We start from the raw sequence: 72,089 nt of genomic DNA, 5'->3' as shown, positions 1-72,089 counted from the left end.
TCACTTTCTAAATTCACATGAAATACAATGAAGAGTATCTGGATCTTTTGCTGAATATATGTTTACAGTGATGGAATCTTTCAAAACAAGATGAGTTCTTCCTAGATTTTTCCCAGTAAAAGAACTGTAATCTTCCTTTGCAGCCCTAGTTTCATGAAATTTAATGACTTTATTACAATAGGAAGTATATGAAGTTCCAAGCATTTGGTTTTGCATCAAATTTGTTCTTGCTACTATTATTGCATCAAATTGTTCAGACTTTTTTTTGCTTTAATACTATCCTTTATGTTACAGGGTCTTTAACTAGGTTTCTGCCTCTATACTTAATGACCAGGTTGTTCCCCTAGCCTCCAAATGTCTTGTTCATTCTACTCTTTATTATTTGTATAAATAATATGATTAAAGACAATTACCTGGTGCCTAATTTTCACCCAGATGTTCTGTTCTTGAATTAATCCTGTTTAGACTTGTTCCAAACAAACTATGGCCTGCCTGGGATATACCCACCTCTTTTTCCATTTTTAGTCTATTTTCCATTTTACTGCAAGAATCCAACAAAAGCTTGACTCTTCTCCTCTGTTAGTACTAATATTAGACCCAAAATAGTGCAGAGTGTTGACAATTAATCTGCATATTTTTATATTACTTGAAAAAATATAATGGTGATGATGAAAAGGAACAAGGAAGCAGCTAAGGCAGCAAGTAAAAGCATGTGAGCCCTGGAATCAATCCTGTTTTTAAATTCTGAGTTTTCCCTTCACTAGTTTCAGGATATTAGTGAGGCTTATTCATTTTTTTGGTCTTACATTTTGTCTTGAATAAAAATTTGATAACAATGCTGTCTATATCATCATGCTGTTGGGCAATACATATTAATCTAAAAATTATAATTAGTTGTATAATTATTATTGTAATTGTAAGTGAAGCATGAAAGAAGCACATGCAAGTGTTCAATAAATGTAAGTGGTTAATATTAAGAAGATAGGGTATTGCACGGTAACATTTTCTGTTTTAAATGAAAAGAAAGATAAATCTCAATTCTAGGTGATTTAAAAGATGTGAGGATCCATCCAGCTTTTACCTGAAAATGAGGGGACCCCGTAGTAAGGATACTAGGTATTGAGGTCAATGTCTCAGTGGTAGATTTAAGACCAATCATTTGCATCTGTTTGCATTTTACAGTTTGCATGACTATCTAGTTGTTAGAGATGGTTTTCTTTCCTTTCAATTGCTAATTTCTTTCACTTTAATGGCCTTTTTCCAAATTCCAGCATACTAATTCATGTCTATTACTATATCACTTTTCCTGAGTAAAGAATGGTTAGATTAATAATGTTAAGAATGCTTGGATAGATTCTGGGAAGATGGAAGAGGTTCAGGGTGAGTCTTTCTGATCTCTTGCCAACATACCAGTTTTATCATTGTAGTGGAAAGTTTATAGCTAAAGAATGATTTTAAGTGAGCTGTAGCACTACAGAGATCACAGTCAGAGAGGAAAAAGTGAGACAACAGGCTTAAAAAGACAGTTTTGAGCAATGGCTGTGGTGGAGCAGTTGCGCCAAGACAAAGGCACCAGAGCCTAAGTGCTAAGCACCTCACTTACCTGAAGCACAAACCAGATGACTATGAGCAGAAATCCTCATCCTGCCAGCCACAAAGACAACCAAGGGTAAGTGTGAGTAACTCATTAAAGACATTTTCACTATAGCTCGCAGAACAGCATTGGGAAGGTAGCCCCTCCCCCACCAGCTGAGAGAAGCCCCAACTTGGCTACTAGCAAAGAGGCTGCCAGACTAACTAGCAGATAACTGGAGCCTGAGAAGTGGTGTTGGCATTGCCCTTTCTCCAAATGGCAAAGAATCTGACCAGTGTCTGCTTAGCAAGCCAATCCATTACCTGCCCTGGAGGAAACATTTCCTCCCTGGGCAGGGTGGCTTTCCTCTCCCAGTAAACAAAACCAGAGGCACTCAATCCGGAGGTTCTCTGCTGAACTTGCAAAAGCAATAATGGCTCCAGGCTGCGTAAGACTGAATTCTGAAGCTCACCAAGGACTCCAGATAGAATAAAACTCCATTCACATTCAAGCTACAGAAAACAACCAACTTTTTCCTGAAGGACATATAAAGCTCATCACTATGTTAGTAAATTAACCTGGGTGAGCAGTCACAAAGACCCCAATTGTGTAAGGCAGCACTTCTGCCCAACCAAGCAAATTGAATAGAAAAACCAACTAAGCCAAAACACAGGAGATATGAGACTTCATAAAGAGTTGGGATCCCCAATTCAGTGGAGAAACAAGGTTTCCCCCCCAAATAATTGAAGAATCATTTTTGTAATCATAATTTTTTTAATTTTACTACTTTTTCATTTTGATTTTACTTCTTTCTTTTGGGGGGCCATTTTTTTCAATCCTCCATCCCTCATTTTTTTTCTTCCATCATTGTGGTCATTCCATTGAGGAGGTCAATGGAACTGGAAATATACTTCAGGTAATCATCTCAAAGAACTTCTCAAATATCCAGAAAGACATGCCCATCTAGACACAAGAAGCTTCTAGAACCCCAAAAAGACCTGACCAGAAAAGGTCATCCCACCATCACTTCATAATCTGTACTCAATCAATAAAGACCAAGGAAAGGATCCTTAAAGTGGCCAGGGAGGAGGAGAAAGATCACCTACAAAGGAAAATAACCACTGATTTATCAGCAGAGACCATGCGAAGAAGAAGAGCTATACTCCAAGAGGAGATAACCACCCTAAATAGATACACACCTTATCCTGAAGCACCCACCTTCATCAAACAAACGTTACAGACACAAAAAACACACATAGACCCAAATACATTGATTGTTGGGGTTTTAAACTCACCACTTTCACCTCTGGATAGATCAACCAGGCAAAAAATTCGACAGAGAAACCAGAGAATTAAACAGAAGAGCTTTATTTTGTGTGATTGTTGTTCTTAATGTACTGTGTTATGTCTCGTCTGTATTTTGCCCTTTGGTTAATCACATACTGTTACTGTATATGATTTTGTTACCTGGTATATTGTATATACGTTTATTTGTAATAGGAAAGCAAAGGGGGAAAAACAAGATGATTGGGAGTGAGGGGGAGGGAAATGGGGACAAAAACATGAGAAGTGGTGTCAATGTGTCAGAAATAATGCACCTACTCTCTGTCAAATGTTACCATAACCCCTGTATACATTACCCCAACCGTAAAAAAATAAGAAGGAATAAAAAAGAAGTAAAAATGTAAAAAAAAATTAACCATGAATAACTTGGCCCTGAATCAGCAAGGAGAGTCATAGGAGAAAAAATAGGAAAGCTTGGATATTAAGTAATCTATCTCTAATAATGATGATTATGCAAGAAAAGTCAAGGAGTATATTTTGGTTTAAGAGAAGATCAGTTAGATTTCAAAGGCCTCTGTACACCCACATGATTTGGCTTTTGTAGTAAGATCTAAAGAGTGATATTAGGGGTCGGGGGTTTGGCCTAGTGGTAGAGGGCCTGCCTAGCATGCACAAAGACCCGGGTTCATTTCCTCGGCATCACATACATAGGAAAAAGCTGGAAGTGGTGCTAAGGCTCAAGTGGTAGAGCTCTCCCTTCAGAAATCTCAAGGACAGAGGTCAGGGACTGAGCTCAAGCCCAGGACTGGCAAAAAAAAAGAGTGATATTAGCAGGTGCTCCCTGGAAAACAGCACTCTTCTGATGCTATCTGACTTAGAAATACCAACACATTTTAACAGGATTTCTGGGCCTTGGACAAACTTTTTCATCTAGGCAACCTGACACATATATCTCCACATTCAGATTGTCCTACTGGAGAATATATTGTTAGTCTCAGGTAATGAATGATAGAAAGACTAATACATGAGGGGAAGAACTATCTTATAACATTGATGCCATATTTACTAAGGGAAAAAGTAATATAAAATGACATTAATGTAAACTCAGGACAGGGCAAGCTCAGTCTGGTGAAGGGACAAGTCATTCACTAATTTGAAGTTTTTATTTCTTTTGTTGTGTCCAAATACAACATCTAAGAATCAAAGAATCCAAAAGTACATTATTTAACAAACCAATATTAAGTTCCCCATAAACAGCCAACACAGAGTAAAAACACAAAGATTCAAAATGAAAGGTGAGGGCCTTACAGTAAACTAGGATAGCTCAGACACCTACACAGCACAACCCTAACCATTATCAGTGACAAGTTTTCTAAACAACTGCTGGGGCCAGCCAGCACTGAACCAGGGTTCACAAATTGGGATTCCTGAAATAGGGGGCAGGGACTAGGAAAAAATAAAAGAGACAAACAGATAGGGTTCAGGAGGGCTACAGCCCAAATCAGGAGCCACAGCTTAAGAAGACTGTAGTCCAAGACTGTATCCCAGTTATTTCCAGTTCTGACCTTAAATACACTTCTTTAAACTAGGGAACTGCCAGGGGCTACATTCGTACAAATAGTATCAAGTCTCAAATAGGTTGAATGAGAAGCGACCAAGTCCCAAACAGGTTAAATGAGAAGTTATTGACACAGCCCAAAATCATAAGGGTTTACTTCCTTCTGTACTCAATTGTGCAGGTCCAAAGTCACTGACCCTACAGTCATGGTCACTGACCCAACAGTCGGTCCCCAACAAACAACTACAGGCCTTAAACAAAGGAAGCAGGGAGAAATTAGTATAGAAAGAAGCATAGACTTTGTAATGTTCTTACCAGCAATAGGCATTGTAGAAAGAATCCATGTCAGCAATATTATCTTTTATCATGAAGGACAACGAGATACCCAACAGCTGTTTCACAATTTAGAGCCATTCCAATTTCAATGAAACATACTTTGGAAGAATATAGAAAATAAACCTTCCCCAATCTCTACTATAATGAGGCAAGTGCTATTGGGAAAAAATTGGCTGTTTGGGGCTTGCTTCCACCTCTCAGAGTTAGTAAAAAATCCCTGAAATGACACATATTGATATCAATGAACTTGTGCTCTTCAAACATTATGGAGAAGCTCAGCAACCTGGTTCACATTTTACTTCCTTTACAATAATTAAATGGAAGAAATGTAACTTTTAGAATATCCAAATGCCTTAGTACATAATGTAGTTAATCGATATCACGTTTCTGTATTAAAATGGAAATATTTTCAGATCAGTGGCCATGAAAGAAGAGGGAAGAAAATAATGTGGTTTAAAAAATTCTGGTAAAGGCAAAGGATGTAGCTAGAAAGTTGAGCAGAAAACCCACAGAGTGGGAGAAGATCTTCACTAGCTATACAACAGACAAAGGGCTCATATCTAAAAAATATATACAGCTCAAAAAATTGAATCTGTCCAAAACAAATCTTCAAAGAAACAACCATCCCGTTAAAGAAAGACTTCTCTGAAGAGGAAATAAGACTGGTCTATAGACACATGAAGAAATGCTCAACACCTTTGGCCATAAAAGAAATGCAAATAAAAACAATTTAGAGATTCCACCTCACTCCAGTGAGAATGACCATGATCAAGATTTCTACTAACAACAGAGGCTGGTGGGGATGTGGCCAGGAAGGTTCCCTACTATACTGTTAGTAAACTTGTTCAACCACTCTGGAAAGCAGTATGATGACAAAACATAGAGCTGCTCTATGACCCAACAATTCCACTCCTTGGCATTTACGCAAATGTCCAGAGACAAGGACATATAAAGCCACTAGCATAATGATGTTCAGCACTATTATTTACCATAGCTAAGATATGGAACTAATCCAGATGTCCCTCTTTAGATGATTGGATCAAGAATGTGTGGTACTTACACACAATGGAATTCTGTGCTGTCATCAGAAAGAATGACATCGCCCCATTTGTAAGGAAATAGATGTGGAAAAAATCATGTTAAGTGAAGTAAACTAGACTCAAAGGAACATAGGCTCAATGGTTTCCCTCCTTTTTAATAATTAGTACACATCTAAGGTATCCTAGAAGAGGATTATAGTAGCTCAAAACCTAGGCACATAAGATCATTTAGGATGAGACTAAATGAATGGTAATTTAGGATATGGAGAAAGAGCTTTATTATGTGTGATTGTTGTTCTTAATATACTGTGTTATTTCTCTTCTCTTTTTTTCTGCCCTTATGGTTAATCTCATATTGTCACTGTATCTGACTTTGTTACATGGTATATTGTATATACATTTATTTGTTTATTTGAAATAAGAAAGGGAAGGAGGGAAACAAGATGGGAGTGGGGGGGGGGAGGAAATGGGACAAAAACATTAGAAGGGGTATGAATTTGTGAGAATTAATGCACCTACTACCTGAAAAATGTAACTGTAGCCCCATATACATTGTCTCTACAATAAGAAAAAAAATTTTTAAATTCTGAAATATATACATATATGAAGTAGAATAAATACATAAGATATTTGAGAAATGTATAGCATTTCTAGATATCAACAATTTTCCATTCTTATCTTTACTTCCAGCACCAGTCTCTTATTCTAGGTAGACATGATGACGAAAGGGAGAAACTGGGAGCAGTGCACTTCAGTGCTTTGGTTTATTATATAGTGCTTTATATTTGCAATATGACTGTTACACAAATAATTACCAAAACTTGGATGTAATACAATCCTGCTAAATATCTCCTGAAAATTTTGTGTAGAAAACCCAGTAGTATTAATTATTGTACAGGAGATAAAAATGTTTTTAAAAGTTTGTACAGCGAATAGGTTATGGTGTAGATATGCAACATATTTCCATTTTGTGGCTTGAGAATAATTAGTAGATGTATTACCAGGTGCAAAATTACACTGAAATGGCTGACTTTCAGCAGATGATATGTTCCTGAAAATGTATATGTAAATTAATTTTTTCCAAATTAAATTACTTTTAGAGAAGAAACAGAAGCTTAATTGAAGCAATACTGTTCTGAGAAGTTTGATAAAGTAAAGTGTTACTCCATAATTTGTATTTTACAACAATCTATATTTTCACAAATTGTTCAGGCTTCAAATAAAGTTGGAGAGTAAATTTAAAATGAAACATCTAAATGTTTAGTAGACACAAATACACTAGGCAATGCACAGTAGGACTTGTATTATAAGGTTTTTGAAACTAAAGGATTCTTCACTGGATATTTAATAGATTATGGTAAAATAGTTTTAAAAGGGATTCTATTAGAGAACAGTTATAGAAATCAGATCAGCAATTATGGCTGCAGCTTAGTGGTAGAGCACTAGCCTAGGATGAACAATTAGTTTCCATCTTCAGCACCACAAGAAATGAAAAAAAAAAATGGAAAAAAATAAAAGAAGGAAAAAAGGAAGATAAATTGTTGCATAATGTCTGGATCTTTGCTTAGGCCACAAACAGGAAACATGGACCCTTACTGTCAATGTAAACTTACATGTCTCTCAAAATACCTTTGTGACTAATCCTTAGACCTAAAACACTGGCTGTACTCTAATCATATAGAGAAGTCAAATAAGTGTCTCTCATTTCTAATGAGCTGACATTGAGAGACAAAGGGAAAGAAGAAAGAACAAGAAGGTCCTAGCAAAAACAGTTGTGTACCTGGTAATGCCAACGTTCCTGAGATTGAGGGAAAGGATTGAGAGTTTGAATCTAGCTTGGTTTACATAGTGAGACACTCATAAATGTAACAAACAAAATAAAAACAAAACAACAATAAATGACCTGGCAACCAGAGAGAGGAATAGCAACCAGAGTAAGAAGAGTATATAGCCATACCTCCCCCCATAAAAGAAAATCAATGTGTAATATCCCATGTAAAATTTTTCCAAGTGAAAATTAAAGTAAGGGGTAGAGTCTACAGAAATCCAAATTAAGGCACTAGATAAGTAAAGGACAAAACACTTTAAAATCAAAACAGAAATGTGAAATGAAAGAAACCATAGGGGAAATGGCAAAAACCTTAGTCTTCTAGGATCTACAAGGGTTAATATTCAAATATTAAGAGTTCCAGAAGGATATCAGGAACAGATGGAAACAGGCAGAAATCACATAAATCATAGAATAAAATTTCTCCAAACTTTAAGAAATAGCTAATATCACAAACTGAAATGAATCACTACGTTCTCACCAGAATTGATGAGGAAAGACATTTATGTAATTACTGAACTTGGAGAATAAGGAAAAAATTCGAAGAAGGTTCCATTCATTCAGCAAATATTTATTAAACACCAACTATGTCAGTCATTTCATGAAACACTGAGAAACAATTCTGTTGTGGAGCTCTATTCAAATCCATTGGTGGTTTCTTCCTTTGTCACAGTCATTGGGAACATCCAATCCTGTAAAAATGTATCCAAATCAACTTCCTGCTTATCATACAGAGCTGAATATGCCTATAGGAAAAACATAACAGAAACATGATAAATTGTACTTAAATTTATCTTCACAATGTCAAGTGGATTGCTACTGCTTCCCAATAATTCTACTACATGTTCTTATCAGTGCTGTTTACCATTCTCTCAGGTGATTACTTCACATTTCTCATTTTTCAACTGTTTCCTGGTTTTGGTGTCAATTGATTTTGCACTATCTTATAAATCAGGAAAATTAAGGGCATCATAAGATGATTTCCCATTTGTTTATTTGGAAAATTTTCTCATTATCCAGCAAACTGGAGAGAAGATTACACAACAAAAAGTCTCACAAAAAAAGTGAAGAAGTTTTTAAAGATACACCATTGATTCAGTAAGTTCTAAATGGACAATACAAAGCACTGGAAAAAGAAATCTGACATGTCAACACATTTAAAATTGAATGGATATGGTTGGAAAAACCACAAGAGCTGAATTCTGGATTACGTAGGGTTCAGATGTCATGTCTGTATCGCATAAACTTTCACAAATGACAACTTGTTAAGAAAATGAGAAAAGTTTTATTGTTGTTGTCTTGTTTTGTTTTATTTTGTCAGTCATGGAGCTTGAATTCTGGGCCTAGCCGCAGTACCTGAGCTTTTCTGATGAAGGATAGTGCTCAACCACTTGAACCACAACACCGCTTCCATTTTTCTGGTGATTAATTGAAGAGTCATCAGGATTTTTGTGCCTAGGCTGGCTTTGAATCTAGATCCTCAGATCTCATCCTCCTGAGTAGCTATGATTACAGGCATGAGCCTGTAAAACAAAAGAAAATTTGAGAGAAAGCGAAGTGTGGGCACAAATGTAAGGAATTTGGTATCTCTATAGGCAAGATGTATAGGTAATTGTGCCTCAGTAGTATTAGTAGCTCACTGATAAACTTAACATACAAGAGTGGATTTCTTTGCTTTTGGATAGTGGGTTTGTGGGGTCAGAAAGGGATTATATGGCTGTTGCCAAATAAATGGACAAATTTAGGGATGATATATTTACTCATTCAGATGAAGCCCAGTGCCATCGTATGATGTTATGTTACCATTGCTTCCATCTCAAAATAATAGTCATTTGGCCTACTCTATGTTACATTTCCTATAACCAAATCATTGATCTGTACCACAGTTACAATTTCTTTTGTTTATTGTAAAGATGGAGTACAGAGGGGTTACAGTTATATAAAAGAATATGTACAATTATTATTAGTGTTATTCCCTCTCTCATTTTCTCCCACTTTCCCACCCTGACTCTCCTCCCCACTCCAAGTTGTAAATTTCATCTCCATAGTGTCTCAAGACTATCACTGTTGCACTGGTTCACCCTTTGTCTTTTATCTCACCATTTCTATTTTTTTTCTTTTTTCTTTTTTTGCCAGTCCCGGACTTGAGCTCAGAGCCTGAGCACTGTCCCTGGGCTTTGTCAAGGTTAGAGCTCCACCACTTGAGCCTTAGTACCACTTCTGGCTTTTTTCTATGTATGTGGCACTGAGGAATAGAACCCTGGTCTTTGTGCATGTTAGGCAAGCACTCTACCATTAAGCTAAACTTCCAGCCCCAAATTGTATATAACTTACTTTTTTTCCCAATCCTGGCTTGAACTCATGGCCTAAGCATTGTCCTTGGGCTTTCTCAAGGCTAGAGCTCTACCACTTGAGCCCCAGACCCACTTCCAGCTTTTTTCTATGTATGTGGTCCCGTAGAATTGAACCCAGATCTTTGTGTATGCTAGACAAACAATCTACCACTAGGCCAAACTTCCGGCCCTCCATTTCTTATATTTAGTACATGTTATGAATTCTATGTCAATATAATTACTTATTACTTCCCATAACTTGTGCACTTTGTTGGCATCCTGTAACTTAGTTGCTTCCTTGTTATCTGATTAACAGATGTCAAAATGGTGAAGATTATGAGATTTCCTCTTACTTGGAGGTCAATAAAGTTTGACAGTATTTATTGTGGCAAAAGATAGGTGATTTGTACACATAGAAGAGTTTATTTTCACAACAATTGAAATAGCCAAAGTATCATGATTTTCTTGTAGCAGTTTCTGGAGTACTGATTCCCACAGGGCAATGAAAAAAGAGTTGAGCAAAGCCTGCACACTTAATGGTTTACAGTATAAGAGAGGAAATCCAAGCTTAGAGAACCAGAACGTTTTCTAATGAGTTGTAAGCAGACTTATCCTTTGCCCTGGAGGAAGATATTATGTTTATTGTAACAGAGAGTAAACAAATATTCCCTTTGTTCTGGAGAGAGAAAAGTATCTCTCTTTCCAAGCTATACACTATATAGCCATCCTAAAAAAGGTGTCTCCTCTCTCAAGATATGAATAACGAGAGAGCTGTGCAATTATCTTCCCAGAAGCAATTTTTATGAGTTTTACTAATTCTGTTTGTTTTCATTCTCCGTAATGGTTCCTCTAAAAATTCTACGTCTTTCTTGCATCAGAAATTATCTCCTCCTTCATGTAACTACTATCAGTATAATAAAGCTACTGAATTACTTTCTTGACTTCATATTCTACTTCATACCATTCTTAAATCACAATCCCTCAAAAGATTTATTTTATATTTGGTACCAACTTATCTCTTCCATTTTACTTCTTTTTGTGATTTACTAATATCTTCATTATTGAAACTTTTTAGTTTTCTATGGCAATATAAAATATATTCCCAGGGTACGCAGAATATGTCCTAGTGGTAACTCTACCTAGTATGCATGAAACACTGGATTGGATACCTTAGTACCACAAAAACAGAAAAAGCTAGAAGTGGCGAAGCTGGACAAGTGGTATAGCACTAGCCTTGTCAGTGCCCCAGTTGTTCACTATACTTACTGATTTCTTGGTGATTATGGCCTTGTGACCATAAGATTAGAAGACATTGTTTTTGAAAAACATCTTATCAATAATCCCCTGGTTTTTAATTGGGTTAGCTAATCTATTGTTATTACTCAAGTGGTACAATTTATATCTGACAATTTGATATGTTTCTTGCGTGTTTCATCTTTTTGTTATGTCTATTCCTTCATTCATGTTAAGTAAACCTTTCTTTGATGTTTATGAATATTGATATCTACGTTTCAAACCCTGAAGACCATATGCGCTATGAACAAACTATTCAGTTCTGACATAGTAATGTGGAAAATGACATTGAATATATGGTAAAAGCTATGTAACAAATAAAGCTTTATTTATAAAAACAAATAGTGGGCCAATTCTGGTGGAGAAGCTAGTTTGCCTATGTCCATGTTAAATATTTTTCAATACACTATTTTCATAACCTCTGTATATATTATGTCCAAACATTTAGTGCTGTTTTGCACTAGTGCATGTCTAGTGATTTTTCCAGAAATTAGATATTTAAATAATACAACAATATAATACTTCTCTATTTTACTACACAATGAAAAAATCCACAGTCTCCTTAAACTATACCCTCCACTGCAAACATTTATATCCTGATTGACTTATTTTATCTTCCAAGGTACATTTCTTTACCTTCATATCTTAGTGGTCAGCCAATGATTTGAATAGGAATTTGAATCAATCATGTTTGGCCTGAAAAGTATCCAGTCAATACCAATTAACCTATGTATGGGGTTAGTGTATATTCAAACTTGTATTTATCCAGTTCAGCCTATAATCCTAGCTACTGAAAATGCTAAGAACTGAGGATCAAGGTTCAAAGCCATCCAGGGCAGGAAATTCTATAAGAGACAATTTCCAAAACAACAAGCCAAAGGCTCTATTGGCTATGAGTGTGCATGAACACACACACACACACACACACACACACACACACACACACACACACACACACACACACACACCACATGCATTGTACTCAGTTATCAAGTATCTTTGGCTTTTATGTTTTGTTAGGCTTGTTTGACACATTTCCATATATGTAATTTTGCTGTCCGCCAGGATTGTGTGGAGAGATTATATTTTCCATTTACCACTGACTTCTAGTAGTCTATTAAGCTTATGTCTGTCCTGTTGCTCATCTTAACTGGAATAACAGCTTTACTTAGCAAAACTATGGATTTGTTTCATTTTTTTAACTTAGTATTTTAGATAGACAAACCTTAAGTCCTTGATTTAGGAAGAGCGAATTTTCATGCTGTCAGGACGAGCCCTTGAATCCTTAAATGTAGTAAAGTATGATAATATCTTCATGAACAATAAGAAAAACAGAGATGCTGGAAAGTTTGAGAGGTCTCAGGCAAGTAGATTATAGTACTTTCACTATTCTTGCCAAAACTTCAAGAAGTTTTTCAAGAATACACACTTTCAGTTTGTTGCCCAATTTTCAGTACCCTGAAATAATTGTTTTGAGTATTTTGTTGTTTTCTGCCATCTGTTTCCATCTTGATAAACACAATCCTAATATTATTCATAAATTTTAAAATAATATTTTACTCACATTTCCCCATAAAATTTATGACTCACCAATTGTCATCACATGATTAAATTCAAAGTTTAGTTCTAATTTTTCTTGGTCCATAAGAACTATTTAATGTAATCAATCATTTCCTCCTTAAAGTATTCCTGGGTAACATTTCTCTTTGATAGTTCTCTTGTATCATTGTCATTTCATATGAGTCTTCACAGCTAATTTCTTGTCAGCTTTATGATCTGTAGTTATTAAAGAACCTAAAGAATCAAACTTCAGATCCCTGTTATTATCATTATTGTAAAGGAGTTACAATTACATAAGACAGATGTTGAGTACATTTCTTTTTAAACAGGGTCATTTCTTCCCAAGTTTTTTCTCCTTCTGAACTTTAAACTTGGGGTCGGAGGGAATGGGGGAGCATATGTCTGTAACTGTAACCCCTCCATACATCAGTTCAAAAATTAAATTATATTAAAAATATTCTCCTTTGTGAATGTTTATACTCCTATTTAACTGATCATTCTGAAGTATCATTGTTTTGCCATTTACCATCTATTGAATTTACTTGTAGATTTACAGGCACATTCTAATTACTACAAATGAGGGATATGATACAACCTGTTTTTTCTTTTTTTATTGTCCAGATAATGTTACAGTTATATTTGTCAGGTAGTAGGTGCATTACTTTTCACACCTTGATATCCTTTCTCATGTTTTTGTCTCCATTTATCTCCCCCCACCCACTCCCAATCATCTTGTTTTCCCCCTTCCATTTCTTATTTCAAATGATCAAATAAACATATATACAATACCAAATGACAAAGTCAGATATAGTAACAACACGAGATTAACCATAAGGGCAAAAAAAAGAAAAGAGAAATAACATAGTACATTATGAACAATAATTACACAAGATAAAGTTCTTGTTTCCATATCTTAGAGTTCCTTTAATTTGGTCTCATCCTATACGATCTTATGTCCCTAGGTTTTGAGCTCTTGTGATCCTCTGCTAGGAGAGTCCAAGATGAGGGGAACTATTAAGCCTATGTTCCTTTGGGTCTGGCTTACTACACTTAATATGATTTTTTTCCAAGTCTTTCCATTTCTTTGCAAATAAGGCAATGTCATTCTTTCTGATGACAGCATAGAGTTCCATTGTGTATAAATACTACATCTTCTTGATCCAATTTTCTACAGAGGGGCATGTGGGTTGGTTCCATTTATTAGCTATGGTAAATAATGCTGCAATATTTATATTAAGCAAAGCTAGAGGTGGGAAGATAATGACAAAATAAAAACCTGGAAGTAAAAAAATAATGCTGCAATGAATATCGTTTAGTATGTCCTTGTTTCTGGATATTCGGTGGCTTGCTTCACTTAATATATGTTTTCTGGGTCCTTCTTTAGTGTGGACTTTGGTAGAATATTTCATTAGCTATGCCTCAGACAAAGACCTCATATATAAAATATACTTAGAGCTCAAAAAACTAAACCCTCAATGAAATAACCTAATAAATTAATGGGCTAAAGATGTAAAGAATTCTGAGAAATAAGAATGGCCAATGGACACATGAAAAAATGTTTAACGTTTCTGGCCTTAAAAGAAATACAAATACAGAGTGTGAGTTTTTCTGAGCTCCCGCCAAGATACCAGTTCTGGCAGTGTGGGGGAAAGTTCATACCTCAAATAGATCCTAAGTAAGCATTGGCGTCACAGAGATCTCAGTCAGAGAAGAGAAAGGCAAAAAAACGACATAAGAAGACAGCGTGGAGTGGTGCCAGCCACGGAGCAGCCTCGAGGACAAAGTTTTTCTTCTGAATTGGAGCAGACAGCCCTTCTCGGCAGCACAGACCTGCCGGCTGCAGACAGAGGCACACAGAGCCTGCGGGAGCGCAGAGCCAATACCCGCTGTGCACAGATCTGCCAGCTTCAGGGAACCGGAGAATCCAGCAATTTGTGAGTACCTCACAGGAGAAGTTTCCACTTCTGCTTGCAGAACTGCATAGGGAGGGGACACTCCCCCACTAGCTGAAAGCAGCGCCATGTTGACTGCTGGCAAAGACCTGGCCAAAGCAATTGGAACCTGAGAAAGGGTGCTGGCAGTGCCATCATTCTAAAGGGCAGAGATAGCTTCGCTGGAAATCCAGCCCCAGCATTGCTGAAGTCCGTCCCCTGTGCCGGGCCACAGGCCTGGCAAACAAAACCACCGCGAATCTTTCAGCTTCGCTTTCCCAATCAAGCAATGTGAACAGATAAACTGCAAAGCTAAATCACAAAAGAAAAAGACCCTCTGAATTGTTTGGATCTCGAATTTAGTGGAGACACTACTTTCCTATTGTGCACCCCGCCAAGAAAAAACTGAAGAATACCCTTTTTTTTTTTTAGTTCGTCTGTATTTTTTTCTTCTACCCTTTTTCATCTTCATTTTTATGTGTAATTATTTTTTCTTTGCCATTTTACCTACACTTTTTTTAATGTTATATTTCCTTTCTTTTTTTTTCTCTCTTTCTTTTCCCGCATTCCTACGGTCGCTGTGGTTGTTCCTAGAAATATAGTGACAGCTCTGGATACAGTCTGAATACAAATGATATCTATATTGATACAATCACCTGCTTTTTTACTCCCCTGGTTCTCAACCCTACTATTTCTTGGGTAAGAATTCACAATGGTGAGGAATCTCCCCCATTTTTCTTTTTTGTTTTGTTTTGTTTTTCTGTTTTTTGTTTTGTTTTATGTTCTTTGTTGCTGTTGTTTTTGTATTGTTTTGTTTCTTCTTTTTTCTTTTTAAAATTTTTATCGCTGAAATCTCCTATATCTACCTCCCTCTTTTCTCTATATATTCTTCTTATTACTCTTCTTGATTTCCTAAGTTTTATCTAACTTTTTCCAAACTTTGTACTCGAATATTCTATATGTCTATCACCTTAACTCAGTTACCTTTATGCAATACCTTTTATTCATTACTATATTAATCTTAAACTCCTACATTATTATTTAACCTCCCCTGATGTCTCTCATACTATTTTTCTATCTCTGTTACTCTGCTCACCCTTCAACTCTTATAATGCATGGATCTACAATATATGGTTGTTGAGAAATACTGTATATATTAGTTTTCAAATGTACTCTAGGTCCAGAGGGACTTAAACACCATAGAGATTGGATTGAGGGGCTTATTATTTTGGTCATAAATTGGTAATCAATGGTGGTATTAGATTTGTCTGCAAGTGCACAGAAAGAAGGAGAGAGTGATAATACCAATCAAAAATTGTGAACATCTACTGTCAGCCAGCTAGAGAGGTCTAGGTTGGTTATATCTGAAAAATTATAATCTTCTTTAGTATTATTCTTGCTCCCACTTTCGAATGGGCAAAACAAGAAACTCAAGAAAAATATCAAATCAAGGAATAGCATTTCCCACCCAATATAAACAGGCAATGGAGCAGTCAGTGGAAAATCTAGAGGAGAGTCTTCAAAGTGCTATACAAATTCAACTGATAAACATCATTAATGAAAAGACTGAAAACATAAAGAAAGAGATAAGGGAGGAAGCCATAGCTAAACAAGAGGAAACCATAAACAAAGTGATATGTGAAAAAGGGGAAGCCATAAAGGAGTCCATAATAAAGGTTTATCAAAGAAAAATGGACGAATTCATAGAATCCACAAATAAAAATGTGGCTGAACTCCAGCAAATGTCCAAAGAAAATAAAGCTGCTGAGATAACCACTCAAATGGAAGTCAAGGAGCTAAAGAAATCCATACATGATCTAAAACAAGAGATGCAAATGAGCAATTAGAATCAAGAGAGATGAAGAATAAAGTAGATAGCTTTGATAGCAGGTTAGACAATGCAAAATAGAGAACGTCCGGGGTTGAAGATAATTTAGTTGTTATAGAGAAAGAACAGAAAATGAGTCAATCTAAATCTAGGAAATATGAGAGAGCGCTTCAGGAGGTCCAAGATACCATTAGGAAGCCTAATTTAAGGCTAATTGGTATTGAGGAGGGTCTGGAGAAAGAGGTCAATGGTATTGGAAATAAACTTCAGGGAATCATCTCAGAGAACTTCCCAAATACCAGAAGGGCAGGCCCATCCAGATACAAGAAGCTTTTAGAACCCCAAACAGACCTGACCAGAAAAGAACATCCCATCGCCACATTATAATCTGAACAGGATCCATAGAGACTAAAGAAAGGATCCTAAAGGCAGCCAGGGAGAAGAGAACAATCACCTACAAAGGCAAACCAATCAGAATAACACCAGATTTGACAGCAGAGACCATGCAAGCAAGAAGAGATTGGAAAGATATATGTCATGCCCTTAAGTCAAATAAATACCAACCTAGAATACGGGACCCAGCTAATCTCTCATTCATAACTGAGGGAACAATAAAAACATTCCATCCCAGGGAAAAGCTGCAACATTACGTAGCAACCAAACCAACATTACAGAAAACTTTCAAAAATGGACTACACATAGAAAACCAATATAAATGTAGTACAGAGAAAGAAATGGCACTTAAAAATCATACCATCTAAGTACAACAAGAACTGTCAAGACACAGGCCCTAATGAAAGCTTTTAAAAATGGCAGGAACTAATAAATATTTCTTCATCTTAACTCTCAATAACAAAGGACTTAAGTCTCCAATTAAATGGCATAGATTGTCTAGTTGGATGAAAAAGCACGATCCATTGTTCTGCTATCTTCAAGAGACACATCTTGCCCAAAGAAACAAACTTTTTTTGAAAGTGAGAGGTTGGAATAAACTTTATCAATCTAATGGCCCCTATAAAGAGGCTGGAGTTTCCATCCTCATATCAGAAAAAATAGACGTCAAACTAAAATTAGTGGGAAACGACAAAGGAGGATACTACATAGTAATAAAAGGATCTTTCCTCCAGGAGAATATAAACATCTTAATATCTACACAACTAATCCCAGAGAACCAAACTTCATCAAGCAAACTTTACATTCACTAAAACCACACATAGATCAAAACACAGTGATTGTTGGTGATTGTAACACACCACTATCACCTATGGACAGAACAACAAGGCAAAAACTCAACAGAGAAACCTTAGAATTGCACAACTGTATAGGCCAACTATATCTAACAGATATCTGCAGAATATTTCACCTAGAAACAAAACAATATACGTTTTTTTCAGGTGCACAGGGAACATTTTCCAAACTAGACCACATTTTGGGGCATAAAACAAATCTGGACAGATTCAGAAACACTGAAATTATTCCCTGCACTCTCTCAGACCACAAAGGCATCAAATTGGAGCTGAACACCGATCTACACAAACAAAAATCCCGTAACTAATGAAGATTCAATAACACATTATTGAATGACCATTGGGGCATCGAGGGGATCAGAACAGAAATCCAACAGTTTATGAAATTTAACAAAAAGGAGCACACAAAATACCAGTTCATTTGGGACACAGCAAAGGGAGTATTCACAGGGAAATTTATAGCTCTGAGTGCCTATATTAACAAATTATAAACATCTGAAACCAACAATTTACTGATGCAACTTAAGCACCTGGAAGAAGAGCAAGAAACTAACCCTAATCCCAATAGAAGGAAGCAAATTATTAAAATCGAAGCAAAATTAAATGAATTAGAATCCAAAAAAAACTATAGAAAGAATCAACAAAACAAGGAGTTGGTTCTTTAAAAAAATTAACAAAATTGGCAGGCCTTCAGCAAATCTTACAAAAAAAGAAGGAAGCATAGAGAAATAAACAAAATCACAGATGAGAATGGTATTATCACGACAGAAATTACCAAGATTCAGAGTATCATGAGGAAATACTTTTCAAACCTTTCTGCCAACAAATTTCAGAATCTAGAAGAAATGGATGAATTTCTAGCCAATATTAACATACCCGCACTGAACCAAGAAGACCTAATCCAAATAAACAGGCCTATTTCAGGCACTGAAATAGAAATGGCAATGAGAGTCCTCCACCTAAGAAAAGCCCAGGGCCATATGGATTCACAGGTAAATTTTATAAGGTCTCCAAAGCAGAGCTCACACCAATAATCCTCAAGCTCTTCAACAAAATTGAACACGAAGGCTCTTTGCCATACTCATTCTATGAAGCCAGTATAACCCTCATCCCCAAACCAGACAGAGATTCTTCAATGAAAGAGAACTATAGACCCATTTCTTTCACGAGTATTGATGTAAAACTTCTCAACAAAATACAGGCCAACCTTCTAAAACAACTCATCAAAAAATTATATACTATTATCAAACAGGATTCATCACAGGGAGGCAAAGCTGGTTCAACATACGCAAATCAATTAACATAATCCAACACTTCAACAGGAGTAAGGACAAAAATCACATGATTGTCTTAATAGATGGAGAAAAGCCATTTGACAAGATCCAACACCCCTTTATTTTAAAAGCTCTGGAGAAACTAGGAATCCATGGAACATTCCTCAGTTTAATAAAGGCTGTGTTTGACAAACCCACAGCTAGTATTATACTTAATGGCACAAAGCTAAAGCCATTCCCTCTAAAATCAGGAATGAGACAAGGATGCCCATTCTCTCCACTCCTCTTTAACATAGTATTAGAATTCCTAGCCAGAGCAATAAGGCCAGAAGCAAGCATAAAGGGGATCGAAATAGGGAAAGAGCAAGTGAAACTCTCCTTTGCAGATGACATGATTCTGTATTTAAAGAACTCTATAGATTCCACTCCCAAGCTCCTTAAGCTGATTCAAAATGTTGGCAAGGTAGCAGGGTTTAAAATTAACCCTCAAAAATCAACTGCCTTCCTCTATGCCAACAGTGAGGGGAATGAGGCTACAATCAGGAAAGCAATTCTTTTTGCAATAGTCCCAAATAAAATAAAGTACTTAGAAAGTACCTTAACTAAAAATGTAAAGGACCTTTTTGATGAAAACTTAAAAACCCTGAAAAAGGAAATTAAAGCAGAACTGAAGAAATGGAAAAAACACCCATGCTTCTTCATTGGAACAATCAACATTGTGAAATTGACAATATTGCCAAGCGCTATCTACAAATTCAACTCAATACCCATCAATATCCCAAATTTATTCTTTGAAGAAACAGAAGAGGCAATCCAAAATATCGTACAGAATAATAAAAGACCCTGTATAGCAAAAACACTTCTTAGCCAAAATGACAATGCAGGAGGAATTTCAATACCAAATTTTAGACTCTATTACAGAGATATAATAATCAAAAGAGTTTGGTACTAGCACAAGAACAGGCCTGAATACCAATGGACTAGAACTGAGGACCCAGATATTAAACCACAGACCTATGGCCACCTAATCTTTGACAAGGGAGCTAAAAAAATAGAATGGAAGAAAGACAGCCTCTTCAACAAGTGGTGCTGGCAGAACTGGTTAAGCACAAGCAGAAAACTAAAGTTGGATCCTTCTTTGTCACCCTGCACTAGAATTAACTCCAAATGGATCAAAGACCTGGAGGTAAAAGCTGACACACTGAAAACTTCACAAGAAGGATTAGGAGACACCCTAGGCCTCCTTCACACAGGTCAAAACTTTCTTAATAAGGACCAAGAAACACAATAAATCAGAGAAAGTCTGGATAAGTGGGACTGCATTAAACTGCAGAGCTTTTGTATGGCAAAGGACATAGCTAGTAAATTAATTAGGAAGCCTACAGAATGGGAGAATATCTTCACTAACCATACAACAGACAAAGGTTTCATATCTAAAATATATCAACAGCTCAAAAAAATGGAATAACTACAAACTAATCTCCAAAATAACAACCATCCCATTAAAAGATAGGCCAAAGACTTAAAGAGAGTCTTCTCTGAAGAAGAAACGAAAATGGCCTATAGACACATGAAGAATTGCTCGACATCTCTGGTCATAAAAGAAATGCAAATCAAAACAACTCTAAGATTCCACCTCACTCCAGTTAGAATGGCTAGGATCAAAAAATCTAATAACAACATGCTGTAGGAGATGTCAGAAGGGATCACTACTACACTGTTGGTGAGAGTGCAAACTCGTTCAAGGACTATGGAAAGCAGTATGGCAGTTCCTCAAAAGACTAAACATAGAGGTCCCCTATGATCCAGCAATTCCACTACTTGGCATTTACCCCTCATCCAGAAACAAGGGAATACTAAATCCACTAGCATAATGATGTTCATTGCAGCACTATTTACGATAGCAAAGATATGGAACTAACCCAGATGCCCCTCAGTTGATGAATGGATCAACAAGATGTGGTATTTATACACAATGGAATTCTATACTCCTGTCAGAATGAACAACATTGCCCCATTTGTAAGGAAATGAAAAACTTAGAAAAAATCATATTAAGTAAGCCAGACTCAAAAGTTTAATGGTTTCCTTCGTTTGTTATAATCAGTAGAAACCCTGGGATCTCCTAGCAGAGATTTGCAATAGAGCAAACCTAGATACATAAGGCCATACAGTATGACGATAAATGAAAGGACCTCTAAGATATAGAAACAAAATCCATGTAACGAGTGATTGTTGACCTTAATGTACTATGGTATCCCATCTCTTTTGCCGTCCCTTGGTTACCTCATATTTTTACAGTATTTCACTTTGTTATCTCATATATTGGATATATGCATATTGGGTTATTTGAAATTGGATAGGGAAGGGGGAAAACAAGATGAGGGAGCTTGGGGGGGGGGGAAATGGGGACCAAGACATGAGACAGTATATCAATGTATGTGAAGTAATGCACCTTCTATCTGTCGAATTTAACGTAACCCTTTTACTAATTACAATAAAAATATATGAAAAAAATACAAATGCAAACAGCATTGACATTTCACCTCACCACAGTTAGATGTTTTTGTTTTGTTTTTTGTTTTTTTGTTTTTTGTTTTGCAAAGGGGTCCTGGTGGGCTACTTACTTATTGGGGGTTTGTTTGTGAGTTGTTCCATCATGTTAGAGGGTTGTTTGCCCCTCCTCAGGTCTCAACAGCTGTCAGTGCTGTCCCCTGCCCAGGCTGTGTGAGATTCCTACGTCTGGATTTTGTAGGTTGCTGGAATTCAGGGGTTTCTCGCCCGGCACCCACCAGCACCCACCAGTGCCACTTTTGTGGCTCAGGGGCTCCATTGTAAAGGGTGGGAGAGGGGTCCTAACATTTTTAATTCTTTGAGAGTGTTGGTTATAAGCTTTGTGCTTCTTTTCCCATTTGTGTACTTCTCCGTTACTTCTTAAATTTGTAGTTGTTGATTTCTTAAGATAGTTGGCTCCAGAGATTCCCCAATTCTCTTTTTTTGTGGGAGAGAGCTAAGCTGAGTTCCTATTGTTTCAGTGCCATATTTGTCCCTCTATAGTTTATATTTCTGATTATTATCTTTAAGAAGTTGTATAAAGGAATTGTCATTTAACAAAGTAGTTTATTAATTGTTCTTTGCATTTCCTTAGATGCTCAACTGATTAGAACTTGCAGTACCTAGGAACAATCTCTGAATTTTAGCTCTCTCTGTAGAAATTAGCCTGGACAAGGGAATTTTATTGCCTGCCTCTTGGTTTCAACCTGGTACTCTGCATACTTTCCTAGTCATTTGCAAATATATTTCTTGGTTTCTCTTCTAACTCAGAAATCTAAGAATTTTCTTGGACAATGTCTCTGTTACTGTTTTTGTCCATTTTCTACTGCTGTAACAGGATACTGCGTTCTGGGTAATTTAGAGAGCAAGGGCATTCACTTCTTGTGGTTGTGCATGTTCAGATTTACAAATATTTGTTGTCCTACTTGCCCATTTTACTTATTTGATCCACGATGTATCTCCAGAATTAATATCAACAGAATGAAGATGACAAAGACAATTCTTGAAATAGTTAAGATAGTCACCTTCTTTTATTCCTCAATTCTAAGATGCCTTACAAAGCTGTAGCTTAATCATTGTTTACAAGTAGGGTAAGAAAATCATATGTAGGTATTGTCTCACAGTTGATGGCCCATTTAGCACACAGTAAACTTATATCTAGATAGAATTTGCCACAAATAATTGTATATGCATTGCAATATGCTAAAATATAAACACCAATAATCCTTGAAATTTTATCCATTTACTTATAATTTCATAAGTTTTCTTTACCCTAAAACAGAATATTAAAATAACAGTTTCATGTCTTTTGAAATACTTGCAGCCTTATTCTTGGAATGTGAATATTGTGTGGGTTCAAATTATTTTCCACACAGATACATTGTATTTGCTCTCAAAGATTTTTTTTCCAGTCCTGGGCCTTGAACTCAGGGCCTGAGCACTGTCCTTGGGCTTTCCAGAGCTCTACCATTTGTAGAGCCATAGCACCACTTCCAGCTTTTTTCTGTGTATGTGTTATGGAGGAATTGAACCTGAGACTTCATGCACGCTAGGCAAGCACTCTATCACTAGGCCAAAGTCCTGGCCCCTCCAAGTTTTTTTTTTTTTTTAGTGTGTTAAGTATCTACTTCCATCAGTTCAAAAAATCATCTTTTAAGCATTTGAGTATTTACTAAGTTTTGTCAATGTCCCAACCTCTTCCTTTTGTTGCACAATAAACATTTTTTTTTTCAGTATCCTGATTTTTATCTTCAAAATTCCTTAATGGAGATGAATTCTGTTTTTCTTAGAGGTTACCTACTCAAACATTCTAAGCAACATTTTCTCACTGGGCAAGCTGCTTGGGATCTAATGCTTTATAAAGACTCATATAATTTAGTCTCCTATCAATATTTTTGTGTAAAAGAATTTCTTTTTAACTTCAAAGGAACAACAAAAGTTCTAAGAAGGAAAGAAAATATTTTATTTCTCCAGACTTTTCAGGTATAGTCCCAGCATTGTGAAAAATGTATATTTAATACTGGGGCTAGAAGGGATCATAGCAGTCATTAATTACAACGATCCATCATATGTTTTGTTCTTTAGAAAATGAGGAATTCAGGAGCAAAGGTGTTGAAAAGAAGTACACATCTGGGGCCAGGAGTTTGGCCTAGTGGTTAAAGTGCTTGCCTAGCATGCATGAAGACCCGGGTTCGATTCCTCGGTACCACATACATAGAAAAAAGCCGGAAGTGGTGCTGAGGCTCAAGTGGTAGAGCTCTAACCTTGAGAAAGTCCAAGGACAGTGCTCAGGCCCTGAGCTCAAGCCCAGGACTGGCAAAAAAAAAAAGAAGTACACATCTATCCCTGCTCTAAAATTAATGAATGTAGAGCACGCATAATTGGATTCCTAGAAGTCATGTCAGTGGCAGAAAATAATAAAAATGTAATTTCCCTTGGAAAATTACTGAGGAATTTTTGTATGATTATTTACAACATGCAAGTGCTTCATTTTTCTTTTCACATAAAATAATGCGCAATACATAAACCATGTGAGAGTTTATTACAAAGAGTAGGTTTGTAAAAATTACCATTCAGGATTTGGTGTTTTGATGTCCTCTATTAAAATGTCTCCTGTAATCCTTCATGATGTAATTTTTTTCCTTGAGAAAGAAACTCAGATTTTCATCTTCCTCTAACCCACACTGTATTTTCAGGCTTTTAGCATTTTAATCACCATTATGTTTTGTTAAAACATATATTTTAAAGAATAGAAAATTTCTAGGACTGCTTAATTTGAGCCTTTTTATGCCAGTCATCATGCTACCAGAATATGGCAAGCGTAATTAATCTGTCAAAATACAAAGGTTGTGAATTTATTACAGATATTATTCATTTAAAAAGAGAAAAGAATTAGCTTTCAATATGTACCATAAAGCAAATTAATAGCATATTTCAAAGTTTAACACACACACAAAATTACATACATATTATTCATATTTGAAAATTTACCTGTTTCTTAACAGGTAAATTCTGCCAGTATATATTGTTATATTCTCTTTTCATAAAAATAGAGCTGAGAGATGTGAATCCAGAGGAAAGCACAAGGTAAGACAGCATTTGAAATCTGTTTGGGCCAGTTTGCTCAATGACTAAGGCTATGTAATATTAGCTAATGAATTAGAACCACTGAATAGATGCCAAATTGATTAGCCATTGGGTGGGATGAAGAGTGAGAAGAGATATCTTAGTTGGGCAATACATATGGTGCTATATTATTCAATCCAGTGCAGCATACTATCAACTGACTTTGCTTCACTAAGACAGGCAAGCATTGATTTCACTGGTTTTCTTTCGATTTGTGATTGTATTAATAGTTTGATAATAATTGACAAGTAAATTTGTAGAACAATAGCGTATTTAAATGTCTAAGCACCTAGGTAGACTGGATGGGAAGCATTAGTATGAAGATTTCCTTTTAGTTTTTTTTTGTGATTTATATTAGCATGGACTTGCGTCCTCTGAAATCTGACAAAAGACAAAATACTGATCCATGTAGAGATGGAATCGGCAGCATTCTGACCACCTCTTTAGCTACTCTCCCAGTAGTAAAGCTTAAATAAATTTCAGTCGACAAAATTCTCAGCTGATTCCCAATTTATATGTGTTCAAGCTTCATTCTTCCATTCATCTATCAAACATTTTTTTTTCAGTATTCCCTATGTAGAACACAATCTACTGAGTGTTTAGAAATACTAAAATAAAGAATGATTATGTTTCCTCCTCAAAGGTGCTGACCTCTCAGCCTCCCTTACTCCCTTACAAGTGTATGTGGGGGGGCTCATATATGTTTTCAGAGTTTGGTCTTCCTTGATCTTGTTGTTTCAGCTTGGCTCAGTCGATCTTTCAATCAATTTTACAGCCATAAAAACAAAGTCTGAAAGCAAAAGAGAACCTTAGTTTTGATTAACACATACTTCTGATTTTAGACCAAGTGAGTGTTTAAATATAACACATGCCACAGTGTTAAAGGACTCATAACTTTTGTTTACATTTCACTGTGGTATGCTGACATAACTTTTTCACACCTATTGTTCAAAATAGATTTGGGCTGGGGTCCCTGGTTCTGAGAATGACACCAATGGAGATGATGTTGGGTTTTTATCAAATCTATCTTGTATACCTCCTCTGATTTGAATCTGTCAACATTATTTAAAGAAACATATTTCACATTATCTGCAGGAAGCAATTGCTGCTAGTAGGCAGAAGAAAAGAAAATGTTTCCATTAATATATTCATTCTTTTTTTTATTGTTTTTTGATATTTTTATTTTACTTAATAAAAGGGTTACATGATATTTGAAAGATAGAAGGTGCATTAATTCACATACATTGATACCCTTTCACATGTCTTTTTTTTTAAATTTTTTTTCTGTAATTAGTAAAAGGGTTACACGATATTTGCCAAATAGAAGGTGCATTAATTCACATACATTGATACCCTTTCACATGTCTTGGTACCATTACCCTCCCCCCCACACCCCCCACCCGTCTTGGTTTTCCCCCCTTCCCTATCAAATTTCAAATAACCAAATACAAATAAATTCAATATATCAGATAACAAAGTGAGATACTATAACAATATAAGATAACCAAGGGACAGCAAAGGAGATGAGAGACAACATAGTACATTAAGGAAAAAAATCATTCGTTATATGGCTTTTGTTTCAATATCCTGGAGGTCCTTTCAATTAGCTTCATACTATATGGCCTTATGTATCAAGATTTTGCTCTATTGCAGATCTCTGCTAGTAGAGCCCAAGGTTTCTACTGATTATGACGAATGAGGGAAACCATTGAGCCTAAGATCCTTTGAGTCTGGCTTACTTCACTTAACATGATTTTTTCTAAGTCTTTCCATTTCCTAACAAATGAGGTGATGTCATTCTTAAGGAACAAAATCAAGAAGAAGGGAAAATAATAGGGTGAACTATAAAGTGAGAGGGAATCTAATTGACAAATTAAAATTTCTCTCTAAATTGTTGAGAAGGATGCTGGTAAAGGGGTAATTTTGCAGAAATTAAATTACTGAGTCTAAAGTGCAAAACCTCTTATGGATCAAAAAAAAAACCCATCCAGACTTTTGTCAACAGGGAAGGAATAGCAATTCAGATGAATTTTCCAGAGAGATCATAAAGGTTTATCCTCATCAAAAAAGTAGACAATGGGACCGGGAGTTTGACCTAGTGGTAGAGTGCTTGCCTAGCATGCACGAAGACCCGGGTTCGATTCCTCGGCACCACATAAATAGAAAAAAGCTGGAAGTGGTGCTGAGGCTCAAGTGGTGGAGCTCTAGCCTTGCGAAAGTCCAAGGACAGTGCTCAGGCCCTGAGCTCAAGCCCAGGACAGGCAAAAAAAAAAAAAAAAAGAGTGGACAATGTACATCTGTTTGTCTAAAATTTGACTAATACATACTGTACAGTTTTGCTGGGATATTTGTTGTTTGTGTTTGTGCCTATTTCAACTTTCCTTAATTATTTGACCTAGGAAATATGTTGACATCCTGTTGCATAAAAGAAGCATGGTTTGGGGCTTGGAGCCAGGCGCTTATCGGCAGTGGCTGTGGCTGCTACTGTGGGGCCTGTATACTGAGGCGGTCGGGGTCGTGGTCACAGCTCCCTTGTCTTGCCAGCTATAGCCGAGCTGGGCCAGCCCTTCTGCAGGCTTACCCTGAGCTGCAGCTCCGAGTTCCTGCAGTCGACCCTGGCCTTCCAGGGCCGGGCCTTCCCACCAGGAGCCGACGCCCCCAGGACCCCCTGGCTTGGACCCTCCCCCCCGCCCCCCCTCTCCTGCAATCCAGGCAGGAGTGCTGCGCATGGATGTGTTTCCCTTCACTATAAAAAGAAAAGCTAGAGCCATTCCCTCTAAAATCAGGAACGAGACAAGGATGCCCACTCTCTCCATTCCTCTTTAACACATTACTAGAATTCCTAGCCAGTGCAATAAGGCAAGAAGCAAGCCCTGCTCTCTGTTTCTGTCTGGATAGTCAGGAAAAGATTTAATGTTTAATATTTAAACAACATATTTAATGTCTACGCAGTAAAATTCTTCACACTTCAAACCTGTATTGAAACCAGTTGGAAACCAGCTAACAGTTTTTTAATCTCAGACCTGGAGATAAATGGAAACTGTATTCTGTTAAGATGTGTGAGTGTATGATTCATGCTGTTTGAGGGACTCCTACCTTGAGATTGTTAATTAAAGGGACCAATTGTGACATTGATGATAGCCTTAAAAAAATACCCATGCTGAAAATTTGCATTCCAATTCAAAACCATTAGGGACTGAGTTAATCCCATCAGTGAGTGAGAAGGGAAGCACACCCAGATTGTCTTGTGCAGCCATTGTGGGATGGGGTTTCTGGTCAAAGGTCTATACCTTGGGAAGGAGAGCCCTAAAAAGCATTGGAATTGGTAAACAGAAGAAGGAATTGAGATTCTGCGAATAAAAACCCAAGCAGAATTTGTTTCAGGTGGCATCTGATATCATTTCTGCAGGAAAGTGAATGTTTAGTGCTTTATCTTGCCCATGAGACATTGTGAATATATTTACTTGGACAAGTACTAAAATACATTGATATCTGAACACATCTAAAAAAAAGAAGTGTATACATTAGCTTTCATTAATAAGAAAATATTGCTCAACTTTAAAGGATAATTATATTTTATGCATAAAGAAACATCCAATGCAGATGTCAAACTGCTCAGTAATTAATGTTTCCTTCAGCTTGAGTAAAACTCATAATTGGTATGCTAACTACATTCAGTGATTACAGCCCATATGAAATAAATACAATGCATCACAAAAAATGCATAAGCACCTCAACTAAGGAATTTATATTACATGCTCACTGATTTCTCGGTTAAAATAAAAACACTTAAAAATATGTTGGTAGCTGCGTACGGTGGCTCATGTCTGTAATCCTAGCTACTCAAGAGGCTGAGATCTGAGAATCAAGGTTCAAAGCCAGCACAGGAAATACAAAGCCGAGACTCTTATCTCCAATTAATCACTAGAAAAATGGGAAGTGGGTCTGTGTGTAGCCTTGAGCTGGAGAGCTCAGGGACAGCACTTGGGCCAGAGTTCAAGCCCCGTGACCCCTCTCCCCAAAAATTCTGTTTGTAGTAATTCAGTGCATGGTTTAAACAATGACATATGACATTGAAGTGCTTCTTAATAATTTAGAGTTATTTTTAAGTTGGGCCATGTCTTGCCCTGCGAATCGATAATGTTGTTTATCAGTTTTCCCAACTCACATTATGGGAGAATGAATCAGTTGTTTTGACATAGACAGTATAAAACACTAAAGCCTGGTTTTCTCTGTTTCTAAACTTTCAAGCTTTTGAAATAGATGGATAAGGATATGAGATGGTTCTCATAGTTGTAAATGTATCATTTGTATGGTCAGGTTTCAGAATTTGAGTGTTTATCCTCACAATAAAAAGTAGAAAGAGGGCCAGGAGTTTGGCCTAGTGGTAGAGTGCTTGCCTAGCATGCACGAAGCCCCAGGTTCAATTCCTCGATATCACATACAAAGAAAAAAAGCCAGAAGTGGTGCTGAGGCTCAAGTGGTAGAGCTCTAGCCTTGAGAAAACCCAAGGACAGTGCTCAGGCCCTCAGTCCAAGCCCCAACTGGCAAAAAAAGAAGAAAGAAACTCAGGGATGAAACTGTTCTCAAAACCCGTGATTTCATTTTTTGTTTCTATTTTTAGTCAGAATCATGGTATACAATTCAAAGCTATTGAATTTTAATTTTAAATAACATACTTTGAAGATTTCTTTTTTATTTTTAGGACCAACAATGCATAGATGATAATTCTACTATAATTTAAAAATAAGGATGTCTCTAATTAGAGACAGATATTATATTAAAAGGAAAAAATTCCAACTGCATTTCATTATTATATTAAATAATAATGCCATTTGCTTCTTCATATCTTATTTCATCCAAACTATACAATAGAAAATTCTAGTTTGTACCAAAATTTTTATGTTTTCCCTATTGACATATAAAAAGATTGAAGCTTACTAGAGAATTCACGTCCCTTGATATCTGGTACTTCTGTGGTGCTATTCCGCCCTTTTCATGGGTAGGCAAATTATTTCTAGTTATCTGTAGCAAATGCTACCTCATGTCATTCTCTTTCTGTATCAAAAAAGACTTAATGTTAGTAATACTAGTGAGAAAATCTCAATTACTTCCCAGAATTAGGGATTATAAATGAGACAAGAAACATTGAAAAGCAACAACTGTATAACTAAAAATATAGTTTATTACTACTTCAAAATTTTATATCATGATAGTGAGAAAACAATTTCCTGTGGATGGCAATCATTTAAAAGTCATTGTTTGATCTTATAATTATAAATATTACTAATTCCATTTTTAGTCATAATCTAATCATTTGTTACCTGTAGGTATTTAAAAGTTCTATTCTTTCCTTGTTTGAAGGTAAAGAAACATAATTCTCATTAGATTTAAGATTTTGTAGTTTAAAAGTCTTAAATAGATACTAATTTCTAGTTATTAACAAATACAATGAAATTATGGACTTTTCAGGTTTATTGGATCCTTTTTCTTCATTTGATGTGGAACCTAAATATTTCTACCTGTATTTGATATTATTCTAAATAATATATGAGATTATGGTGTTGATAATCTTCATCACTGTTCTTGAAAAAACGCTGAATTTTTTATTTATGCTCCTTTAAATTACCTTGAAAAACTAATCTCTTTTGTATTGTATTAAATCCTTATCATAGTTTTTCATGTTAATGTAGTTGCATACCTGTGAGCTTATAATGAAACCTTTAGCTCTCAGATTGAATGTCCTGTTGGCTGAGTTTTAAATATGTCATAGATTGCTTCATTTATTTCCATCTTTTTCTCCATTACCATAGTCCACATGTTATTGTAGCAGATAACCTTCATGGCTTTATGTCTAAATAAGCATCACAGCTTCATTAAGTTTAGTGTTTTTTTTATTCAATTTAATATATTAAAATTTCGAAGAGACTAAGGAAACATAAATGTACCAGAATTTGGTGAATATCAATAATAGGAAAGTAAATCTTTAAAGAAGAGCATTCTGTCATGCCTCCTTAGTATTTATTATTTCCTCTTATTTTTCTCATTTTATCTTCATGATGCTTAATCTTTCATTAAACATCAAAGCTTTTATTATTTTTGATGGAATGATACCTATTTCACTTTCGAAGAGGAACTCAGTTTTAGGACACATGAAATTTTAGCACTCAAAAGCATACCAATATACAAAACAAAGGCCTCATTTCTAAAATATATCAACAGCTCAAAAAATTGAATCACTCCAAAACTAATCTCCAGAAAAACAACCAGCCCATTAAAAGATGGGACAAAGACTTAAAGAGAGTCTTCTTTGAAGAAGAAATAAGAATGTCTTATAGACACATGAAGAAATGCTTTTTTACATAAAATAAATGTAAATCAAAACAACTCTAAGATTCCACCTCACCCCAGTTAGAATGGCCATGATCAAGAAATCTAATAACAACAGATGCTGGACGGGATGTGGCCAAGAGGGATCGCTACTACACTGTTGGTTGGAGTGCAAACTCGCTCAACCACTATGGAAAGCAGTATGGTGGTTCTTCAAAAGAATAAATATAGAGCTCCCCTATGACCCAGCAATTGGGTATTTAATACCCAATGGAATTCTATGTTGCCATCAGAAGAAGGACATCACCCCATTTGTAATGAAATGGAAAGACTTAGAAAAACTCGTATTAAGTGAAGTAAGGCAGACTCAAAGGAACATAGGCTCAATGGTTTCCCTCATTTGTCATAATCAGTAGAAACCTTGGGCTCTTCTAGCAGAGGTTCACAATAGTGCAAAGCCATAAGGGCATATAGGGTGAGTCTAAGTGAAAGGACCTCCAGGATATAGAACAAAATCCATATAATAAGTAATTGTTCTCCTTAATGTACTATGTTATTTCTCATCTATTGCTGTCGCTTGGTTATCTCATATTGTTACAGTATCTTACCTTGTTATCTGATATATTTTATATATGTTTATTTGTTTATTTGAAATATTAAAGGGAAGGGGGGGAAACAAGATGAGAGGTGGAGGTGGGGGGAAGGAAATAGGGGCCAAAACAGGAGAAAGGTTATCAATGTTTGTGAAGTAATGCACATTATGTTTGGAAAATATAATGTAACCATTCTATTAATTACAATAAAAAATAAATTTAAAAACATACCTATATAGTTCAGCCTGCTATTTCTAAAAGCAAATATCATACTGTGTACATTTACTATGATCACTTCTGCTATCATTTTTATTGTTTGCCCCTTCTCTTTCCTATTTCAAGTAAACTTATATACATATGGCTTAACATAACTTATTTTGTGATTAGTATTTTGTTTCTTTTTTTGCCAATCCTGGGCTTGAGCTCAGGGCCTGAGCACTGTCCTTGGATTTTCTCAAGGCCAGAGCTCTACCACTTGAGCCTCAGCACCACTTCCAGCGTTTTACTACATATGTGGTACCGAGGAATCAAACCCGGGTGTTTGTGCATGCTAGGCAAGCACTCTACCACTAGGCTGAACTCCTGGCCTAGAGACTTCGTTTAAAGAAACAGAAAATACTGACCGGGAGTTTAGCTGAGTAGTAGAGTACTTATTTAGCATGCACAAAATCCCGGGTTCAATTCCTTGGTGCCACATACATAGAAAAAAGCCAGAAGTGATGCTGTGGATCAAGTGGTAGAGCTCTATCCTTGATAAAGCCCAAGGACAGTGTTCAGGCCCTAAATAGAAGCCCTAGGACTGGTAAAATAAATAAATAAATAAATAAATAAATAAATAAAGTCTCTAAACAGAGTTTATGATATATTTCTTCTAAAAGTTTTGTTTCATAACTTTATAAGTGAGCCAACAAGGAGCTGACATAGGAAAATTTTTTTCTTCAATAAGAAGCACTACTGTAAATGTGTTCAAATAGCTATCTCTTAGGTGAAGGTGATACATGTCTTAGAATGATTTAGTGTCCAAAGAGGTTCTGGGAACCTATGAGCATTTCTTCTGTAATACTTATTATGGGGATTGGAATAATATGTGTTCTGAATATAAATTTGGATGAAATAATTGATTTATCCCAAAGGGAACTAACATGTTTTAGTCCCATTACTCCTGACATTTTTCCTTGAACTAGAAGCAAAAACTGTTAGAATTAAGTATGTGATTTTGTTTGTTTATTAATATCAATTAATCATTTTAAGAAACTCTTTCAATCTTCTATTGATTGCAAAACACTCTTAAGCTTCCGACAGATAGAATTTAAAAAACTACTTCGAAGTCATATGATGACATCTGTTCAGCTCTTTTACTAGGAAGTCATCTGACCGATCCATGATTCTTTAATTTGATACATTTCAACACAATTACTAGTGGTTAGTTTATAATTCTGACATCGTTTTCATCCATACCAAATGATACATTATTGAGAATTCATGCCTCATAAAGAGAAATACATTGGCAGCTTCTTTGGAATGACTAAGAGAAGACCACCTTCCCTTAGAAGGCATGTTTGATAGTAATTGGCTTTTGGAAAAATCAGTTATAACCATTTAACTGTGCTTCAAAATAATCCACCCTGTCTCATACTGTTCAGTGTAATTGCCATGCCCTACACTTCAGAGACTCAGTGTACTATACACTTGCAACAATTCTTCTGATCCTCTTGCTTGTGACTAGCCTGTATCAGATTACTATAAAAACATCTTTTACTTTCCACAGGAAAAAATCTCAAGAGTAAGACTACTGACAATATATTTCTTTCTTCAAGATCCACTCAGTCTATTCTACTTCATAAATAATATCTGAACACTAACATGTTCCTGTTTCAGAGAATTACCTGCTTAAGTAATGATAACATAATTTTGTATTGAGGAATTTTATTTTAAATTCTAAATCTTTTCAATTGTATACAATTTTATCATATCCTTGTAACAATTTGGTACTATGTACAATACATTTTATGTTCCTCAATTCAACAAATAAGAAATTTACACCAAGGGAAAATAACTTGCTTAGACAGGAAAATTTTGATAAGTATTCCAGGAAACCTTTAAACCCAGATAGTTGCCATTACTTCATTAACACAGGATAATTACAGCAGATCCAATTTTCCCAATATTTCCTCAGAGCTTTAGCACAACAAAAAACGTCCTATATGACCATGTGTAATTTACAACTTTACATCTACTTAAATCAGATGAACTCTGTTTTTCTTTAAGTTTGTAAATATTGAGACTCTGTATATTTCTAAGCAAAAAGTTTGCTGTGATATAAAAAATAAAAAGGTTTACATGCCATTGAAATTAATTCTTTCTACTTCTGACAGTTGTAAATCAAGTTGTAATATGCAATAATCCTGTTCCCTACTGATGAAACTAAGCAAACCACATACATAATTTTTACCTTCAACAAATCTGGTAGTATCAAATTGATGCCAGGCCCTGAAAGAACAAATACAAATACTAATGTGCTTCTCATGTCACACTTATCAGCAAGACCTGAGATGAATTCTTCCTTTCTGTTGGACATCAAAAATTCAGCCTCTCCATTATTTGTTTACCCATTGTCTCACCATTTCTGTGCACCCCCTTACCCTCTCCAAAACAGATAAACTTGCAAGTAAGAAAAATGATATAGAAAGCAAAAACAGTAACAAAGGAGAAAAACAAAACCCCTCTTATTTCCATTTCAATAAACATCATTTATATGACACTGTGCACATAGACAATTAAAATTTTGTGATATTCTGAGAATATCCTCCTTTGGTCTTACTGTGTGAATATCTAGAGTCCTGTATATGCCCTCATGCCAAGTATATGTTTTTTTTCCTCTACCATGCTATGTGTTTACTTGTAGATTTATAGGCACATTCCGGTTGCAACCAGCGAGGGAAACCAGGCCCTTCAAGATGATATAGATTTATCTTTGTAATTATTGCTATTAATATACTATGTTGTTATTTTCTCTTTTTTCCCTTATGTTTTATCTCACGTTTTTACTGTATCTGACTTTGTTGCCTGCTATATTGTATGTACGTTTATTTGTTTATTTGAAATAGGGAAGGGAAGGGGAAAAACAAGATGATTGAAAGGGATGGGGGGAGAAAGCGGAAGAAAAACATGAGAAGGTGTATCAATGTTCAAGAAGTCATGTATCCACTACCTGACAAATATAACCATAATCACTCTATATGCTACCCTGACAATAAAATTCAATCAGCCTCTCTAGATTTCATATTTGAGGCACACTAACAATCGCCTCCCTGTGTTCTGAGGCTTTCAGCTTGAGAACATCCTTTAACATCCCTCTTCCCCAGAGAGTTTCTAAGTTGAAGTCGACTTTTAGATGGTCTTTCCAGCTACCATAATTGCATGAACCAATTCTGTAATAAATCCCCTTTAGTATGTCGATATGCAGAGTACATGAGTTCTTTCTCTCCAGAAAATCCTAATTAGTACATTTAATAAATGGAAATTTCTTATAAAGCTAAGCATAAATCTTTCACAACTAGACATCCCCAAGAGAAATGCAAACCTATGTTCACAAATTGGCTAGTATGAAATGGTATTATATCTAAAACATAAAAATATATTAGGTATATATTGCTGAATAACAGTCACAAATCTATTGTCCTAAAACATATATATTATTGACAGATTTGGTGAATCAGGTACCTAAACATACATTAGTGGCTTCTCTGCCTACAGTTTTGAAATCACGTTGTCATCTGGGACATGTTGTTATCACTTTGAAGCTCAATTAGGAAATAATCTATTTCAAATCTTACTGAAGTTGCTGGAAGCACCAATTTCTTTATGGTTATAAGACCAGGTCTCATTTTCTTTTTTCTTTTCTTTTTTTCTGTCATTTCTTTCCTTTTCATCTTTCTTTCCTCTTTGTTTCCCACATGCTGTACAAGCAAACTATCCCTTGAGTCATAACTCCAGTCCTAAAGAAATAATGGAGTGGCATACAAATACTTTTTGGTCTTATTGGTTAGAACCATGTATCAGATGCTCTCTACACACAAGAAATGGAAGCAGAAACCCCAATGTACAGCAAGGGATGGAGGCCACAGGCAAAATTTCCCTATACTTTACTGACCCAAATATTTACTGAAGCTTTATTTAAAATAGTAAAACTCTGTGGAGAACTAGAAATTATAAAAGTAATGACTGTGATGCACATATACAGACAAATACTATTTATAATGAGATATTTCATTATTGATAAATGTCAAAATTATGGATAAAACTTCAAGTGTATTTTTTAGTAAATGTGATCTCAGTTATGAAAGAGATATAGATGGGAAGATAATTATCCCCAGCACTCTCAGATAAATACTGAGACCTTCCCAGGTATGAGTGATTAACACCAGTAATCTTAGATTCACAGAAACCTGAGACACAATGATCTCAGTTTCAAGATAACTCAGGCAAATAAATTCTTGATACTCTCATTTCCAGGTAAACAGAAATAAAAACAGTAAGTGGAGGTAGGGCTCAAATTGTAGACTATAACCCATTAGAGTAAAAACAAAACAAATGAGGAAAAGCAAACGGCACTGAGTTCAATTCCTAGTACCAATATTAAAGAAAAGTGAGACTTTATTCTGAAATACTAGTTAAAACCAGAATGGGATGAAAATATAACAGAAGTGGTAAGGTACTTGCCTAGTAAATGAAATGCTCCAAGTTCAAACCTCAGTTCTGTCAAAATATCCTTATATCTATATGCCTGTACATAAAACATACCTGTAGACTCAGTTCCATTGATTATTTTGGCTTATCATTTAGTTGTTTTTTTTTCAAAATTTTTCTGAAATAAGATTAATGTGAAATCTTTTCATTGCAAAACATTTTGAAATAATATGGGAAAATCATAGAAAAACCATCACTTTGTAATGTAACTGTCGATTTCAGGTCATAATTATCCAGGGTGGTTACAGCTAGTAGAAAAAAAGTTAATGCAAAATAAGATAAGCATTTGTTTTCTAATTATCTTCCATAGATTCCATATTGATTATATGGAAAACATGGGGAAAATATAGTCTAAAACATTAAACATGTGACAAAGGTTAGCATCACGTACAAAAAAAAGAACTGAAAATGCATTCTTCATATGATCTAATTAGAAAATACAAAACATCTGTGAATTAAATGTTTATCCTATTGATGAAGATATAATGTAACATATATAGCCTTGAATCATAAAAAATATCAAATTTATAAACAAAAATGCAAGTTGTATTCTTTTTCAATCAATTAAAATCAAACAGTTTAAACTAGCAAACACAATAAAGGAGTTTTGAATGACTCATGGTTTTAAAATAAATCCCTTAAAGACTTGGAGAGAACAATTGAAAAGTCTAAATTTTATCATATTTAATATCTTGTGATTATTTATGATAATTTTCTTGTTGATTGCATGTACAGATTAAATATTCAGAAAAGAAAGTTGATACTCATTCACATTTATTTAAGATTGTCTAACAAAATAATGGATAATGTTCTATAGATAAGGAAGAAAGCAATTTTGGAAAGATGATAATTAGAATGCTTCTCTTTCTAGCTTTCTGTAGGATTTAAAAGAACCTTTAGGAGAGGCCAGTAATTCACTTTCAACTATGATAAACTGTTGACATCAGGTGAAACTTGACAAATACCGCATCTAAGTTTCATGGCTATTTCAACTTTGGAACAAGTATTTAACTGCCATACTGAAGATTAACAAACATCCCCCTACAATCAAGGTTATATGTAACAAACTGTGTATTCGATAGAAGAAAATTCAGTATGCTTTCAAAGATTATAAAAAGCATTTTTTTTGCCAGTCCTGTGCTTGGGCTCAGGGCCTGAGCACTGTTCTTGGGCTTTCTCAAGGCTAGAACTCTACCACTTGAGCCACAGCACCACTTCTGGCTTTTTTCTATGTATGTGGTACTGAGGAATTGAACCCAGATCTTCATACATGCTAGGCAAGAACTCTACCACTAGGCCAAACTCCCAGCCCAAGAATATAAAAACTTTTAAAAGTCAAGAGTATAGTGTTTATGATGTATAAATGAATTCAAGAATTTCAGGATAAACGTGGACCTTAGTAGTGAAAATATGGAGAAATCTCAACAGAAAAAGAAAACTAACATGGAGATTCAAATGGAAATTTGGGAAATAAAATGTATAAAACTGAAATAAGAAATCAACACAGATAATAAACATATTCAAAACTAACAAATGTCAGTAAAGTTGAAGACAAGGTAAGAAAAGTACAAAATAAAGAATAAAGTAAATTAAGACTGAAATAAAATGTTTACTAAACTGAGTAGCAATATCAAGGAATCAAATAAACATGATTACTTTCCAAGAAAAAAAAGGATAACAGTTAACATGAAATGTTTGAAAAAAAGGGTGATAAAAATTTATGCAAATTTTATGAAGCATAAGTATCCATAAGCCTAAAAAACCCCAAATAAACATCAAGTTGAATAAATACAAGGGAAATCACACTTAGAGGCATTATAACAAAATCATTTAAAATCATGCATATAGAAAAATACATATTATATGTTTATATGTTTAGAGTTGAAAAGAATAAAATAGAAAAGAGATAGCAAAAGTACATTAAAGTTAAAAGTTGTTTTTTATAACTGTTCAAAAAAACTGATAAACTCTTGGTTGTAAGGTGAAAAGAGAGGAATAAAACAAATTATCAATAATGATCAGGGAACAAAAAGTTTTTCAAAAATGAATCCTGTGGGTATTATGAAGTTATGATAGGCAATTGTGGAAAACTTTATGGCAATAAATGAAACAATTTGATGCAATAGGAAAATTAATTGATTATACAAATTACCAAAGTTAGCCCTAGATATTTCAAAGTGACCTGTTAACAAATAAGTTTAAACGGTATTTTGAAATATTCTAATGTGGCTTTATTAACAAGTGAAACAAGAAACCACACATTCTGTCAGAAAATGCAGTATTATTTTCAACTGATTTAATGAGTCTAACATTTATCCTGCTATCAACCAAATAATAGTATTAAAAGAAAACTACAAACTAACTTTTCTTATGACCATAAATCTATAACATGTCTTTAACTTGAAAATAATAGGACATTATATTAAAAGGATAAAACAATTTGAACATGTAGGCTACTGAAGTAATTCAAGAGTCTCTAATCCTTTTTTTTTGCTTGTCCTGGGGCTTAAACTAAGGGCCTGGGCACTGTCCTTGAGCTTTCTCAAGGCTAGTGCTCTACCACTTGAGTCCCAGCACAACTTCTGTCTTTTTCTGTATATGTTGTTCTCAGGAAGATTCGGACCCAGGGCTTCATGTATGCTATCCCCAGCCTCTTTAAGGTTATCTAAAGTGAAAAAAGTAAATGCTTTGAAACACTCTCACAGAATACAAAGTTAAAAATCACAGGTTCCTTTTTTTTGGGGGGGGGTGTCATGGGGCTTGAACTCTGGGCCTGAGCAGTATCCCTGAGTTCTTCAGCTCAAGGCTATTGCCCTAACAGTACTCCTAGGCATTGTCAGTGAACTCTTCAGATCAAGGCTATCTCCCTACCCATGAGCCAAGCCCCACTTCCCGTTTTCTAGAGGTTAATTGGAGATAAGAGTCTCATGGACTTTGGTGCCGAGGCTGGTTTTCAACCTTGATCCTCAGATCTCAGCCTCCTGAGTAGATAGGATTACAGGCGTGAGCCATCGGGCTAGGTTGGAGGACTTATACTCTCTGATATAAAGGTGTACTATAAACCTACAACTATCATGACAGTGTAGCAGTAGGTTAAACACAGACAGAACATATGTATGTGTATGTTGTTTGCCTATATATTTCTCAATATGTACTAATATTAATTCTAGGTGAATCATGATTATATACCTTCAAATTTAGCTCCAAATCATCTAGTTTTAATGCAGGGTGGGGGGGTTCTCTTCACAATGGAGTGGTTAAGATTTGACAAAATGTCAAAATGATAAATTGGACTTAAAAGAAAAATAGCTTTCATTCCATCAGAAGGCACTAATAATAAATGAAAAGCGGGTCAGGAGTTTGGCCTAGTAGTAGAGGGCTCATCTAGTATGCAGGAAGCCCTGGATTCGATTCCTTAGTTCCACATACCCAAAATGTGTCCAAGAACAGTGCCCAATCCTTGAGTTCAGTTCCCGTGACTGGCACACACACACACACAAAAATGAATAGAGCCGGACACAGGTGGCTCACACCTGTAATCCTCGCTACTCAGGAGGTTGAGATCTTTGAACAGCGATTCAAAGCCAGTCAGGGAAGGAAAGTCCATTAGACTTTTATCTCCAATTAACCACCAGAAAACCGGAAGTGGCTCTGTGGCTGAAGGGGTAGAGTGCTAGCCTTGGGCAGAGGAGCTTAGAGACAGTGTTTAGGCCCAGACTTCAAGCCTTAAGACTGATCAAAGAAAAAAAATAATAAAGCACAAACTGAGTGACTATTGTGACACACAACTCTACTAAAGGGCTCAAAAATAATATACATAAGAAATTTCGGTAACATTTCAAAGATAAAACACTAATCGAGGTAAGTGAGTAAAATTCATGAATAATAAAACAAGATATCAAATCGACCAATAAGCATATGAAAAATTGTTCAACATCCTTAGCAGTCAATAAGAATAAAGCCATGACAGAATACCATGGCACACTCACCAAAACTGATAATATTTAAGACTGCCAGTATCAAGTGAAGAACATGCATGAGAACAATTGGAACTCTCAGATACTGTGTGTGGATACATTCAATGTTAAATTACTATGAAAAGTATAGAAGTTTCATTGAACTTAAACATAAATTCTACTCCAATACAGTTTTACTGAGTCCACTACAACTTGGTGGATCATATATGTGGGTTATAGAAATTATTTGTTGACATTAATAAGTGTATTTGAGAACTGTGTCTTTCACAATGTAATGAGAGCCTTATAGAAAAAGTAAAAAGAAAATATTTGGAGATAGAAATTATATTTTCAACTAACCAAATTAAATGGATAGTAGTCAAATCCACATGCTTTCTCCTAAAATTTATCATCTGATCAAGAACTCACAAAATGATTCTAAGAATATGTTGCAAATAGCAATACATTTTGAACTATCCAAGTATTGTGCATCAATTTTATCCTGGTGATTACACCAAATGTCTGCAAGATAAACTACTTCTAATTCTAATGGATTAGTCAGGTCATTCTTCTTGGAAGCACACATATATTACACTGCAGTTTTAGAATCTAGAACAGCTGCCAGTATCTACAAATATAATTGACGCTTTATGATTTTTAGTTTAAAATATAGAACTTTCTCTTTTTTTCTTTTATTGTCGGGATAATATATAGAGGGGTTACAGTTACATTCATCAGGTAGTAAGTACATTTCTTCTCACACATTGGTATCCCTCTCATGATTTTGTCCTCGTTTCCTTCCCCCAACCCCTCCCCAAAATATAGAATTTTCATCCAAGCATTTCAAAAGGATTAAGTGCCTTAATAAATACTGTTTCTAGAATCTGCTTCAAAAAATTGGAAAAGAAGGAAAGAAGAAGACGCAGTATAAATTGCTCCAGTTTATTTTCTACAGGTCTTATGTGATTTGTGATCTCCATGTTTTCCTCAAGAGTTTAATTGAACTGCATTGTTTTGACTTTTTTTTTTGCCAGTCCTGGGCTTGGGCTCAGGAGCTTGAGCACTGTCCTTGGACTTTATCAAGGCTAGCACACTACCACTTGAGCCTCAGCACCACTTCCAGCTTTTTGCTATGTATGTGGGATACTAAGGAATCAAACCTGGGTCTTCGTGCATGCTAGGCAAGCACTCTACCACTAGGCCGAACTCCCGGCCCCTGTTTTGACTTTTCACTTTCAATTAACCTCTGCTACAAAGTGAGAACTCATGGAACTTAGTTTGCTAGCTTCATATTTCACAAGAAATTTTCTGCATGTCTGTTTTGAAATATTTTAAATAAAAGTGCTGTAGGTAAAGATTAGACCTGAAATGAGTACTAAGCTATGCTAGAATATACAGCTATGCAATAGGCCACCTGAATTTTATTTGACTAAATCTAGTTTCCTTTTATTTAAAGATATGTCTTGTTTCATTTCAAGGTTATAAAAGATAGTTTAGAATATATAATGCAGCCAGACACTGGTGGCTCAGGCCTGCAATCCTAGATCTTCAGGAGGCTGAGATATGACTGAGGGTGATGATTCGAAGCCAACCCAGGTAAGAAATTCATAAAAAGCTGAAGGTAATCCTTTGGCTTACACAGTAGACTGCTAGTCATGGCCACAAAGAGACTCAAGGACAGAGCCCATGCCCTGAGCTCAAGCTCCAGGACTGGCAAAATAAATAAATGAATAAAATAAAACATATAACACTACTATATCTAATACTATTTGAAAGGTAACTTCCTACAAGAAAATATGGGCTTGGTCCACAGTGTTTTAGTGTATCTTACACTAGATGCAATATATCAAGGCAATAAGACATTGCATTTTCTGAAAATCAGAAAAAGATGAGCTCCCCTTGGTTTTAAGTAATGTCCATCAAAAGCTATTTCACCACACAGCTATACTTTATAATTAAGAAAACTATTTGATAAGGTCATTCACAAGTTAAATTCTCGAAAAGTCCTTCAAAGGTCATCAGTTTCATTTTATAAATGCAAAATAAAAGTCTGGACCTTGTCATTTACACTTACCAGGACTAAATACACATAACCACATGGCTTTTCATCTTGACATGAAATTTTTAATCCTTTACCTATTTTATTGCAAGTACTAGGGCCTACTCCCACAGTGATATTTGGTTTGATGTAAACTTTCAGTTGATTTAGTGTTATTACTCATTCTTTTTGTAGGTTATATTGATGAAATAGGCCAAAATCTTACTAATTCAAGCTAGATTTTATGTTTCCAATTCCTCAGAATAGTTTAAATGTTGAACAGATATTTTACTTAAACAATTTTATCATATATCATTTTTGTATGCTAATATTAAAATGCTGCAGAGTGACATGTAATTTCTTTCAAATCTCCACATATTTGCAATCTGAAATTCTAGAGAATACTTGCTTATATCTTGACCTCATTTTAAAAAGTACTATTCTTCCTGAAGCTGTATTGGGGATATTTTGGCATCTAAAACCAAGGAAAAGTTAAAAAAAACTGTCAGCAAAATTTGAAGGAATCTTTATTGGGATCATTTTTCCTTCTGGGATAAATATTACTATGGAATTCTACTTTCTATGATGGCAAGACATAAAAACTACAATACTGATAAAATAAAAATATATAACCCATTTATAGGCAAAAATACAATTAGTAGACAATAGTCTGCAAACTGTAGAAAAGTAACACATACCCTTATTTTTCATATTGTGCACCTTAATAGCCTTGTACTCAGCACTTCCTAAAACCCAGGGAATAGCTCCCAACAATTAAGCTATGAAAATTCAGCAATGAAAATGATGTTTTGACTTAAAGACATAATTTGTCACAGAGAGAATTATCTTAAAATACCAAGTTAAGGGAATGAATTAATCACTTGATAACACAGATCTGAGTGCCACATAATTCTGTGTTTTAAACTCATAAGAAAAAAATAAATTTTGAAGTAGAAATGAAGTTTGCAATATACAGCTATATGCATAAACATGACCTTTTTGATAACTAAATTAAAAACAATTGGAAAACTAAATGAACAACAAAGTATGATTCAGAAGTGGCACTGGAGAATTAAAAGTAAAGACTGAGGAAGAATTGGGTAGTGTCAAGGTACAGATCTGTGTTGTTTCCTCCAAAGGCCATGCACTGAAAAGTATAAGGTTTTGTTCCTAGAAAATAAAAATCAGCCTAATCTTGCAGTTCTCCCCTCAAATGACCAAAGTCACTTTGAAAATGATGGAGAGAGATTTATGCAACATGAATTCCTATCAAATATCTGTGGCATTAATACTCTGGGTTGAGTGAGCACATTCAATATGTCTCCTATCAAAATGGCACAGTGGCTTTATGGCCAAAGACAAATGAAAATCTAGTTTTCACTGTGATAGCATCACACCTTAATAAGCAACTCACATTGTCCCTTGTATTTCTCAGAGTAAAGTATGGTAAGTTTTAGGGAGACTAGGAAGAGCTGATACCTAGGAACGATGAGGAGAAAAAAAATGAAAGAGAATTTACAGAATCAAAAACTAAGCCACAGAGATTTTACCAAAAAACCTAGTATGAAGACATGTAGAAAAAAATACACTACATTTCTAGTCTTACCATCAGCAACAGCAGTAATCCCCATAGTCCCCCATGTTTGTGCTAAAGCTTTGAAGTAGGATACTAAATCCTCTCAGAAGTTTTTGGAAATCTGTTAGTGATAACAAAGCACAGAGCATTTTCACAGTTTGAGAAAGGAAATGTATCAGTTCTAGGTATGTATGTATATATGTATATATTAATAATTTATAGAAAGAATCTATATTTTTGGAATGTTTCTTTGGGTGTGACAATTTATTCAATGACTGTATGTAGTGCAAAGCAAGGTATTATTTTTAACTTCTCTCCTTACCTTGGTATAGCAGTCCCAGATTAGAATAGGTGAAATAATTCTCTGATTTCCTACCAAGTGGTCAAATGACATGGTAAATATTAAGAGTATCTGTTCCTTTCTGTTGCATTTGATGATATTGGTGCTTGCAATCATTTTGCCAATCAGTAAAGATTCCTGACATGCTGGGCTCAGAGCAGGAAGCATGCAATGTTTTTGATGTTGAAGAGGAAGCACAATTTCCTTGTCACCTTTTGCTGAAATTCATTCTGCAATGGGAACAATATTAAAGTGGTGAAAAGAAAATAATGCCAGTTTTTTTGTCCTTCAATTTTTACAGTCGGTATTTGGTATAAAAGTGATACTCAGAATTTGTGCTCTAGTGATATCAGATTGTCAGAATTATTTTTCTGCAAGTTTTGATCATTCAGGAGTCAGTTTTGTCTAAGAAGTGTCCACATAACACGTTTGGGGTAGGAAGTAGATATTCCTGCTTTCTCCATTTTGGACCAAGCATACCATATCTGGGGCATGTCATTTTCATACAATTATGTATACTATTTAAAAGATTTCTCTCCATATGTTCCTGTGCACTTTGCTTTGATTAATTAGAAGTTTTGACTAATCTTCCACATTTATATTTTCCTGTGTTTATCTATAATTAATGATTTGTTTATTTTGAGAAGTTGAGATATTCTTTTAGGTTTATTGGGGAAAATATGCGGATTCACCACTACAAAGTAATAAAGAAGATATTTATTCAGCAATACATTCAAGTTGTATTGGATGTTTGTCGTCTAAAAATCAGTTTAATAATATCTGTGTCTAATATGAATAAGGGGTCAGACCTACCTAATGAAACTTCTGTGTAGAAAGAACCACAATAGAAAATTACATCTACTTGTGAACAGGAGAATCAGGGGAAATTTTCACAAAAATATTACATAAACTAAGTCATATAAGAAAGATGATATGTGCTCCCAAAAGAGGTATTACAAGAGGGATCAACATGGAAGATCATGGCCTATTCAGACAAGAGTAGTTTAGCTGTGATAGCCTTTAGTGCATAATAAACTGAGCACTGTTAAAAATACCTGGTCCAGATTGCATTTCCTCAAGATTCTGATTTATAGGGATATGATGAATAGAGATAATTTTTTAAAGCTCCCTGGTTATTCTAATTGCAGCCAGAGTGAAAAACAAAAACCATTGCATGCAAAATGTTGAGCCATTGACGGGTTTTAAGTAGGACAATAAATGAAAATTTGAGGAACTAAAATTATTTTTTATACCAATGAAGTGGAAGATTGAAGAGCAAAATATTTTTCAAACAATATCATGATATTATTCTTCAATTGTTATGAATCTAAAACAAGCTTTTAACTTATACTGAGAAATGATATAAAATAGCACAAAAATAAGGTCAAGGTAATCAGTTTCCTCTGAAGCTGGATATGTTCAACATGTTTGACTCTTTCCTACTCCAGTATTATTCTATAAATAATAGTTAATATACCTATTTACATATATATTACCTATGATTGCATTCTTTGTTGACTTTACTTGACAATTTTATTTTATTTTTCATACTCAGCAAGGCTCATTAATTTCCCTATCTTTAAAATATTGTGGTTTTGCTTTCACAATTGAGGTGTTTAGAAGTACTGTCAGATGATATATACAGAATGAAAATGTGTTAATGTACAGTTCAAATTTTACATTTGTGTATACCTATGTGTCTGTCACCCACATGAAAAGTTACAATTTATAAATTTAAAATGTACTATTTTTGAATTCCAGGTTTCCTTTCACTCCATTTTAATCAATTTCTACTCCTTTACCATTAGCCACCATAGTTGATTTGTAGAACCAGAGATTAGTTTTCTCTATATTTTGTGTATGTGTAAATTGCATCAGGTTCTCTTTTTTATTGTTATACATTATTTCAAGGTGTGATTTTTTTCCTTAACTTAAAACAAATCCATTTCCTAATTGTCATTTAGATCACTTCTACATAGTTATACATAGAACTAATATGCTCATTATTTTTATGATTTATGGTTAGAGGCATTCATTTCTCCTTGTAGCATATGTGGAAATAGAATTTCTGGGCTAGCATAAAGTCATATTCAGTGGGTCACAGTTTAAGGTTTAACATATGCCAGACCCAAAGGAACATAGGCTCAGTGGTTTCTCTCATTTGTAACAATTAGTACACATCTAGGACTCTCCTAGCAGAGGATTACAAGATTCATAAGGTCATATAGCATGAGACTAAATGAAAGTATCTCTAGGATATGAGAACAAGAGCTTTATCTTTTATGGCTGTTGTTCTTAATGTACTATGTTATTTCTCTTCTCTTTTGTTGCCCTTTGATTCATCTCATACTGTTACTATATCTGACTGTGTTACCTGGTATATTGTATGTATGTTTGATTATTTGAAATAAGAAAGGAACAGGGGGAAAACAAAATGATTGGGAGGGGGGGAAAGAAATCGGGACAAAAACATGAGAAGGGGTATTGAAACTGTAACCTCTCCATATATTAAACAAATTAAAAATAAAGACCAGAAGCAATGTCAATTAAATTTATTCAGAGTGGTTGTATAAAATTATAGTTACACTTCCATTAGAGGAAGCCACAATTACTTTCTTTTTTCAAGTTAAAAAACTTTATTGTTAAGGTGATGTATAGAGAGAGGGGTTACAGTTACTTAAGTACGGTAATGAGTTTTCTTTCTGAACACTCTTACACCCTCTCTCATTTTTCCCACTTCCCCCACCTTACTCCCCTCACTCCAAGTTGTAAAGTTATTTTATATGTTCATCACTTGAGAATATGTATTTTGATTTTTATCCATTTTAATATTAATAATCCCATTATATACTATTTGTGTATGTGTGTGTGAGAGAGATCAGTGCGCAAATATAATTTCTATGCCTTATACATGAACATGATTACATATTTTCGTCACTTTTTAAATTTCATTATAATTCGTATACTATAATATTTATTCATCATTTTAAAGAATATGCTTCAGTGGTTTTTCAATATTCCTAAAGTTTTACAACTATCAACACTATATGAAAATCATAAAATGAAAATCTAGTCATTTAAAGCCACTTCTGCTTTTCCCTACACCAAATCCTGGCATTTTCAATTTAGCAAAATTCTTCCAACCTTTATTTACATGGTTGCACTTACTAGGACATCTTTTTTTAAAAAGATGGAATAATAGCCCATTTTATAATTTAAAAAAAAGATTTTGAAAGTTTTCAACCGAAAGGAATAATAAATGTTTGGAGAAATAAATATTTAGTCAGATATAAGTATTAACCAATATAGAGTTATATTAGAATGTAGCACAGACAACTGTGATGGTGCACACATTTAATCTAAGCCCTTTTGAGGTAGAGGCAAAGGAATCTCAAGTTTAAGCCAACTTGAGCCACAGTTAGTCCCTGCCTCATAAACAAATTAAAAAAAATCACAGCATAGTATTCCTTTGTCATATACATTTTTCTTTCATGTTTTTGAATAGATCTTGAAAAGCAATTCAAATATACAACTATATAATACTTTAGTTATCTGCCTATCAATTGATGGAAATTTATATTGGTTGCACATTTTTGTTTTTATGAATTCTATTGTTATGAACATTTGTGCAGGAGTTTTCATATGAGTATATTCTCCACTCTGTTGCGAATATTTCTAGAAGTGGTATATTGATGGGTCATATGTTAACTATCTGCTTAACTCTTTAAGAGACTGTTTAATTGTTCACAAGAGACTACATGCCTTGATTTCCATTCCCATTAATAATGTATGAGAAATTCCAATGTTTTCAAGGTATTTGACCATACTTATTTTCCAGTTGCTCAGTGTCAAAATGAAGTGAGTATTTATTGGACTTCACTTTGCAATTTTTTGATGACCCATGATGTTGAGCATCAGTATAAGTGATTAGCAATTTCTCATATATCTTCTTTGGGGTTACATATTCTAAACCCTTTTACTTATTTTAAAATTAGATTTTGCTCAATAACTTTTAGAATTTTTAGTATATTATGAGTATGAATCCTGATACATTCATATTCTTAATATGAAAGAGTCAAATTTCTTAAGTCTTTAATCATGTATAATTTTATTTTGTTATTTCCTTTTTTTCCTTTCTAAAACAATACCTGATGGTGCCAAGTCGTAAAGACGTATTTCTCTGCTTACTTGTATAATAAAATTTGGTTGTACAGAAAATTCAAGTGATTTTACAATCTATATTTTATCTGTCACAACAATTAAATTATGAAGGTACAGTGTGAAAGTAGTCAAAAACAACATACAAATTAATGGGTTGAAGGTTTTCCACTGAAACTTTATTTGATAAAATAGAACATGAGCTGAATTTTGGCTATGGGCCCTAGTCAACTTCCACTTTAAAAGTTTTATTTTTCATTCGTAGGCCGACGACCCATCACAATTATATTTTTCTGTATAGTTTACATAAGTCTAAAAGTCTATTCCCTCCCCATGAAAATGCAATCACTCTGACATTTTTTATAAAAACTGCTCTTGTTATTGCATTTCAATTGCGGTACATTGAAATACCATGTAAAAATCAAATGCCTTTTCTCATGTGGCTTGATTGTGAACTCCCTTTTCTGTGCCACTGGATATTTGTCAATTCTTTCAATACCACACTGCCCTAATCATTATAGATTTATAGTTAGTCATAGAATTTTCTAAAATTGGATTGACTACAGAATGCTTTTGCATTTCAATAAGAAATTTATAATTAGCTTATCAATTTACACATACACACATATTCTGCAGGGATTTTATTGGAATTTTATTTCCTCTGTAGATCAATTTGAAAGAGTTGACATTGGAACATTGTGCTTTTAAACAATCTATAAACATATTTCCGTTTCAGGTATAATGCTTTGGCACATCTCTCATTAGACTCATTTCAAAGTGTATGATGATTTTTTTTCTTGCCATTTTCCCTGGCATTATCGATTTTATTTACAAAATTATATTAGATTTCAGAACTATTAATAAGTTTTGCATCTTAACTTTGAAAAGTTCACTTAAGTATAATGTTTTGAAGTTCTTCTTTCCCTATATAAAATTGTTAGAACAGGGCCGGGAGTTTGGCCTAGTGGTTAAAGTGCTTGCCTATCATGCATGAAGACCCGGGTTCGATTCCTCGGTACCACATACACAGAAAAAAGCCGGAAGTGGTGCTGAGGCTCAAGTGATAGAGCTCTAGCCTTGAGAAAGTCCAAGGACAGTGCTCAGGCCCTGAGCTCAAGCCCAGGACTGGCAAAAAACAACAAAAAAATTGTTAGAACAACAGAGAAGACTGCTGAAATAATGTCATGTACAGATTATAGAAGCACAAAGTAAAATGAAGAATGTAAAAATGCTTTAGGATGTATCTCAAAAATAGAATCAATAGAAATTGATATTTTTATAATATAGAATGAAAAATAGAAAGAATCTAAGAAAGAATATATCAGATTTCTGTCTTGGGTGGATAAATGTGTAATGTTACAATTTTTAAAATAGGAAAACAAAGTTTATTAACAAAGAAATTTTTTTGGCAATTTGGGGCTTGAAATCTGGGCCTGGGTGCTGTCCCTGAGCTCTTCAGCTCACAGTTAATGCTCTACCACTTTGAGCCACAGTGCCATTTCCTGTTTTCTGGAAGAGACTCATGGACTTTCCTACCTGGCCTAGCTTTGAACCATAATCATCAGGTCTCAGCATCCTGAGTAGCCAAGATTATAGGCAAGAACCACCAGTGCATGACTTACCAAAGAATTTCTTTGAGATACTTGTTAGACACTGAAGGTAAAATTTTCTTTAATGAGTTGACAACAGACATATAAATTTTCATGTTTTTGGACCAGGAGCATGATCTAGTGATAGAGTGCTTGCCTAGCATTCAGAAAGCCTTGCATTTGATTCCTCAGTACCACATACACAGAAAAAGCCCGAAGTGTTATTGTGGCTCAAGTGGTAGAGTGCTAGCCTAGAGAAAGCCCAAGGACAGTGTCTATGCCCTGAGTGCAAGCCCCAGGACTGGCAAAAAAAGTTTCATTGTTAGAAGATGGGACATAGTTGAAGCCAAGATGAAATAGCCAAAATGAAAGGACAACATGTATAATTAAAAAATACATAAAGATTGTAGTGTTGGAAAAAACACCAACACTTAAACATTATGACAAAAGCTAACAAAGTAGAATAAGAATGTTCAGGTGAGGCGTACCAAGGGAAGGTATTCACATAGCTAATAGAGGCTTTTTAGGAACACCCAATTTAGAGGTCAACATTTATTTAATCCAAAGATATATCCATAACATTATAGGAATGGAAGTGAAGAAAACTGAAAGTGAGGAAATTGAGATAACCATGCAAGGTATTCTTCATTAAGCTTTATATAAGAAGAGAATTCTCATGGCTTGAAACTACAGAAGATATAGGTTCAGATTTTTTTTTTTTTTTGCCAGGCGGACTCAAGGCCTGAGCCCTGTCCTCAGACTTTCTCAAGGTTAGAGCTCTACCATTTGAGCCACGGCACCACTTCCAGTTTTTTCTATGGATATGGTTCCAAGGAATTGAACCTGGGTCTTTGTGCATGCTAGGAAAGCACTATACCACTAGGCCAAACTCCGACCCTAGAAAAAAAATTATTGTGAAATAGATGATTGTATTTTTAATCCTAGTGGAAATAACCAAGGAGGAAGAAAAATACAGGTATATGAAGGAATAAAGAGGGCCGGGAGTTTGGCCTAGTGGTACAGTGCTTGCCTATCGTGCACAAAGACCTGTGTTCGATTCCTTGGTACCACATACATAGAAAAAGCTGGAAGAGGTGGTGTGGCACAAATACCAGGGCACTAGCCTTGAGGAAAAAAGCACAAGGACAGTGCTCAGGCCCTGAGTTCATGCCCCAGAACTGGAAAAAAAAAAGTAGGAATAAGGTAATGAAATATTACTATAGCTGGAAAGAGGAGTAGATCTGATATATATGTAAACTTGTAACTGAGAAAATTGAAAGAAAAATATTTTAAGGTGAGGAGTCACCAAGTTGTATGTACATTGAATAGAATTTTATTATTTCTTTCATTCAATCTCTCACAATCTAACATATATATATAATCTTTGAGCTATACCACATACTAACAACCTCCATCTCCTCTAGGAAATAAACAAACTAGATATAAACAAGTTGCTACTGAATCAATGTATGTTCTGCAGATTTACTTGTTGCAAATTGTCAATTATAAGTCATGCAAAAATTTCAAGAATGCAGCCACAATTATTTCATTTAATACAATTGATCATCAGCTAATAAATACATATTTTCCATATATTTTAATTGTAATTAAAGGGTTACATTATATTCACCAGATAGAAGGTGCATTACTTCACAAACATTGATACCCTTTTTCATGTCTTGTCCCCATTTCCCTTCCCCCACCCTCATATTGTTTTCCCTCCTTCCATATCCTATTTCAAATAAACAAATATGCATATATACCATATATCAGATAGCAAGGTGAAATATTGTAACATTATGAGATAACCAAGGGAAAGCAAAAGAGATGAGAGATAACATAGTACATTAAGGACAACAATCACTCATTATATGGCTTTTGTTTCTATATCCTAGAGGTCCTTTCAAGAAATCTAATAAAAACAGATACTGGCAGGGATGTGACTAGGAAGGATCACTACTACACTGTTGGCGTGAGTGCAAACTCATTCTACTACTATGGAAAGCAGTATGGCAGTTCCTCAAAAGACTAAAAATAGAGATAGCTTCCCTGTGACCTAGCTATTCCACTTCTTGGCATTTACCCAATCGTCCAGAAACAAGAACATACTAAATCCACTAGCACAAGGATATTCATTTCAGCACTGTTTACCATAGCAAAGATATGGAACCATCCCAGATGCCCCTCTGTTGATGATTGGATCAACAAGATGTGGTATTTATACACAATGGAATTCTATGCTGCTGTCAGAAAGAAATAAATATATTTTTATAAGAATAAGTTAACTAAGTTAACATTATCAATGAGGATATTGAAGATAATCTAATAAATGGATGCTTCTGATTTCCATTAATCAAAGGAAACTTTAAAGGCACTAAATTGCAATTGGCAGGTTTTTAGATCACTGCAAGATAAAAATTAGTATTCAACATATTTTAGGATATGTTCTCAGTATACATGTAATATTCCAACTGCATTTTAAAACTCATATTCACTTCCTGAGCTAATCTCTCTGGACAAGCAAATAAATATTATTTAAATATTTCCTCTCACATTCACTGCAACATGCAAAATACATAAGGTGTAAGTGGGAAGTTAATAAAATTTTCCACTGAGTTTAAATTAATTCATTAGTCTAATATTCATAGAATATATATTTTCCTTTCAATGCACACAAATAAATCATATTAGCCTTAGTAGGAGGAAGTTACACTTGTAGAGGATGAATATGGCAATCAACATGTAAAAGACTCAGGTTTGTGAAAGATTTGTTATTTTACTGCTTATTGAAAATGTACCTCCATGACAACCAATAGAAAGACTCGATCACCCATATGTTTCTTATTCATTGCATGTGTGGTACTCTAGATAAATTGTAAAAAATATCTATTGAATTTCATTCATACATATATAAGAAAATTGAGATTTATCAACATTCAGTCATATGCCATGTATTATACTTAGTCACTTACCAGAAAAAATGCTATGGAATCATTTCAAAAATCTATAACAGCATTCACTATTCTCATGTATTAGTATCAGCTAGGCAGTGGTTTATAAAAGTGGAGTACAGAATGAAATTTTTTTCTAATCTCAAATGACTCTTGTCCATGAATCTGGCAATTGACTAGGTCTGGTCTAGGCACAGCCCAGGCAAGGAGTTTTTTTTTAATATTTTTATTGTAATTAATAAAAGGGTTACATGATATTTGCCAGATAGAAGGTACATTAATTCACATACATTGATACCCTTTCACATGTCTTGGTACCCATTACCCTCCCCCCCACCCCACCACCCGTCTTGGTTTTCCCCCCTTCTCTATCAAATTTCAAATAACCAAATACAAATAAATTCAATATATCAGATAACAAAGTGAGATACTGTAACAATATGAGATACCCAAGGGAAAGCAAAGGAGATGAGATATAACAAGTACATTAAGGACAACAATCATTCATTATATGGCTTTTGTTTCAATATCCTGGAGGTCCTTTCAATTAGCTTCATACTATATGGCCTTATGTATCAATATTTTGCTCTATTGCAGATCTCTGCTAGTAGAGCCCAAGGTTTCTACTGATTATGACAAATGAGGGAAACCATTGAGCCTAAGGTCCTTTGAGTCTGGCTTACTTCACTTAATATGATTTTTTCTAAGTTTTTCCATTTCCTAACAAATGGGGCGATGTCGTTCTTTCTGACAGCAGCATAGAATTCCATTGTGTACAAATACCACAACTTGTTGATCCACTCATCAACTGAGGGACATCTAGGTTGATTCCATATCTTTGCTATGGTGAATAATGCTGCAATGAACATTGTTGTGCTAGTGGATTTAGTATGGCCTAGTTTCTGGATGGTTGGGTAAATGCCAAGTAGTGGAATTGCTGGGTCATAGGGGAGTTCTATATTTAGCCTTTGAGGCACTGCCACACTGCTTTCCATAGTGGTTGAACGAGTTTGCACTCCCACCAACAGTGTAGTAGTGATCCCTCCTGGCCACATCCCCTCCAACATCTGTTTTTATTTGTTTTCCTGATCCTGGCCATTCTAACTGGAGTGAGGTGGAATCTTAGAGTTGTTTTGATTTGCATTTCTTTTATGACCAGAGATGTTGAGCATTACTTCATGTGTCTGTAGGCCATTTTTGTTTCTTCTTCAGAGAAGACTCTTTTTAAGTCTTTGGCCCATTTTTTAATGGGATGGTTGTTACTTTGGAGATTAGTTTTGGAGTGATTCAATTTTTTGAGTTGTTGATATATTTTAGATACGAGGCCTTTGTCTGTTGTTTGGTTGGTGAAGTTCTTCTCCCACTCTGTAGGCTTCCTAATTAATTTACTAGCTATCCCCTTCAGGCAAGGAGTTCTATATTGCTTCCAATATTCCACTTCTCTGAAGACCATAGGCCACCCAAGAATGTTCCTTTCATGTTGATGGCAAAGAGAGACAGAGAGACAGACAGACAGACAGAGAGAGAGTCAGAGAGACAGAGACAGAGAGAAACAGAGAGAGACATAGAGGAACAAAGACAGAGAGACAGGGAAAGAGACAGGAAGTTGAGTTGTGGGTTTAGCCATATCCCATGCAAACATATGCCACTGACCAAAGTAAGCCACATGGAAAAATTCAGGATTAAGGAATCACATACACTGTATCTTTACTTACAGAAGCTAAAAATAACACCAGAATAATGGCTTGAATACAGAAGGATTAGAGGATTATTAATTAGGTCAGTAATGGAATCTGAGATACAAACTCTCTATTCTTCAACATATGACCCCAAATAATCTTATTATCCTCACATTGAAAATAGAAAATTCAGTCATAGAAGTCAAATGAAAGTTCAATGTTATAGAACAATACTAAGGTTCCTTTTGTTATAATTTTTCTAGTACATAATCTTCTAGGAACACAGTACTAAAACTTACAACTGAAATAAAGTCTGTCGCTTGATACTGAAATCATATTATCAGATAAACAAGAGCCCCACAAGTGAACAAAACCCAATATCACAATTTTAACTATTAGGTTGCTGTCAGAAACTCTTAAAACTATTTCTAGTTTACTCTCTGAGAAGCACTTCCTATTTCAATAAAAACATGATTTTTCTTGTGCTACTTTTCTACTGGCAAATAGAAAAACTTAGTGGCTTCATCATTTAATCCCCTAAAACACTTTAAGATCACACATTTTTTCTCTGCTTAAGTAACTCCAGTACTTTTAACCTTTCCTTGTACAGCCTATTTTTCATTCCATTTACATTTTCTTATACTTTCTGTACCCTCTCCATATTTTGATATTATTCTTTTTACCATATGAAAATTCCAAATACATGATAGCTGAAAAAATATTTTGACTAGTGTTGGACACAATGAAAGTATATTCTAATGATGGGAATTAGTTCCTTACTAGGTTCAGTTCTGCAGTTTTTGAATAAGAATAGAACTTTCCTGTTTTTATCAGTTATATCCAGGTTGGTTCCAAAGGATAAAAGGGTGAAATTAATATTCAAACGACAATTTCATGACCTCAGCCAAAATTTCAGGCTTTGTGCATAGCAATTATCCATCATTAATTCATACTGTACACTTCATAAAAGGATATAAATAAAATAGAGTCCAAAATTAGGCATATCTAGGTGGATTTCATATCTCAGGAGATCTGTCACAAAAGTTCCTGTAAGATGTACTAAAAAGCATTGCACACTAGAAAAATATAAAAATCTCTAAGAATGATGTATAAAGGAATAATTTAAAAGAATGTACTGTTTTATTTATGAATAAAACAATATCAGCCACAGGCAACTCTGAAATAATTAGCTATGTAAACTGGAAACACTTTATAGAATAGCTGTGAACACATATTGAATTTTAAACCTGCTTAGACAAAAATTTCCCTTCAAAAGTCACCAGTAACCTACTTCCCCAAGGAGCACTGACACTTCACAATTTCTGCTCATCCATCTTTTCTCACAGAGCTTCTAAAATTTTAGAAACTGTTTGTGTACCAATTTTAACCATGCTAGAAACAGCCATGTTATATAGTCTTATTGTTTGTAGATTTACAATAAAGAAACTGTAAGGACCCAGAATACTCTAAAGAGTCGCTATGACTATAGGAAAATTTTCAAAAGCAGTGCTAAGAAGTAGGTTTCAGGCATTGAGAAGACATTTACTTACATTGAGGACAGGCACACAATGTATTGAAGTGTGGGGTGAGTATTGATCCAAGATAAGATCAATATTTACCTCCAGGAACACATCATGATGCTGACCACAAACCCAAGTCAATATAGGCATTTTTATATATATTCCATTACCCAAAATAAGTGTGACAATTACTTTAATCTACTTCTATTTTTATATATGACAACATTCATACAACTCCAGGAAAAGTAGACAGCACTTTCTGATTCATTTCTATATTCTAGTTACTTCACAGCTATTATTCTAAAGCAAGAATCAAGGATCGATTTTAGCTTGATTTTAAGTAACTTTGTACTTGTAGAAAATTTTTCAACTTTCTGCAGCTGATAGTCAAAAGTAGAAAAGAACTTTGGATAAAGAAGTATAGCCTAAAATTTGGTCTCCTGATTTCTGAAATACTTAGTTCACAATATCTCAGAAAGTATATTAATGCCTAACCTGTTGAATGAATCAAATGAGAGAAGTTCTCATTCATATACCACTTGTTCCCTCACTATCCATTTGGATCTCTATATCTAGATGAGGTTGTGTAAAATCTTGTTCTACTAGCCCTTTCCTCCTATACTACTCTTGTATCTGTCTGTCTTCCAAGCCTACTGCTAAATTAAGCATACTTCTTATTAATTATCTCCTTTTTATTAATAAGTATGATGAATTCTCACTACTCACCTTGTTCGGGGGCGCAGGAGGTTGAGCTGCGCAAGCATTAGTGCGAAGCCCTATGTTCAAACTCCTGTACTGCTCCCTAAGCCCACAAAGAAAATCCTTCCCAATGGTTGCTAAATATAGGTTTTCTCCTGGACATCTAACTGTCCTTTGTTTTTCCCCCCTAGGATTTCTCAAGAGCTCATCTGACCCTGTTCAGTACTTAAAGGGCACTGGTTTTTATCACTGTGTTCTAAATCTCTTATCCGTCTTTATGCACACTCTCCTTCTATGACATCACTGCATTCTGATGTGGACTAACATCACCAAAGAGCTGTTGACTTAAGAACTTATAACTCTTTCATTTATTTTTAAAACTAAACAATAAATATTGCCAATCCAGACTATGTCTGATTATCATTTGTGTGTCTCTCATTGTTATAGTGGAATATGAGTTTTCCAAACCCTTTGCTCAAATGTCACCTTATTAGAGAGACCTTTGCATTCTCTATATTGGAACTTCATATTTCTCATGTCCTAAAAACTTACAAAGTAAGCTTATATTATCCATCCAACTTATCATGTCTGTTTACTGTCCATCTACCTTAACAGGTTATTTCTTCTTTGGGGGGGAATCATGGGGATTGAATTTTGGGCCTGGGTGCTGTCCCTGAGCTCTTTAGCTCAAGGCTACTTAACAGGTTATTTCTAGAACACCGAATATCTTGTGTATCTCTATTAGTGGTATGTCTTTAATACCCAGAAAATTATACAAAAGCAGAGTGTTAAAAAACTATTGAATATATATATACATATATATATATATATATATTACCTGGCACTCAATAAACCCTACCACAATAATTGTATCAGTACTTAAAATACTTTGGAAAATTAATCATTTTGTCAATGCAAAATCAAAAATAATAAGTGTAAATGGTTGATTGATTAGATATAAATCATAATATGAGAAATCTAATATTATCCTCTAAAATGTCAGTAAATACTATGTGTGTTCTGTTGATACTAGTCTCAGGCAAGTATTGGGCATGGTGTATTCGGCTAAAGTTACTGCTCACAGCTAAAAACACTAAGAATATGAAAACTATACAATGGATTGATTTTCTCTCTCTCTGTCTCTGTCTCTGTCTCTCTCTGTCTCTCTCTGTCTCTCTCTCTCTCTCTCTCTCTCTCTCTGTCTGTCTCTCTCTCTCTCTCTCTCTCTCTCTCTCTCTCTCCCTCTCTTCCTCTCTATGGGTATAAGTAGTGCAATGTCATCAAATACAAGCAACTTTGATGACAATCAGTAGCAACAGAACATGGTATTCTCTGATGTATAGCTCAAACTAAATTTCTAGATATCACAGTTTCCAAGTCCCTCAATATTATTGAGTTCAAAGTCTCTCACTATACCTGCCATGGTGGCTGTGTTGAACCCTGACACATTAATGAGTATAAAGTGAATCAGTTTTAGATTACTTCATAAGGGGTGGAGCAGACATTAGATTAATTTTAAACAAGCTTAATTGCCTTGGAGTAGTGAGAAATGTACTGCAATACATATACATGTAGTAAATAGGAAAACATGCATGTTACTCAGAAAACAGCTTAGCATTCTGACAAACACTAATGGGAGTATATAGCTGAAATTTTCTCTAAGGAAAACAACTATGAGTTATTGTAAATAGCTTGATCTAGATACTTATTTGAAGCAGTTGATCCATGAAACCTTACAATTATTGGAGACATTAATAAAGAAAATGAAAAATCATTGCTAGAAATAATATATATATATATACATATTTTTTTACACTTGGGGTCCAAGACTCAGTTTTGAATAATGGGTTATAAACCAAATCTGTGAAGTGGTTATTGTAAAATTAAGCATGATGCTATTAAACTGCTATGTATACAATTGAGACAACAACAAAACTATTACAGTATGTATTCTTGAAGTTATGTAAGACTGTAGAATGTAATGAAGTTGTACACATGACACAATGGATTTGCTTTTAAGTGGAATTACAAATTAAAAGCAGAGATAACATTTCAACATGTCAGGCCCTAAAACTTGGAATAAATCCTGAAATCAAAGGAGTAAATATGAGTCAGGCCAGTGGGCTGGTAATGTGACTTAGTGGTAGAGTACTTGCCTAGCCTGCATGAAGCCCTGGGTTCAATTCCTCAGTACCACATAAATGGGAAAGGCCAGAAGTGGTGCTGAGTTTCAAGTGGTAAAGCACTAGCCTTGAGCAAAAAATGAAGCCCAGAGACAATTCTCAGTCCCTGAGTTCAAGCCCCAGAACTGGAAAAGTAAATACAAAAAGAGTCAGGCCTGAAATACAAGTGCAGGTGGACAAGCATTAGTTGGGTCACAGAGAGTGGCCAAGTATATTGCCAGCCTTTCAAGAAGCCAAAGGCTTCAAACTTCATTGTTTGAAATTTTACTTAAATTAGCTAATTTGTTTACTCAAATAAATGTATTTCCCATATTCAATAACGTAAATAGCTAGATAGTGTCACTTGCTATTAACAGAGAATGACAGTACAATAAATAGAACTATATTGCTCAGGGCTAACACTCTCCCACTTGAGCCACAGCTCTACTTCTTTTATTTTAATGGTTCATTGGGGAAAAGAATCTAGCAGATTTTCCTGCCCCACCTGGCTTCAAACTACAATCCTCAGATCTCAGCCTCCTGAGAAGTTAGGTTTACAGGCATGAGCCACTGGTGCCAGATTGTCAGCTCCTTTTTAAGTGCCTTACATTATTTTTTTCATTGACTACTCCCAAAAACCCTATGAAAAAATAATTCTTATCTAAAGAGAAGTAGTTCCCTAAATGCTAGTAATTAAGATTGTATATAATAGTTACTCATGTTGCAGGTATTTAAGAGACTGAAATTTTATGATAATTAATGGCTGAAGTTATATCCTTGCAGTGTTGTCAGCAATGGAGTACAAAGTAGAAATACTGGAAGGAAATATTATGATTTTTTCTATTTGCCATGTGCATATAAAAACACATTGCAAGTAGTCATTGGTTCATCTAACAGTAGCATGTTGGAATCATTACTATAATATCTATAATTTGGTGATCAAAGCCCAAAGAACCATGTATTTCAAACACCTTAATGAAGTCACAGCTAAAATACTTTTCTCAGTGTTACCTTTATGAATTATCTTCTTCGGTAATTTTTACATTTTAAATTACCATAAATTAATAGCACAAAGGAATTTCATTATTACAATTCCAAAGCTCTTTTTCCCTTCTAGCAGTGGTGGTTCATCATTCTATCTATCATCTATCTATCTATCTATCTATCTATCTATCTATCTATCTATCCATCTATCTATGTGACTGTATCTATTATCTGTCCATGATAGAGATAATCTGTAATGCATATGTCTATTTAAGAAAGTAATAAATGAGGGGCTGTGAGTTTGGCCTTGTGGTAGAGGGCTTGCCTAGCATGCACGAAGACCCGGATTCAATTCCTTAGTAGCATATACATAGAAAAAAGCCGGAAATGGTGCTGAGGCTGAGGCTCAGGTGGTAGAACTCTAGCCTTGAGAAAGTCTAAGGACAGTGCTCAGGCCCTGAGCTCAAGCCCAGGACTGGCAAAAATAAATGAAAGTAATAAATGATGGGTAAATACACTGATAGTAGTTAGATAGATGATAGATCAATTACCTTGATCCTCTTCACATTCATATATGGCTCTCTTAATTTTAATCTTTATATTGCTAATTTATTCCCCTATTTTACTAGATATATCTTCATGTTACAATTTTTAAGTTCTCAGAATTCCTTTCTAGAAAGATGTGGGCTACACAGTACTTCTGAGTAATTCTCCAAACCTGTTGCTTCCATCGATCATGAGTTGCTGGAGTGTAGGGATTATTTGTTGATTCACTTCTGTATTTTTAATGCTGTTTAAAATAAGCAGATGAACTCAATAAATATTTGTCTATGCAAATGGCTGGCAGACTCTATCAGACTTCACAACTCTCTCGGATAGATAGATGATGCTTGTTTCCTCAGTAAACAATTTGGAAATTGTAATAAAGTGCTAAAACCTATGAAACACCATTTGTTAAGGAGGCTGTAATGATAGAACACACAGGTCTCCAGACAGTCACACAGTAAGACTAAAGGAAGATATTTATAGGAGATCACAAAGACTCAATAGGTATGTGCATATGATCATATAAAATAATATTTTGTTAAATGAACTCCAAGGAAAGGAAACAAAAGTTTTTGTAGGGGAATCGGCGGAAGATGGTGATGGTTCAGTGTCTTTCTGAGCTCCCGCCAAGATACCAGTTCTGGCAGCATAGGGGAAAGTACTTAACCATAAATCGATCCTAAGTAAGCTTTAGCGCCACAGAGATCTCAGTCAGAAAGGAGGAAGGCAGAAAACCGGTGCAAGAAGACAGCATGGAATGGCCGCAGAGACAAAGCTTCTCTTCTGAAGCTGAGCACACAGCGCTTCTTGGCGACTCAGACCTGCCATCCACAGACAGAGCCACACAGAGCCTGCACGAGCCCAGAGCCGTCAACCAGCTGTGCACCGACCTGCCAGCTTCAAGGAACCAGAGACTCCAGCAATTTGTGAGTACCTCCGAAGAGAAGTTTCCACTTCTGCTCACGGAACGGCATTGGGAAGGAAGCCCCTTCCTCACCAGCTGAGAGCAGCACCATCTTGACTGCTGGCAAAACCCGGCTAAAGCAATTGAAACCTGAGAGGTAGTGCTGGCAGCGTCTTCATTCTAAAGGGCAAAGGATTTCCTAGAGATACCTTAGCCGGAAATCTGAATCCAGCGCTGCTGAAGCACATCCCCTGATCCAGCCACAGGCTTGGTAAACAAATCTACCTGTGAAAATTTCACCTTTGTTCTCCCAATCAAGCAATCGGATCCAAAAAACCGCATAGCCAACTCACAAGAGAAAAAGACTTTCTGAAGTGTTTGGATCCCGAATTTGGTAGACACACAAGTTTCCTGTCCAGCACCCCCCCCAAAAACAAACCTGAAGAATTTTATGATTCTTACCTTTTTTTCTCTTTCTTTTCACACATTCCTTCTGTCACTGTGGTCATTCCTAGAAAGATACAGCTCTGGGTACAGTCTGGATACAAATGATATCTAAATTGATACAGTCACCTGCTTTGTAATCTCCTGGTTTTCAACCCTAGTATTACTTGGGTGAGAGCTCATAATAGTGAGGAATCTCCCCCCATCTTTTTTGTTGTTGTTGCTGTTGTTTTGTTTCTTATTTCTTTTTAAAATTTTTATCATAGAAATCTCCTATATCTACCTCCCTCTTTTCTCTATATATTCTTATTATTACTCTTCTTGTTTTCATAAGTTTTATCTAATTTTTTCAAAACTTTGTACTCAAATATTCTGTCTATCACCTTAGGTCAGTTACCCTTATGCTATACATTTTCTTCATTTATATATTGATCTTACACTCCTACATTATTCTTTTCTTACCTCCTTTGTTGTCTGTCACACTATTTTTCTATCTCTGTTCCTCTGCTCACCCTCAACTATTATAATGCATGGATCTACAGTATATGATTGTTGAGCAATACTGTATATCTTGGTGTTCAATTATACTCTAGGTCCAGAGGGACTTAAATACAATAGAGATTGGATTGAGGGGCTTATGGTTTTGGTCATATATTGGTAATCAGTGGTGGTATTAGATTTGTCTGTAAGTGCACACAAAGAAAGAGAGAGTGATAATGCCAATCAAAATTTTTGAACATCTATAGTCAGCCAGCTAAAGAGGTCTAGGTTGGTTATATCTGAAAAATTATAATCTTGTTTAGTATCAATCTTGCTCCCATTTTCAAATGGGCAGAACAAGAAACTCAAGAAAAATGTCAAATCAAGGAATAGTGTCTCCCACACAATATAAACAAGCAATAGTGCAGTCAGTGGAAAATCCAGAGGAGAGTCATCAAAAGTGCTATACAACTGCAACTGAAAAACATCATTAATGAAAAGTGTGAACACATAAAGAAAGAGATAAGGGAGAAAGCCACAGCTAAACAAGTGGAAACCATAAACAAGATGATATGTGAAAAAGGGGAAGCCATAAAGGAGGCCATAATAAAGGTTTTTGAAAGAAAAATGGACAAAATCATAGAATCCACAAACAAAAAGGTGACTGAACTCCAACAAATGTACAAAGAGAATAAAGATGCTGAGCTAACCATTCAAATGGAAATTGAGGAGTTAAAGAAAACCATACATTATCTAAAACACGAGATTCAAGGCATCAAAAATGAGCAGTTAGAAGCAAGGGAGATGAAGCATAAAGCAGACAGCTTTGATAGCAGATTAGACAGTGAAAAATAGAGAATTTCCAGTGTTGAAGATAATTTACAGAGAAAGAACAGAAAATGAATCAATCCAAATGTAGGAAATATGAGAGAAGGTTTCAGGAGTTCCAATATACAATTATGAAGCCTAATTAAAGGCTAATTGGTATTGAGGAGGGTCTGGAAAATGAGATCAATGGTATTAGAAATATACTTCAGGGAATCATCTCAGAGAGCTTCCCAAATATCCAAAAGGGCAGGCACATGCAGATACAAGGAGCTTTAAGAACCCCAAACAGACCTGACCAGAAAAGGACATCCTACCGCCACATTATAATCCCAACAGGATCAATAGAGACCAACGAAGGATTCTAAAGGCAGCCAGGGGGAAGAGAACAATCACCTACAAAGGAAAACCAATCAGAATAACCCCAGATTTCACAGCAGAGACCATGCAAGCAAGAAGAGATTGGAACTATATATGTCATGCCCTTAAGTCAAATAACTAACAGCCAAGAATACTGTACCCAGCTAAGCTCTCATTCATAACTGAGGGAACAATAAAAACATTCCATCCCATGGAAAAGCTACAACATTACGTAGCAACCAAACCAACATTACAGAAAATTTTCAAAGATGGACTATACATAGAAAAGCAACACAAATGTAGTACAGAGAAAGAAATGGCACCTAAAAATCATACCATCTAAGTACGGCAAGAACTGTCAAGACACAGACCATAATGAAAGCTTTTAAAAATGGCAGGAACTAATAAATATTTCTCCATCTTAACTCTCAATATCAATGGACTTAAATGTCCAATTAAATGCATCGATTGTCTAGTTGGATCAAAAAGCAAAATCCATCGTTCTGCTGTCCTCAAGAGATGTATCTTGCCACAAAAAACAAACATTTTTTGAAAGTGAGAGTTTGGATTAAAGTTTATCATGCTAACGGCCGCCATAAAGAGGTTGGTGTTACCATCCTAATATCAGAAAAAATAGACTTCAAACTAAAATTAGTGAGAAAAGACAAAGGAGGTTACTAGATACTAATAAAGGGATCTGTCCTCCAGGAGGACATAACCATCTTAATATCTACACACATAATCACGGAGCACCAAACTTCATTAAGCAAATTTGCTTTCACTGAAACCATACATAAATTGAAACAAGGTGATTGTTGGTGACTTTAACACACCACTCTCACTTATGGACAGATAAACCAGGCGAAAACTCAAGAGAGAAATATTAGAATTGAACAACTGTACAGACCAACTAGATCTAACAGACATCTGCACATTATTTCACTCAGCAACAACACAATATACATTTTTTCCAGCAGCACATGCAACATTTTCCAAAATAGACCACATTTTAGGCCATAAAACACACCTGGGCAGATTCAGAAACACGGAAATTATTCCCTGCACTCTCTCTGACCATAAGGGCATCAAATTGGAGCTGAACACCAATCTTCACCAACTAAAACCCCATACCTCATGGAGACTGAATAACACATTGTTGAATCACCAATGGGTCATCAGGGAGATCAGAACAGAAATCCAACAGTTTATGAAATTTAACAAAAAGAAGCACACAAAATACCAGCTCCTTTGGGACACAGCAAAGGCAGTAATCAGAGGATAATTTGTAGCTCTGAGAGCCTACAATAACAAACTATAAACATCTCAAAACAACAATTTACTGATGCACATTAAGTGCCTGGAAGAAGAGCAACAAACCCACCCTAATCCCAGTAGAAGGAAGCAAATTATTAAAATCAAAGCATAATTAAATGAATTGGAGTCCAAAAATCTATAGAAAAAATCAACAAAACAAGGAGTTGATTCTTTGAAAAAAATAGCATAATTGAGAGATCCTTAGCAAATCTTACCCCAAAAAGAAGGGAGGATAGAGAAATAAACAAAATCATAGATGAGAATGGTAATATCACTACAGAAATTACCAAGATCCAGAGCATCATGAGGGAATACTTTTCAAACCTTTCTCCCAACAAAGTTGAGAATCTAGAAGAAATGGATGAATTTCTAGCCAATATTAACATACCCACACTGAACCACGAAGAACTAACCCAACTAAACAGGCCTATTTCAAGCACTGAAATAGAAATGGCTATAAGAGAACTTCCACCTAAGAAAATCCCAGGGCCAGATGGATTCACAGCTGAATTCTATAAGGTCTTCAAAGCAGAGCTCACACCAATACGCCTCAAGCTCTTCAACGAAATTGAACACGAAGGCTCTTTCCCAAACTCATTCTATGAAGCCAGTGTAACCCACATCCTCAAAGCAGACCGAGATTCATCAATGAAAGAGAACTATAGACCCATTTCTTTGATGAGTATTGATGAAAAACTTCTCAACAAAATACTGGCCAAACTTCTACAACAACTCAGCAAAATATTATACACTATGATCAAACAGGTTTCATCACAGGGAGGCAAAGCTGGTTCAACATACGCAAATCAATTAATATAATTCAACACATCAACAGGAGTAAGGACAAAAATCACATGATTGTCTCAATAGATGCAGAAAAGGCATTTGACAAGATCCAACACCCCTTTATGCTTAAAGCTCTGTAGAAACTCGGAATCCATAGAACATTACTCAGTATAATAAAGGCTGTGTATGACAAACCCACAGGTAATATTATACTTAATGGCAAAAACCTAAAGACATTCCCTCTAAATTCAGGAATGAGACAAGGATGAACACTATCTAAACTACTCTTTAATATAGAGGAATACAGCAAGAAGCAAGCATAAAGAGGATCCAAAGAGGGAAAGAGGAAGTGAAAATTTCCCTCTTTGCAGATAACATGATCCTGAATTTAAAGAACCCTATACACTCCACTCCCAAACTCCTTGAGCTGACTCAAAACTTGGGCAAAGTAGCAGGGCATATAATTAAACCTCAAAAATCACCTGCCTTCCTCTATGCCAACAGTGAGAGGAAAGAGGCAACAATCAGGAAAGCAACTCCTTTTTCAATGGCCTCAAAGAAAATGAAGTACCTAGGAATTATCTTAACTGAGAATGGAAACAACCTTTCTGATGAAAATTTTAAATCCCTGAAAAAAGAAATTAAAGCAGAACTGAGGAAATGGAAAAACATGCCATGTTCCTGGATTGGAAGAATCAACATTGTGAAATTGACAATCTTGCCAAGGGCTATCTAAAAATTCAACGCAATACCCATCAATATCCCAGTGCCATGCATTAAAGAAATAGAAGAGGCAAAAATCCAAAATTTCATATGACATAATATAAGACACTGTATAGCAAAAACACTTCTTAGCAGAAAGAACAGTGAAAGAGGAGTTTCAATAGCAAACTTTATACTCTATTACAGAGCTATAATAATCTAAACATCTTGGTACTGTCACCAGAACAGGCCTGAAAACCAATGGAATAGAAATGAGGACTCAGATATTAAACCACAGACCTATGGCCACTTAATCTTTGATAAGGGAGCCAAAAAATAGAATGGAAGAAAGACAGCTTATTCAACAAGTGGTGCTGGAAGAACTGATTAAGAACTTGCAGAAACCTAAAGTTGAATCCTTCTTTGTCACCCTGCACTAGAATTAAGTCCGAATGTATCAAAGACCTCGATGTAAATGCCGACACACTGAAAACTTTACAAGAAGGAATAGGACATACAGTAGGCCTCCTTGGCACAGGTCGAAACTTTCTCAATAAGGACCATGAAACACAACAAATCAGAGAAAGGGTGGATAATTGGGACTGCATTAAATTGCAGAGCTTCTATATGGCAAAGGACATAAGTAATAGATTAATTAGGAAGCCTACAGAATGGGAGAAGATCTTCACTACCCATACAATGGACAAAGGCCTCATAACTAAAATATACCAATAGCTCAAAAAATTGAATCACTCCAAAACTAATCTCCAAAGAAATAACCATCCCATTAAAAGATGGGCCAAAGACTTAGAGAGTCTTCTCAGAAGAAATAAAAATGGTCTATAAACACATGAAGAAATGTTCGACATCTCTGGTAATAAAAGAAATGCAAATCAAAACAACTCTAAGATTCCACCTCACTCCAGTTAGTATGGCCAGGATCAAGAACACTAATAACAACAGATGCTGGAGGGGATGAGGCCAGGAGGGATCACTACTACACTGTTGGTTGTGTTCAACCACTATGGAAAGCAGTATGGCAGTTCCTCAAAAGACTAAACAAAGATCTCCCCTATGACCCTGTAATTCCACTACTTGGGATTTACCCAATCGTCCAGAAACAAGGCCAGACTAAATCCACTAACACAAGGATGTTCATTGCAGCACTATTTACCATAGCAAAGATATGGAACCAACCCAGATGTCCCTCCGTTATTGAGTGGATCAACAAGATGTGGTATTTATACACAATGGAATTCTATGCTGCTGTCAGAAAGAATGACATCACCCCATTTGTAAGGAAATGGAAAGACTTAGAAAAATCATTCTATGTGAAATAATGCATCTTCTATTATTTACAATAAAAACATTTGAAAAAAAATCATATTAAGTGAAGTAAGCCAGACTTAGACCAACACAGCCACAAGAGTCTCCCTCATTTGTCATAATCAATAGAAACCTTGGGCTCTCCTAGCAGAGATTTACAATAGAACAAAATCTAGAGACATAAGGTGAAATAGTATGACACTAACTGTAAGGACCTCCAAGAGAAGGAAACAAAAGCCATATAATGAGCGACTGTTTTCCTTAATGTACTATGTTATCTCTCATTTCTTTTGCCATCCCTTGGTTATCTCATGTTGTTACAATATTTCACCTTGTTATTTGATATATTTTATATGTGCTTAATTGGCTATTTTAAATTGGATAGGGAAGGGGGGAAATCAAGACAAGCACTGGGAGCGTGGGAGGGAAATGTGGACCATGTCATCAGATAGGGTATCAATGTTTGTGAAGTTATGCACATTCTATCTGATGAATATAATATATCCCTTCTATTAATCACAATAAAAATATTTTAAAATTTTGTTGTTGCTGAGGTTTTTCTCTTTGCCTTTTTTATTTGTTTTTGCGAGGGTAGTGGGTGCAAAGAAAAGGTGGAACAATTTGAACAAATACTACAGTGGCACTTAGAAGGCACTATGATGAAAATACACTACACATCCTGTAGTTAGTGAATGAAGGGACAAACTTGGAGAGAGCAAGGGAAAGGAAGATTTGGTTCAAAAAGAATTGTACTCATTACCTTACATGTGACTGTTACCCCTCTCTATATCATCTCTACAATAACAGTAAACTATATTTTATAAAACCTGTGCAACCACCAATGGAGGAAGTCACTAAGTATTAAAATGTCTAATTTAAATGTAAGTTCCTTCTTCCAAGTGTTGGCATATTGATGACTGTTGATGATATTTTAAACATAAAGTCAGCATCTCTGCCACATGCAAAAGTATCAAAGAAAATTATATATTTAATAATAAAACTTTCAGTACTTTAATTTTGAAAAGATACTCGTAATGCTGCCTGGTTTAATTTGCTTGCTTCATCAAACATTGTCAGTTTAAATGGAAAATGTGAAATATATTTCATCAAAGAATATCACACCATATCCGTTTTTACTGTGTTGCTAACCTGCTTGTACTGCATGTCACATCTTAGTTGGGAAGCAACTATCATTGCAAGTAACTAAGGTAAGTTATCATGCTTAAACATTTTTTTTAAAAAAACGGAACTTTAAGTTTTGGAATTTTACCTATTAATTACTAACAAGGCTCAGAAACTTACTGCTCTTCAGCAAATAATGCTCATAGAATGAGAGTTGGGATTATCCACAGGTTTACTCCCCAAACTCACCCAATAGCTTGTTGTCGTTACCACTCTGCATTATGAATTGTCTAACCACATGTGAGTTTGGAATAGAGGTGAAAAAAATGAAATACATTTTCCAGATAGGTTTTACATTTGAAAAACGTAGCATTTTTATGTAAAACTACACAACTTAGTAATATAGAATGTGAATGATTTGCATCACAAAAAGACAGAACTTGAAAGCAACATGTGGGCTATTATTGGAGAAGAGTTTTGCAGGTGTACATGCCATTTCCAGTCATCACAAATAGAGCTAACAGGCATCACATTGAATCTTCTTCACAGAAGAGAAAGAAAGTACTGACTTAAACTGCAAGAATACCATTAATATGACTGATAGATGCTGGCTCACCTGATATGAATATCAAGGTTACACTCGGCCATTATTTTTATTTTGAATTGCACATCTTGTCATGATAGATATAGTACAGTGAATTTAAGAAATATTTCTAGGTGACTTAATTTCTCCCATATGTGACTATTTCTTGGTATTACATGGCAGGGAAGAACTGAGAAGAAGTAGAAAAAGATCAAAATAACCCATTGCTGCTTGGGAGACTCAACATCATTTACTGGCAAAAGCATTAAGACTCTCCACACAGACTTTGCATTTGGCCTTTCAAAATACACCAAATGGAAGCCAAAATGTGGGGGTGCAGCTTATATAACCATCTGACTCTGAAGCTGTTTAGAAATAACCTTTTCCTGGAGTAATCAGTTGTAGAGATAGCACAGATAATGTTCTGGAACTAGATAGAGAAGTCTTTTTTTGACAAATTTCATTTAAAAAAATAGCTGCATGTCTGTTAGGCAAATACAGTATCAAGTTTTGAATATGATATCCTTATATATGTGTAGTCATTTCTAAATGCAGTGCTCATGAGAAACCACTGCCATTGTCTCAAGGCAGAGAGTACCAATCCAATTTAATGATCATAAAGACCTTCCCATGATTCTAAGGACCTGAGATTCATTCAAGAAGACACATTTTATGGGATGTTTCTCAGTCAGAGAGCAGAATATTTGTGCCCAGGGGTTGTTCAATTATATCTATTTAACACTTCTTATTATACACAAAATTATGCTGCCTTACAGGATACCACAGAGAGATGGTTTTTTTGCTTATAAATGAATATCTCAGCTGTAAAATTACAACAGAAAATTATGAAAAAGATCTTTCAATTTTAACATAGGACTAAGCACCCAAAAGGTGCTCAATAAATATTAAGCGATCAATTTTTGTCATGGTATTTTAAGAAGATATCAAATATGCTTTTTTGAGAGCTTAGAAGTTGTTAAACCACTATGTATTTTGCAAAATCCCTACCTAAATCTGCTCCAAACTCAGAACATTCGGACAAATGTTTTTTGAGCCTCTGCCTTCCCTCAGACTTCCAATGTGTAAGATGACCTTTTGTTTTGTTTTGTTTTGTTTTTTACTTCTAAATGATGCTAGAAAGCACTGATTTCTACAATAGTGTTATTTAGTTTCAATTAATGACATGGATATCTATACGTTTTTCCTCTTTATTATATACAGTTCATTCTTCAGACATGTCTCCAAATAGTTATTGTAGTTAATATCTTATCCTCTGACGAGCTCAAGCATATTACCTAGCATAACCATTTCAGCATCAGCATTTAAGAGGCTATTGAGAAATGCAATTTCCATTTTAAAGATGAAAAAGCCAAGTATGAAAAGAGTTGGTGATGTTTTTATGGACTATTTTAGAAAGTTGTAAAAGTTAAGTTGTAAAAATCTAGATCTAGCTAGCTGTAAGGGATAATTCTAAAAATTGGAAAGATTTCTATGAGTGAATACATATTCTTTCATACAATATTTTAGAAAATATATTTTCTATGAAACAGAACAGAAATTCTCCACAAGATTTGGATAGCCACATATATATATATATATATATATATATGTGTGTGTGTGTGTGTGTGTGTGTGTGTATGTATATATATGTGTGTGTGTGTATATGTCTATATCTATATATATGACATTGTTTTGCTGTCACACTGATTGTAGTCCCTGCTGACATTTAGTTAACTAGAGATTCTAGGCATATTGGAATATATAAGTTAATCCAGCATTGATCTTGATATCCCTTAAACTGAATATTATCTCTTCTCAGTAAAGGGCAAATTTCACCATCTGGAAGTTTTTCCAAGGTAAAAATTGGAAATCATTTATTTCTCTCGCTCTCTTTTTCTCATATTGTATATCCAATTCAAAAGGAAATTTTGGCTCTTTAACACCCATTGAAACTCCACTGACTTCTCATCTCCAGTACAAAACTTCCTAGTCTATTTTAACCTAATTTCTTGCCTGGAACACTACGGTATGTTTTTAACTATATGCTCGATTCTATTTTTGGCCTCCCCCCTCGTTACCTACCCACAATTATTTTAAACACAGCACCTATTAAAATAATAAATAAGATATAATCCATCTAATTAAATCATAAGTAATGTATGTCAACCTATTGCTGAAAACGCTTCAAAAGCTTCCCACTCACTTAAAGTCTAAAGCAACCTACAGAGCTGTAAGTGTAAACCCTCTTCCCATTACCTCTCTGACTTCATGACCCACTACAACCCACTTCATATACTTGACTTTGTCTGTAGTGGCCACCTGACTACACCTTAGAAATATTAGCTACGTATGTTTGTTAGAGTCTGCAGAAGCCATTATCTTTGCCTGCAGTGCTTTTGGTTACACATCTACAGGACCAGCTTCCTCAGCAACTTCACAATTTTATGAAGGTATTTCCTTTTCAAGGAACCCATCACAACCACCCTCATTTCAATTTCTAACCATCTATCATTGCATAGCAATCCCAATGTAGTTGCCCTACTGTTTCTTTCCCAAGGTACTACCTACCTTAAAGAATGTTATTTTGTTTACCATGTCACTTCCCATTCTT

At 35.2% G+C, this 72,089-nt stretch overlaps 1 long non-coding RNA gene across 1 annotated transcript; it reads right to left on the bottom strand.

Annotated features, from left to right (window-relative positions):
• Positions 1-25,401: 25,401 nt before the first annotated feature.
• LOC150041192 (uncharacterized) lies at positions 25,402-44,434 on the bottom strand. Its single transcript, XR_016533773.1, has 3 exons — positions 44,327-44,434; positions 29,704-29,820; positions 25,402-25,552 (listed from the first exon to the last, which is right to left on the bottom strand). It is a non-coding gene; the product is annotated as an uncharacterized LOC150041192 (long non-coding RNA).
• Between the last annotated feature and the right edge of the window lie 27,655 nt (positions 44,435-72,089).

Source organism: Megascapheus bottae, chromosome X, assembly GCF_031878675.1.
Source record: "Megascapheus bottae isolate mThoBot1 chromosome X, mThoBot2.hap1, whole genome shotgun sequence".
Taxonomy (NCBI): Eukaryota; Metazoa; Chordata; class Mammalia; order Rodentia; family Geomyidae; genus Megascapheus; species Megascapheus bottae.
This window is presented reverse-complemented; position numbering and strand designations above follow the sequence as displayed.